This window comes from Bombina bombina, chromosome 2, assembly GCF_027579735.1.
Source record: "Bombina bombina isolate aBomBom1 chromosome 2, aBomBom1.pri, whole genome shotgun sequence".
Classification (NCBI taxonomy): Eukaryota; Metazoa; Chordata; class Amphibia; order Anura; family Bombinatoridae; genus Bombina; species Bombina bombina.
Window position 1 is genome coordinate 1,369,505,014 of NC_069500.1, and position 72,089 is coordinate 1,369,577,102.

Consider the following 72,089-nt stretch of genomic DNA (forward strand, 5'->3'; position numbering starts at 1 on the left):
TTTAAGTACCTGCCTTGTCCCTCCCTTCATCTGTGTACTTTAGCTTTGGTATTGGTATCCTACAAGTAATGGATGATCCATGGACTGGATACACCTTACAAGAGAAAACATAATTTATGCTTACCTGATAAATGTATTTCTCTTGTGGTGTATCCAGTCCACGGCCCGCCCTGTCATTTTAAGGCAGGTATTTTTTAATTTTTAAACTACAGTCACCACTGCACCCTATGGTTTCTCCTTTCTATGTTTTTTTCAGTCGAATGACTGGATATGGCAGTTAGGGGAGGAGCTATATAGACAGCTCTGCTGTGGGTGTCCTCTTGCAACTTCCTGTTGGGAATGAGAATATCCCACAAGTAATGGATGATCCGTGGACTGGATACACCACAAGAGAAATACATTTATCAGGTAAGCATAAATTATGTTTTTTACCTTTCCCTCACATCCTGATCACGCTCTCAAGTTCACCAACCATCATACACCAGCGTATGTTCATCCTCTGACACAGCCTCCTCCTCAACCTCTCATTTCAGTTCCCATATCCACTATTCTTCTCGCCCTCTCACACAGACCCTGATAATCAAAACATCCAGGATGTGGCAATATATTTAAAAGGAAAGAGATTGTCGATGAAATATTCAAAACTGCTGACATCAGTGTTTGAAAGGAATCTCATTGAGATGTGTTTTACATTACATCTATCTCAGGGCTAGATTATGAATAGATCGCTATTAATCACTCTTACTTGCACTCTAACTCCATTGAGCTTTGGTTCTTTGCACACGTATCAAAAGTTAAAAGTAAAGTTTTTTCAACCCAACCTGTGCAAAGAGCCAAAGTTAGAATATCGTCACCACATCAATGTATTCACCCATAGACTTCAGTGGAGCAAGAAAAGTTGAAAAAAAACTTTCAACCATACTCATGTGCTAAACCAAATTGCGATAAGCCCCTTGCGCTAATTACTCCTAATCAACCTAACCTCTCTAAAGTACTGACCCCTAAAGTGACATAACACCTGACACAACTTAACCACTCTACAGTTTCACCCCTTAAGGTGCATAACTCCCAATATAACTTAACCCCTCTACAGTATTAACCCCTTAAGCAGCATAACCAACAACATAAACCTAACCCCTTTACAGTATTAACCCCTTAAGCAATATACCCCCAATGCAACCTAACCTCTCTACACTATTAACCCCCTAATCAACATAGCCCCCACTGCAACCTAACACCTCTACAATATTACCCCTAAGAAAACATAGACTCCAACACAACCAAATCCCACTAGAGACAAAAGAAAATAAAAAAAGTTACACAAAATTACACAACAATAAATAACCAAAGCAAACAACAGCAACAAAGTAAACAAACTATTACACAAAATTACATAACAATAAATAATCAAAGCAAACAATAACCACAATTAAAAAAACATTACAGCATTACATTACACAGCAATAAATAATCAAAGGAAACAACAACCACAAAGTAAACAAACCATTATTAAAAATACACAACAATAAATAACCAAAGCATTTATGCAGTGTTATGTGAATTTTGAGTATTTTTTTTTTTACTTCTTGTTCTTTGTTTGTTAATTATTGTTGTGTTTTTTATTGTAATAGTTCATTTACTTTGGGTTATATTTTTTTTTGGTTATTTACTTTGTGGTTATTGTTTGTTTTGGTTATTTTTTGTGTTTATTTTGTGTAATGGTTGGTCTTTGTTTGTGTTTGTTAATTATTGTTGTGTTAATTATTGTAATAGTTTGTTTACTTTGTTTTATTTATTTTGGTTATTTATTTTTGCGTTTGTTTACTTTGTGATTATTTGTTTTGGTTTATTTTTTATTTGTTTATTTTGTGGTTATTGCTTGTTTTGGTTATTTTTTTTTGTTTATTTTGTGTAATGGTTGGTCTTTGTTTGCGTTTGTTAATTATTGTTGTTTTAATTGTTGTAATAGTTTGTTTACTTTGGGTTATTTATTTTGGTTATTTATTTTTGCTTTTGTTTACTTTGTGATTATTTGTTTTGGTTATTTATTTATTTTTACTTTGTGGTTGTTGTTTGTTTTGGTTATTTATTGTGTTTATTTTGTGTAATGTTTGGTCTTTGTGTTTGTTAATTATTGGAAACAAAGCAAAGTCTCAAAAAGTAAATTATATATGTAAACACTGGGAAGCCGTTACTATTGCAACTTGCAGTATATGAGAGAGTATATATAAATTGGGGAGATCAGTTGCTTTGATAAGGTCCTCGTTCAGACTTATAGTGTAGGAACAAGAGCAACATATAACCAAACAAGCATCCAAATAAAGTATAAAGGGTAGATCATAGTCCTACTAGCACACTTATTAACACACTAAATACTCCAACGGTATTTTGTCAATGAATATATGCTATAGAGAGTTGTTATGGGGTTAAGCTGTTCGGGGCTCTGCTCTCAGCTGTTAAATCAGTACTCCATAGATATATCAGCTAGCAGTAAGCACTCCCACTATGGACACACCTCCCTAGACTCCCATACAGCATACAAATGTTCAGTCCATGGTAGACAATAATAATGGTCTTAGAAAGAAAATAAGTTACTGTGCTGCTTCAGTGTTTCTTCAGTGCTTGCATATCAGATGCATTGGGATTCATTTAACTCTCCTTCCATAACGACTGTTGATGTCCTCCTTAGAGTCCTCACCCCCACACTCTCATACCACTCAGCTTCTCGCATGAAGTTACTCCTCCTCTGTACATCCGTTAACGTCATGGCCACCTTAAGCCTGTGAAAGCCTTTGGCGTGCTAATAGGAATGGAGTCCCTGTATTCCATAATAATAAACGAAAAATAAATGGATCCTGATGCACGTCCAGGAGTGGAATAGGTAAAAATAAAACATATATCACACATGATAACACTCATTATGTCTATGACTATGGCCGCTTGAGCCGAAACCGGTCAGACGTATTTTACTTACTCTGGCCTAGATTTGGAGTTTGGCGGTAGCCGTGAAAACCAGCGTTAGAGGCTCCTAACGCTGGTTTTAGGCTACCGCCGGTATTTGGAGTCAGTAAAAAAAGGGTAAAACGCTCACTTTTCAGCCGCGACTTTTCCATACCGCAGATCCCCTTACGTCAATTGCGTATCCTATCTTTTCAATGGGATCTTTCTAACTCCGGTATTTAGAGTCGTGGCTGAAGTGAGCGTTAGAATTCTAACGACAAAACTCCAGCCGCAGAAAAAAGTCAGTAGTTAAGAGCTTTCTGGGCTAACGCTGGTTCATAAAGCTCTTAACTACTGTGCTCTAAAGTACACTAACACCCATAAACTACCTATGTACCCCTAAACCGAGGTCCCCCCACATCGCCGCCACTCTATTAAATTTTTTTAACCCCTAATCTGCCAACCGCCACCTACGTTATCCTTATGTACCCCTAATCTGCTGCCCCTAACACCGCCGACCCCTATATTATATTTATTAACCCCTAATCTGCCCCCCACAACGTCGCCGCCAGCTTCCTACACTTATTAACCCCTAATCTGTCGAGCGGATCTCACCGCTACTATAATAAAGTTATTAACCCCTAATCCGCCTCACTCCCGCCTCAATAACCCTATAATAAATAGTATTAACCCCTAATCTGCCCTCCCTAACATCGCCGACACCTAACTTCAATTATTAACCCCTAATCTGCCGACCGAATCTCGCCGCTACTGTAATAAATGGATTAACCCCTAAAACTAAGTCTAACCCTAACACTAACACCCCCCTAAATTAAATATAATTTAAATCTAACGAAATAAATTAACTCTTATTAAATAAATTATTCCTATTTAAAGCTAAATACTTACCTGTAAAATAAATCCTAATATAGCTACAATATAAATTATAATTATATTATAGCTATTTTAGGATTTATATTTATTTTACAGGTAACTTTGTATTTATTTTAACCAGGTACAATAGCTATTAAATAGTTAAGAACTATTTAATAGCTAAAATAGTTAAAATAATTACAAAATTACCTGTAAAATAAATCCTAACCTAAGTTACAAATAAACCTAACACTACACTATCAATAAATTAATTAAATAAAATACCTACAATTACCTACAATTAAACCTAACACTACACTATCAATACATTAATTAAATACAATATCTACAAATAAATACAATTAAATAAACTAACTAAAGTACAAAAAATTAAAAAGAACTAAGTTACAAAAAATAAAAAAATAATTACAAACATAAGAAAAATATTACAACAATTTTAAACTAATTACACCTACTCTAAGCCCCCTAATAAAATAACAAAGCCCCCCAAAATAAAAAATGCCCTACCCTATTCTAAATTACTAAAGTTCAAAGCTCTTTTACCTTACCAGCCCTGAACAGGGCCCTTTGCGGGGCATGCCCCAAAGAATTCAGCTCTTTTGCCTGTAAAAAAAAACATACAATAACCCCCCCCAACATTACAACCCACCACCCACATACCCCTAATCTAACCCAAACCCCCCTTAAATAAACCTAACACTAATCCCCTGAAGATCTTCCTACCTTGTCTTCACCATGACAGGTATGACCGTCCGTTCCAGGCTCCGATATCTTCATCTAAGCCCAAGCGGGGGCTAGACATCCATCATCCGATGGCTGAAGAAGTCCAGAAGAGGCTCCAAAGTCTTCATCCTATACGGGAAGAAGAGTAGATCCGGACCGGCAACCATCTTCTTCCAAGCGGCATCTTCTATCTTCATCCGATGAGGACCGGCTCCATCTTCAAGACATCCACCGCTGACCCATCTTCTTCCGACGACGACTTCCCGACGAATGACGGTTCCTTTAAGGGACATCATCCAAGATGGCGTCCCTCGAATTCCGATTGGCTGATAGGATTCTATCAGCCAATCGGAATTAAGGTAGGAAAATTCTGATTGGCTGATGGAATCAGCCAATCATATTGAGCTCGCATTCTATTGGCTGATCGGAACAGCCAATAGAATGCGAGCTCAATCTGATTGGCTGATTGAATCAGCCAATCGGATTGAACTTGATTCTGATTGGCTGATTCCATCAGCCAATCAGAATTTTCCTACCTTAATTCCGATTGGCTGATAGAATCCTATCAGCCAATCGGAATTTGAGGGACGCCATCTTGGATGACGTCCCTTAAAGGAACCGTCATTCGTCAGGAAGTCGTCGTCGGAAGAAGATGGGTCCACGGTGGAGGTCTTCAAGATGGAGCCGGTCCTCAGTGAATGAAGATAGAAGATGCCGCTTGGAAGAAGATGGTTGCCGGTCTGGATCTACTCTTCTTCCCGGATAGGATGAAGACTTTGGAGCCTCTTCTGGACTTCTTCAGCCGTCGGATGATGGATGTCTAGCCCCCGCTTGGGCTTAGATGAAGATATCGGAGCCTGGAACGGACGGTCATACCTGGCATGGTGAAGACAAGGTAGGAAGATCTTCAGGGGCTTAGTGTTAGTTTTATTTAAGGGGGGGTTGGGTTAGATTAGGGGTATGTGGGTGGTGGGTTGTAATATTGGGGGGGGGGTATTGTATGTTTTTTTTTACAGGCAAAAGAGCTGAATTCTTTGGGGCATGCCCCGCAAAGGGCCCTGTTCAGGGCTGGTAAGTTAAAAGAGCTTTGAACTTTAGTAATTTAGAATAGGGTAGGGCATTTTTTATTTTGGGGGGCTTTGTTATTTTATTAGGGGGCTTAGAGTAGGTGTAATTAGTTTAAAATTGTTGTAATATTTTTCTTATGTTTGTAAATATTTTTTTATTTTTTGTAACAGTTCTTTTTTATTTTTTGTACTTTAGTTAGTTTATTTAATTGTATTTATTTGTAGATATTGTATTTAATTAATGTATTGATAGTGTAGTGTTAGGTTTAATTGTAACTTAGGTTAGGATTTATTTTACAGGTAATTTTGTAATTATTTTAACTATTTTAGCTATTAAATAGTTCTTAACTATTTAATAGCTATTGTACCTGGTTAAAATAAATACAAAGTTACCTGTAAAATAAATATTAATCCTAAAATAGCTATAATATAATTATAATTTATATTGTAGCTATATTAGGATTTATTTTACAGGTAAGTATTTAGCTTTAAATAGGAATAATTTATTTAATAAGAGTTAATTAATTTCGTTAGATTTAAATTATATTTAAGTTAGGGGGGTGTTAGTGTTAGGGTTAGACTAAGCTTTAGGGGTTAATACATTTATTAGAATAGCGGTGAGCTCCAGTCGGCAGATTAGGGGTTAATGTTTGAAGTTAGGTGTCGGCGATGTTAGGGAGGGCAGATTAGGGGTTAATACTATTTATTATAGGGTTAGTGAGGCGGATTAAGGGTTAATAACTTTATTATAATAGCGGTGCGGTCCGGTCGGAAGATTAGGGGTTAATAAGTGTAGGCAGGTGGAGGCGACGTTGTGGGGGGCAGATTAGGGGTTAATAAATATAATATAGGGGTCGGCGGTGTTAGGGGCAGCAGATTAGGGGTACATAGGGATAATGTAAGTAGCGGCGGTTTACGGAGCGGCAGATTAGGGTTTAAAAATAATATGCAGGGGTCAGCGATAGCGGGGGCGGCAGAATAGGGGTTAATAAGTGTAAGGTTATGGGTGTATAGACTCGGGGTACATGTTAGGGTGTTAGGTGCAGATGTAGGAAGTGTTTCCCCATAGCAAACAATGGGGCTGCGTTAGGAGCTGAACGCGGCTTTTTTGCAGGTGTTAGGTTTTTTTTCAGCTCAAACAGCCCCATTGTTTCCTATGGAGGAATCGTGCACGAGCACGTTTTTGAGGCTGGCCGCGTCCGTAAGCAACTCTGGTATCGAGAGGTGAAGTTGCGTTAAATATGCTCTACGCTCCTTTTTTGGAGCCTAACGCAGCCATTCTGTGGACTCTCAATACCAGAGTTATTTTAAAGGTGCAGCCAGAAAAAAGCCAGCGTTAGCTACGCGGGTCTTTACCGACAAAACTCTAAATCTAGCCGTCTATGTTTTATATGGAGTCTCTATGATTCCTACTTAATTGAAATAAAGTTTTTTTTTTCTATTTTTTTAACTTTTTCACTGTTGGATTACTATTTTTACCTATTCCACTCCTGGATGTGCATCAGGATCTGTTTATTTTTCGTTTGTGTTTATTGTTGTGTTAATTGTTGTAATAGTTTGTTTACTTTGGGTTATTTATTTTGGTTATTTATTTTTGCATTTGTTTACTTTGTGATTATTTGTTTTGGTTATTTATTTTGTGTTTGTTTACTTTTTAATTGTTATTTGCTTTGGTTATTTATTGTTGTATAAGTTTGTGTTTTTTTTTTTATGTTCTTTAGTTTGTAGTGGGCTTAGGTTGCGTTGGGGGTTATGGCGCTTATGTGGTTTATAGTGTAGAGGGTTCTCATGGATACCATCTTCATTAGCTGTCTCTTTAACTATCAGTTGGTGCCTATATAAGCCTCCGCCTCCCAGCCTCCTATGCTATGTATTTTTATTTTGTTCCTATCTGTGGACTACAGCACAGCTACAAGCTCAAGCCTCTAAGCCCTGTTCACCTACCTCTCCGGATTTCTCCATACCGGATTCAGCACTACATCCTGGATCTCATATGCAGTCTGTTTAGTTCTGCAGGCCAACTACGTGGTACTTTTTCTCCCGTTACCATGTTCCCTCCAACTCTCTGAATACAGACCGGCATCGGTAAGTTTGCTAGCCGAGCACTCCGGAAAGAAACTCCGCCTCCTCCTGTGTTTACTCAAAATCCGGTGCTGACAAACAGAAGCTCCATTCCCCAGACAGCACACATACCACTCTAGGAGCCGTCAGAGTGGTCACAGGTACAGAGTGGCTTACTCCCCTTGTACATATAGAATAATGGAACTGTCATATGTGAAGTAAGATACTAGAACTGTGTTACTATCTTATTACTTAATACGCTGCACGGATGTTACAGGAGGGGTGTTTGTCCTTTTGCTATCTGTGATATATTCGTTTGTACAAGTAGAGAATCTGAGATTGTACACCTTCCACAGACTGTATTCCTAAGCCTTAGGTTTACCTTAAGCACTCTATTTTAGTATTTATTGGAGAAGTATTCCGGTAACTCACATTCTTGCTAACTTCCCATATTGGGCCCTCAGTCTAGGATCAGAAAAGGGATTATTATATTATCAATCCCGATATTTTGTGAGACTGAGTGGCTCATAAAATAATTCCTCCAATCACCTACCTAACGTTACAAGGGGTTAAGTTGTGGTGGTTTATGGCACTTAAGGGGTTAATAGTGTAGTGGGTTTAGGTGGGCCTAATGTTGCTTTATATGTATATTATTGATTGATTTATATGTATTTTATTTTATAATGTTATATGTATTTTAAGAATTGACATCATTTAAAAAAAATAAAAAATTAATTTGACATGTTTTTTTTGTTTTTTTTTAAGATGAATAATATGTCATAGTTAACAATATCCATGACTTTATACTTTTGAATAACTGTATTTATTTAACTTTTCAATGTTAAAATTAATGCAGTTTTGTACAATAAAACAGTTGCAGATACTGTCTTCTATGAGGTTTATATGGCTAAAAATAAATATTTATTAACAATACACAGTAAGAAAAATCATGGCAATACTTAAAATACATGTGATCACATAGTACAGTAAAATACATATAAGTAAATCTTTATATATAATTGTATACCCACAAATCCTACAGGTTTTATAGGAAGTTTATTTTTGTCTCTATTAGCAAGGAAGATCCTAGACATATTGTAGATATAAGCGTTCCTTGGGAGTTTGATGGGCGTTCCATGGAAGTAACCTGTAGTTTAATGGGGGAACATCGCAGTTTGTAATAATCGAAGCACCTCCATGTTAGATGTACCTTTTCAGACATATTGGCCTCGCCAGCTTTTCAGTGGCGAGAATTTCCAGTGTGTGTAATGTATAGAATATACAGTGAAACTAAGTTTACACAACCATTATTTGAAGTGTTCCTACACATAAACTGTTTTTTGTTTCAGTGAACGCACAACCTATGTTATGTAAGAACACTTCAAATACAGGTAATCAAAAAAGAGAAAAGAGAGGGCACCTCATAGTGTAAGTAAGTGACCACTTGTAAAAAAAGAGGGATAAAAGGCTTACCAGAATGTATTGCACCATACTCTTGACCGGTGCTTGTGAGCGGGCTAGCACTTAACAGTGGCTAGTAAACTGAACGGACCCGTTGGTTGGCTGTGTCTCCAAACTCCTGGGCTAGGTACCCGTTGTAATTTCTATGGCTTAGTCTCAGCTGTGTTCCAGGGATAGCCACGCTTATGGCTGTGGGTTTGGTATACCAGTGTTCTTTGATGAACAGATAAGACAAACTTCCGAAAAGTTCCAAATAGAAAAGAAACTTTATTTCTTGTATTGCTGTAATGCGTTTCTCGACCAAATGAACCGGTCGTTTCCTCAGGAAAATGTAAACTGAATAAAATTCTTTAAAATTAACAACGTTAAATACAGGTGTGCAGGTAAAACGGAACTTGTCATGATTACAAAGATCCAATAGTAACATTGAGTGATCGGTACATGAAATGCCTTTCAAATCAGCTCTATTTGCAACATCAAAACCAGTAAATAAAAACGATGTGATCCTCTAGCGTATATGCTAAAACGGTATATATACATTTCATTAAAAAGCAGTCTTTACAATATCGGCTTAAAAATTTACGTGAAAAATCTAACATATTTGAAACAGCTGTTATTATGTATCTTTTAAGGATATTGCAAGACATAATTGACATGAAGTTGTATTTTGTGAATGTCTGAATCAGCTTTTGTGATATATCTTAAAGGGATATTGCAAGACTTGGTTGCCATAAAGTTGTGTTTTTCAATGTTTATTTTTTTTCATTAGGTTTCTCATTTCATTATTAAATTGTATACATTTTTTATATAGTAAAATTGTGACAATTGTCCAATGTCAACCTTCTCTTCAAAATAATTTGTCCAAGGATAGCTTATATTAGACCTCATGAGAGGTTTAAACTATATCCGGTTGTATTATGTTTATCTTGTAAGGTGTATCCAGTCCACGGATTCATCCATTACTTGTGGGATATTCTCCTTCCCAACAGGAAGCTGCAAGAGGATCACCCACAGCAGAGCTGTCTATATAGCTCCTCCCCTAGCTGCCACCCCCAGTCATTCTCTTGCAGCTCTCGACAAGGGAAGTATCAAGAGAGATGTGGTGAATTAATGTAGTTTATCTTCAATCAAAAGTTTGTTATTTTTAAATGGTACCGGCGTTTTACTGTTTTTACCTCAGGCAGAAATTAGAAGAAGAGTTTTGCCTGAGGTTTTTGATGATCTTACCAGGTTGTAACTAAGATCCACTGCTGTTCTCACACATAACTGAAGAGTATGGGAAAACTTCAGCTGGGGGAACGGCCTGCAGAATTAACTGCCCTGAGGTATGTTCAGTATATTTTTTTCTAGAGAGATGATAAAGGTCTAGAAAATGCTGACAGTGCCTGACATATTTAAAGTAAGCCTGATTGCAGTGATTTAACAAACGACTGGCATCATGCTTGCAGTAAAGGGTAATATTCATGTTATTCATGCTCTTATGGCTTAGTATGTTAAACGTTTATATGATTTATAAAGAACGTTTTTTAACTAAGGGTGATAAATCTTTATTTGGGGCCTAGTTTTTCACATGGCTGACTAGATTTCTCCTAGGAGTAGTTATTTATGGCCCTTTCACTTTGAGTGCATGGTGGGAGGGGCCTATTTTCGCGCTCTAATTGCGCAGTAGTTTTACATTCTGAGACATGCAGCTTCCCTGAAGAAGTCCCCTGACATATTGAACCTCTGTAAAGGGTTTTTGTGCCTACAAAAGTCGTTTTATGGGAAGGTAGGAGCCACAGTAGAGCTGTAGCAGTTTGCTTGTGACTGTTATAACGGTTTTTAACGTTTTTTTGCTTCGTTTTTTAACCTAAGGGGTTAATCATCCATTTGCAAGTGGGTGCAATGCTATTTTAGTCTATTATACACACTGTAAAAATTTTGTAGAGTTAACTGCTTTTTTTCACTGTTTTGCAGTTTTTGTGGGTTTTTTTCCCTTTAAGGCACAGTACCATTTTTTATATTCTGCTTTTTCACATTAATTAAAGTGTTTTCCAGGGGGGGGGCGGACCCTGCAGCCGAGGGAGCCAGACGTGTCCCTTTGGAGCTCCCTGTTTGTGACCAAATTAAATCCATATTTAAAACCAAAAGTATATGTTATCCCAGAATATGCAGTTTATGACAGCGCACAAAGCGATGCCTGCGCCATGCCATGCTTCTGCAGGAGACATGGAAGATAAGACCGCAGGGAGATGCGCTTTAACCGCTAAGTTAAAACATATGTGTCATGTACAGGCAGTATCTATAAAGAGCTGTGCAGTCTTACCAGAACAGATCCTGCGGAGTACAGAGGTCCGTGAGATACCCTTCATATTGCACTCTCTGAGTTTGCCCGGCAACATCTCCACTCCTCTTTCTGAGACATCGACATTTTTGTACATAAAACTCCTAAGCCGTCTGGTGATTGTACAAGTCTCTACACCCAGTGTGAGGGGACATATATATCACAAGAGAACCGTAGTGGGGTAAATTATATCAGACTTCAGCTGGGTGATAGGCTAGCGGTTAGATGCGCTATGCATCAATACACCATGTACATTTTGGGACATTAGTCTTTATTCTCAGTAGCTATATATCTATACCATTTTCAGGACTTTGCAGCGAGCCAGATGCTGGTTGACAATCTGGGAACTAGGTTATGACAATTTAAATGTATGCTTTAATGCTTTGTGTTTCCACCTCAATAATCCTAATGATTTTAAAGGCCATAATTCTCTGCAGTTTTTTTAGGAGAATGTCGGTCTGTATACCTGCTAGTTTGCAGTTGCTTATTTTCCTCTTGCGCATTCTTATATAATTGAAAAGTAAGCTTATGGTGTGCTTTTATTTTGTATAGTTCATTGCCTTCTATCAATGTCCAATAACATCTATTTTCTGCTGTGAGTGAAATCTTACCCAAAATGGCGCTTTTGAGATCTGAAGAAGGGGCTGTAGAATACAATTAAAAATGCCTGATAGCTATTTCTAAATCCTTGAAGACCTATAGAATTAGAGCTCAATAATAGTATCCTATGGCAAGTTAACAGCGGGTGCCATGCATTATTCTTATGCCTAGGATTAGTAGGGTAATCAAGAGTATATGATTTGTGGTTGGAAGGAACTTACCTTTTACTGATACCCTCTATAATGTAGTAACCTTAGCAATGACCATTCCAAATAGAACAGGTCTTAATATTTCCAATTGCTACTATAGGCTATAACTTAGATGGGGCAAGTGTACTGTAGTGAATCAGGCAACAGATGGTTTCATTCCCCACCTCCCCACTCCTATTTACTATGAGGGCTTATAAGGGCCAAAGCTTATTAATACTCAGATATCATTATGTACAATGCTTGATGTTAGAAATGTTCCACATGTTTTGTATTCCTATATTTTATTAAGCTCATTGATAAAAAGTTCTTAGCTACTATCCTGCTTTCTAACCCAGCCTACACATCTATTTTCGGGCCTCTGGAGAACTCCATAATCTGCTCTTTATACTTTTTAGTATGTTGTCATAATTCACGGGATATATTAGAATCTGTTATGTATACATAGCCCACTTTCGACTGTAACCCTATTGTATATAAGACATTATTTTTGAATGCTCTCCCTATACTAATCTAAGGTCCTAGTATTTATCTATGCTGCTGCTTATTGTAGCATGATAACATTGCTATTTTTTTTTCTTTGCTGTAATATACCTTAAATGTGCTATAGCTTAGTCTCTTTAAGCATTACAGCTCTAGAATAGCAGATTACATTTGTTATCACACCGATCCGTACTGCACTATTGTATTATTGTACTATGATACTCTACTATTTGGCTATAGATAGGCGTGTTTAGCTTTGCATTATTTTTTGAGTATATTTCTATGGTCTCAAGTCATGAAGCAATGAATGAGTTAAATAGCCATATGCCTATGACTATGGAGATAGGCGCATAACGCTCTGCCATGGGCCCGTGTATTCTTAGACATAATATTGCACAGCTATATTTTTTGCTAGAGATACCTGTCCCAACGTTGACACAGTACTCCTACATGGCTAACACTGGCTTTGAGCACCTTGCTGAATCTAACATTATCCAGTAATAGCCAGACACTTAAGCTTCTCTAAGTTAGATCTCTTACCAATGGAGTTATAACAGATATGTCAACTTATCAACTTAAATTTCTTTTATTAACTGTATCATGGGTATAATATTACATACCTTCATTATAAGTGCTTAGTCTACATACATAACGCTTACTGAAACTGTATAGTGTTAACGTTTTCTTGTTTTTATTGCTATATCTATCTGAGTTTATGGGAACGGTGTGTTAACTACTTAAAAACAAATGGATTGTTTAATGCTGTTCTCTTATCCGCTGAGCTATATCAGAGTCTACACTGCTGCAATTACAGACTAAACATTAGTATGCCCTAGTTTACATTTTCATTCTGGCGCACGCAATGAGCGGGCATTAGCCTGCTAAAGTTTAATTAATTATATTGTATATTTTGACTGGTTGTGCGGTCCCCAGGGATACTGCAGAGTTATGCCTGCTACAGCCTACCTTACTATATTGAATATAAGAGTTTATCTATATGGCTCCACCCCCCCCTGAATCCCCTATTCCCCCACCTCATTTTAAGAGCAGTGCTTACCCGCTGAAATTCGCCCCCCCTCCCCATAACGTGTGTATTCACCTCTTCTATAATTGTAGCTCATTAAGAGCTATCTATCTGACCATGAGTTAGCTGCTATAATAATTGGCCACTTGGCTTAAGAATGAGTCTTCACTAGGTCAGTCACGTATGCTAATACACAAAAAAAACGAGGTTTCATCTGCCTATATATGCTAAATCTTACAAATGTTGTTATATGTTGTTCAATAATAATCTGTTTTCTTTTTGTTGTCCAAAGGCGAAATGTTCTTTGTTTATTGCACTAACATTAAAAAAAAAAAAAAAGTGTTTTCCATGCTTGCTGGTCTCATTACTAGTCTGTTAAACATGTCTGACATAGGGGAAACTCCTTGTTCATTATGTTTAGAAGCCATTGTGGAACCCCCTCTTAGAATGTGTACCAAATGCACTGATCTTACTATAAGTTATAAAGACCATATTCTGGCTTTAAAAGATTTATCACCAGAGGAAATTGGCAAGGGGGAAGTTATGCCGACTAACTCTCCCCACGTGTCAGAGCCTATAACTCCCACTCAAGGGACACCAAGTACATCTAGCGCGCCCATTGTGTATACTTTACAAGACATGGCGGCAGTTATGAATCATACCCTTACAGAGGTATTGTCCAAACTGCCAGGGTTACAAGGAAAGCGAGACAGCTCTGGGGCTAGAACAAATACAGAGCTCTCTGATGCTTTATGTAGCTATGTCTGATATACCCTCACAATGTGCAGAAGCCAAGGCAGGAGAGCTTCTATCTGTGGGTGATTTTTCTGACTCAGGGAAGACACTTCAACCTGATTCTGATTTATCTACATTTAAATTTAAGCTTGAACACCTCCGCGTGTTGCTCAGGGAGGTTTTAGCAACTCTGGATGACTGTGACGCCATTGTAGTCCCAGAGAAATTGTGTAAATTGGATAAATACTATGCAGTGCCTGTTTACACTGATGTTTTTCCAATACCTATGAGGTTTTCAGAAATTATTACTAAGGAATGGGATAGACCAGGTGTACCATTCTCTCCCCCCTCCTGTTTTTAAAAAGATGTTTCCCATAGATGCCGCTACACGGGACTTGTGGCAAACGGTCCCTAAGGTGGAGGGAGCAGTCTCTACCCTAGCAAAGCGTACAACTATCCCTGTCGAGGACAGTTATGCTTTTCTAGATCAAATGGACAAAAAATTAGAGGGTTACCTTAAGAAATTTTTTATTCAACAAGGTTTTATTCTTCACCCCCTTGCATGTATTGCCCCTGTCACTGCTGCTGCGGCCTTCTGGTTTGAGTCTCTAGAAGCGGCTCTACAGGTAGAAACCCCATTGGATGATATCCTTGACAAGCTTAAAGCTCTTAAGCTAGCAAATTCATTTGTTTCTGATGCCATTGTTCATTTAACTAAGTTAACGGCTAAAAACTCAGGTTTTGCTATTCAGGCGCGTAGGGTGCTATTGCTTAAATCCTGGTCAGCTGACGTTACTTCAAAGTCTAAGCTTCTCAACATTCCCTTCAAGGGGCAGACCCTATTCAGGCCTGGACTAAAGGAGATCATTTCTGATATTACTGGAGGAAAAGGTCACGCCCTTCCTCAGGATAGGTCCAACAAATTAAGGACCAAACAGACTAATTTTCATGCCTTTCGAAACTTCAAGAGTGGTGCAGCTTCAACTTCCTCTAATACAAACCAAGAGGGAAATTGTGCCCAGTCCAAGCTGGTCTGGAGACCTAACCAGGCTTAGAACAAAGGAAAGCAGGCCAAAAAACCTGCTGCTGCCTCTAAGACAGCATGAAAGATCAACCCCCGATCCAGAAATGGATCTAGTAGTGGGCAGACTTTCTCTCTTCGCCCAGGCTTGGGCAAGAGATGTCCAGGATCCCTGGGCGTTGGAAATTGTGTCCCAGGGATATCTTCTGGACTTCAAAGCTTCTTCCCCAAAAGGGAGATTTCATCTCTCACAATTATCTGCAAACCAGATAAAGAGAGAGGCATTCTTACATTGTGTTCAAGACCTCCTAGTTATGGGAGTGATCCATCCAGTTCCAAAGGAGGAACAGGGTCAAGGCTTCTATTCAAATCTGTTTGTAGTTCCCAAGAAAGAGGGAATCTTCAGACCAATCTTAGATCTCAAGATCCTAAACAAATTTCTCAGGGTCCAATCCTTCAAGAAAGAGACTATTCGAACCATTGTACCTATGATCCAGGAGGGTCAATATATGACTACCGTGGACTTAAAGGATGCTTATCTTCACATTCCGATACACAGAGATCATCATCGGTTTCTCAGGTTTGCCTTCCTAGACAGGCATTACCAGTTTGTGGCTCTTCCCTTTGGGTTAGCTACAGCACCAATAATCTTTATGAAGGTTCTAGGGTCACTCCTAGCGGTCCTAAGGCCGCGGGGTATAGCAGTAGCCCCTTACCTTGACGACATGAAAGAATAATTCTGTAACTATATAAAGCCCTGGTAAGACCTCACCTTGAATATGGACTGCAGTTCTGGGGACCAATCTCAAAAAAATATATTGCAGAACTAGAAAAAGTTCAGAGAAGGGCCACAAAGCTAATGAGGGGATTGAAGAATTTAAGCTATGAGGAGAGGCTAGCCAAACTAGGTCTGTAGCCCCTTACCTAGACGACATTCTGATACAGGCGTCAAATTTTCAAATCGCCAGGTCTCATACGGACATTGTTCTGGCATTCCTGAGGTCTCATGGGTGGAAAGTGAATGAAGAAAAGGGTTCTCTATCCCCTCTCACAAGAGTTTCCTTCCTAGGAACTCTGATAGATTCTGTAGAAATTAAGATTTACCTGACAGAGGCCAGGTTGTCAAAACTTCTAAATTCCTGCCGTGTTCTTTATTCTACTTCTCGCCCTTCAGTGGCTCAGTGTATGGAAGTAATCGGCTTAATGGTAGCAGCAATGGACATAGTGCCATTTGCCCGCCTACATCTCAGACCGCTGCAACTCTGCATGCTCAGTTAGTGGAATGGGGATTACACAGATTTGTCCCCTCTACTAAATCTGGATCAAGAGACCAGGGATTCTCTTCTCTGGTGGCTATCTCGGGTCCATCTGTCCAAGGGTATGACCTTCCGCAGGCCAGATTGGACAATAGTAACGACAGATGCCAGCCTTTTGGGCTGGGCTGCAGTCTGGAACTCCCTGAAGGCTCAGGGCTCGTGGACTCAGGAGGAGGCACTCCTTCTGATAAACATTCTGGAACTAAGAGCGATATTCAATGCTCTTCAGGCTTGACCTCAGCTTGCTGCGGTCAGGTTCATCAGATTTCAGTCAGACAATATCACGACTGTAGCCTACATCAACCATCAAGGGGGAACAAGGAGTTCCCTAGCAATGTTGGAGGTTTCAAAAATAATTCTATGGGCAGAGGTTCACTCTTGCCATCTATCAGCTATCCATATCCCAGGAGTAGAGAACTGGGAGGCGGATTTTCTAAGTTGGCAGACTTTTCATCCGGGGGAGTGGGAGCTCCATCCTGAGGTGTTTGCACAGTTGATTCAACTTTGGGGCAAACCAGAACTGGATCTCATGACGTCTCGTCAGAATGCCAAGCTTCCTTGTTATGGGTCCAGGTCCAGGGATCCCAAGGCAGCACTGATAGATGCTCTAGCAGCGCCTTGGTCCTTCAACCTGGCTTATGTGTTTCCACCATTTCCTCTGCTCCCTCGTCTGATTGCCAAGATTAAGCAGGAGAGAGCTTCGGTGATTTTGATAGCACCTGCGTGGCCACGCAGGACTTGATATGCAGATCTGGTGGACATGTCATCCCTTCCACCATGGACTCTGCCGCTGAGACAGGACCTTCTACTTCAGGGTCCTTTCAACCATCCAGATCTAATTTCTCTGCGTCTGACTGCTTGGAGTTCATAAAATGTTAGGTGAAATGATGAAACTAAATATCAGAGTTATTCATACATATACATTACATTCACTCGGAAAGATAGGAATTTTAAATATATGAGATGGAAGATAGGTGTTATTAAATACACGATTCTAGTGTTTTGAAGTATATATATATAAAAAACATAATACAACCGGATATAGTTTAAGCCTCTCATGAGGTCTAATATAAGCTATCCTTGGACAAATTATTTTGAAGAGAAGGTTGACATTGGAAAATTGTCACAATTTTACTTTTGTTGGTATAAATTGTATAGAATTTAATAATGAAATGTGAAACCTAATGAAAAAAGATAAAGCCCACTAAAATCAAATATAACAAACAAATAAACATTGAAAAACACAACTTTATGGCAATCAAGTCTTGCAATATCCCTTTAAGATATATAACAAAAGCCGATTCAGACATTCACAAAATATAACTTCATGTCAATTAAGTCTTGCAATATCCTTAAAAGATACATAATAACAGCTGTTTCAAATATGTTAGATTTTTCACGTCAATTTTTAAGCCGATATTGTAAAGACTGCTTTTTAATGAAATGTATATATATACCATTTAAGCATATACGCTAGAGGATCACATAGTTTTTATTTACTGGTTTTAATGTTGCAAATAGAGCTGATTTGAAAGGAATTTCATGTACCGATCACTCAATGTTACTATTGGATCTTTGTAATTATGACAACTTCCGTTTTACCTGCACACCTGTATTTAACGTTGTTAATTTTAAAGAATTTTATTCAGTTTACATTTGCCTGAGGAAACGACCGGTTCATTTGGTCGAGAAATGCGTTGCAGCAATACAAGAAATAAACACCTAGATTTAGAGTTTTGCGGCCAAAGGGGTGCGTTAGCTACGCGTGTTTTTTTCCCCGCACCTTTTAAATAATGCTGGTATTTAGAGTTCTCTGAAGGGCTGCGTTAGGCTCCAAAAAGGGAGCGTAGAGCATAATTTACCACCACTTCAACTCTAAATACCAGCGTTGCTTACGGTAGCGTCCAGCTTGAAAAACGTGCTCTTGCACGACCCCCCATAGGAAACAATGGGGCAGCTTGAGCTGAAAAATGTCCTAACACCTGCAAAAAAGCAGCGTTGAGCTCCTAACGCAGCCCCATTGTTTAAACACCCCTAACCATACACTTATTAACCCCTAATCTGCCGCCCCCTCTATCGCTGACACCTGCATTATATTATTAACCCCTAATCTGCCGCTCTGGACACCGTGGCAACCTACGTTATCCCTATGAACCCCTAATCTGCTGCCCCCAAAGTCGCCGACATCTACATTATATTAATTAACCCCTAATCTGCCCCCCAACGTCGCTGCTACTTTACCTACACTTATTAACCCCTAATCCTCCGACCGGACCTCGCCGCCACTATAATAAATGTATTAACCCCTAAACCGCCTCACTCCCACCTCGCAAACCATATAATAAATAGTATTAACCCCTAATCTGCACTCCCTAACATCGACGCCACCTAACTTCAAGTATTAACCCCTAATCTGCCGACCGGACCTCACTGCTACTATAATAAATGTATTAACCCCTAAAGCTAAGTCTAACCCTAACACCCCCCTAAGTTAAATATAATTTTAATTTAACGAAATAAATTATTTCTTATTAAATAAATTAATCCTATTTAAAGCTAAATACTTACCGGTAAAATAAACCCTAATATAGCTACAATTTAACAAATAATTATATTGCAGCTATTTTAGGATTTATATTTATTTTACAAACTACTTTGTATTTATTTTAACTAGGTACAATGACTATTAAATAGTTATTAACTATTTAATAGCTACCTAGTTAAAATAATTACAAAATTACCTGTAAAATAAATCCTAACTTAAGTTACAATTAAACCTAACACTACACTATCAATAAATTAATTAAATAAACTACCTACAATTACCTACTATTAAATCAACTAAACTAAATTACAAAAAAACCAAACACTAAATTACAACAAATAAAAAAGAGATTACAAGAATTTTAAACTAATTACACCTACTCTAAGCCCCCTAAAAGAATAACAAAACTCCCCAAAATAAAAAAAATTCCCTACCCTATTCTAAAATAAATAGTTAGCAGCTCTATTACCTTACCAGCCCTTAAAATGGCTTTTTTGCGGGGCATGCCCCAAAGTAAACAGCTCTTTTGCCTTTAAAAAAAACACAATACCACCCCCAACATTACAACCCACCACCCACATACCCCTAATCTAACCCAAACCCCCTTAAATAAACCTAACACTACCCCCATGAAGATCTCCCTAATCGGAATTAAGGTAGGAAAAATCTGATCCAATCAGCCAAATTAGATTGAGCTCACATTCTATTGGCTGTTCCGATCAGCCAATAGAATGCAAGCTCAATCTGATTGGCTGATCCAATCAGCCAATCGGATTGAACTTGAATCTGATTGGCTGATTAAATCAGCCAATCAGATTTTTCCTACCTAAATTCCGAATGGTTGATAGAATCCTATCAGCCAATCGGAATTCGAGGGACGCCATCTTGGATGATGTAATTTAAAGGAACCTTCATTCGTCGTTAGACCGTCGTTGAGGAACGATGGTTCCGCGTCGGCTGCTTCAAGATGGACCCGCTCTGCTCCGGATGGAAGAAGATAGAAGATGCTGCCTGGATGAAGACTTGATTTAATTGTAGGTAATTGTAGGTAGTTTATTTAATTAATTTATTGATAGTGTAGTGTTAGGTTTAATTGTAACTTAGGTTAGGATTTATTTTACAAGTAATTTTGTAATTATTTTAACTAGGTAGGTGTAACATACTCTGTTCCTTTAACAGCCGTTCCTCCTAGCCTCCTTTTCACTCACCTTCCCCCTTATAAGGCACACCCACATAACCTTCATTGCTTGGTATTGAAGGTAATACTGCTCTGTCAAGCCTCTCTGAATCTAAGCAGAATCTTGTTTAAGCATATCCAGTATCTTCACGAAGACGCTGCTCCGCTCTAACTTCCAGCTGATCGGCGGTGACGTCACCTCAGCTGCTGCCTGACACTTCCGTGTACGCCAGACACACGCTACCTGCCACAGATCTATCAGCTGCTTTGCCAAGGTACCATCCAAACTTGCCTTATTAATCTTACCTGTCATGAACACTTGCACTCATATCCTTTGCCAACGCTTGGTAAGGTTTATAATTCAAAATTCAGACAATCTTATAATTTTTCATTTTTTATGCGCAATGTATTTTTTCTCTTGCTAGCAATCTTGAGAGTCATATTCATTCTTACTGTTCTAATATGTTCATGTGTGGACAACATTAGCAACAAGACAATGTTAATGTGTTTGCATAGAACTATAATATATTTTCCCAACATTCAAGCAGTATAGAGTTAAGTCTGCCTCTAGACTGCTAGAAATTGGAAACACACCTATTTTTAATTGCTAGCAACCTAGTTGCTAATCAATGAGCAGAAAAGTAACATCTTTTTTTTTGTGGAATTATTACATTAGCTATTAAATAGTTAATAACTATTTAATAGCTATTGTACCTAGATAAAATAAATACAAAGTAGCCTGTAAAATAAATATAAATCCTAAAATAGCTACAATATAATTATTCGTTATATTGTAGCTATATTAGGGTTAATTTAAAAAGGAAAGTATTTAGCTTTAAATAGGATTAATTTATTCAATAAGTAATAATTTATTTAGTTAGATTAAAATTATATTAAATTTAGGGGGGTGTTAGGGTTAGAGTTAGACTTAGCTTTAGGGTTTAATACATTTATTATAGTAGCAGTGAGGTCCGGTCGGCAGATTAGTGGTTAATGCTTGAAGTTAGGTGGCGGCAATGTTAGGGAGGGCAGATTAGGGGTTAATAAAATTTATTAGATGGTTTGCGAGGCGGGAGTGAGGCGGTTTAGGGGTTAATACATTTATTATAGTGGCGGTGAGGTCCGGTCGGCAGATTAGGGGTTAATAAGTGTAGGTAAGGTAGCGGTGACGTTGGGGGGGCAGATTAGGGGTTAATAAATATTATGTAGGGGTAGGTGATGTTAGGGGCAGCAGATTAGGGGTACATAGGGATAATGTAGGTGGCGGCGCTGTCCGGTCAGCAGATTAGGGGGTAAAAATTTTTATTAGAGTGGCGGCGATGTGGGGGGGCCTCGGTTTAGGGGTACATAGGTAGTTTATGGGTGTTAGTGTACTTTAGAGCACAGTAGTTAAGAGCTTCATAAACCGGCATTAGCCCAGAAAGCTCTTAACTCCTGACTTTTTTCTGCGGCTGGAGTCTTGTCGTTCGAGTTCTAACGCTCACTTCAGCCAAGACTCTACAGGCATTAGGAAGATCCCATTGAAAAGATAGGATACGCAATTGGCGTAAGGGGATCTGCGGTATGGAAAAGTTGCGGCTGGAAAGTGAGCATTAGACCCTTTGCTGACTGACTCTAAATACCAGCGGGCGGTAAAAACCAGTGTTAGGACCCCTTAACGCTGGTTTTGACGGCTAATGCAGAACTCTATTTGTAACTTTTCGGAAGATTGTCTTATCTGTTCATCAAAAATCACTGGTATACCAAACCCACAGCCATAAGCGTGGCTATTCCTGGAACACAGCTGAGACTAAGCCAGAGAAATTACAACTGGTACCTAGCCCAGGAGTTTGGAGACACAGCCAACCAACGGGTCCGTTCAGTGTTCTAGCCACTATTAAGTGCTAGCCCGCTCACAAGCACCGGTCAAGACTCAAGAGTACAGTGCAATACATTCTGGTAAGCCTTTTTTCCCTCTTTTTTACAAGTGGTCACATTCGGACTTACTTACACTATGAGGTGCCCTCTCTTTTATCTTTTTTGATTACCTAGATTGTCCCACACACCAGGAACCAGGGGAGCGGCCCCCCCTTTTGTCCATCTCTCATAAAGAAGAATCTTATGGGATTTGTACGTTTCCATACATTTGGTTTAACACTCTCTGGGTTAAAATTTCAAGCATTATCCAGTTTGATTAAACCCAGGTACTTTTGACATTTGGATTAATACATAATCAACACGCACCTGTTACCACCTTTAACCCTTAAGAGCGCGTCCCTTTAGTTCCTCTTTCTGGGAATTGTTCTGTTTGTACTTCAAATACAGCCCCATCCCCCCTCCAAGATCTCAAATGCGATGTGGCAGACTTTTGCTGAAAATGCTTTTTTGGAACATATCACCAGACCCACGGATTGCAAGACTAACAAGGCTAAAAAGACAATTTCTCATAGTTCTGATGGATGCATTGATCATCAGGGCCTCAGACTCCTCTTCATACTATCACTTTATATGTTCAGGGTTATAAGGGACTACACTTGGGGTAATTTACTATAAGTACTGTTTGTAATTTACTCATATTATCATATTTTCCTTGTTCTCTTGGAATCTTTATTTGAAAAAGCAGGAATGTGAGCTTACAAGCTGACCCATCCTTGGTTCAGCACATGGGTAACGTTTGCTGATTGGTGGCTAATGTAGCCACCAATCAGCAAGCAATACCCAGGATGCTGAACCAAAGGTGGGCCAGCTTGTAAGCTTACAGTACTGTTTTTTCAAATAAAGATGCCAAGAGAACAAAGAAAAATTGATAATAGGAGTAAATTAGAAAATTGCTTAAGATTGCATGCGCTATCTGAGTCATGAAAGAAAAAATGGGGGTTCAGTATCCCTTTAAAGTACTGCGAATTGTCTAAGCAGATTAATGAATTTGTGCATTGGGCAAGGTTGGGGGGTTACACATTTAATATACCACCACATAGAGAATACAGTTAGCTTCATACATTGAATGCAAGCGTATTAGACATACAAAGCATATGTACATATGCCAGTGGAACAGTGATGATCAATTACAAGTATACTGCAAAAACTATTTCATTCAAAACAGAGGTATATAAAAAGTACAAATAAGTAAAAATAAGCAGACAATGTATTATTTAAATGGGACAAGACTTAGCCAAACAGGAGGAAAGGGATTTGTGAGTAGTAATAGATAACAAGCTAAATATAGGTGAACAATGCAGGGCAGCTGATTCAAAGGCTAATAAGATAAAGAGTCATTTAATCAAGGGATGAAAGAATAATTCTGTAACTATATAAAGCCCTGGTAAGACCTCACCTTGAATATGGACTGCAGTTCTGGGGACCAATCGCAAAAAAATATATTGCAGAACTAGAAAAAGTTCAGAGAAGGGCCACAAAGCTAATGAGGGGATTGAAGAATTTAAGCTATGAGGAGAGGCTAGCCAAACTAGGTCTGTAGCCCCTTACCTAGACGACATTCTGATACAGGCGTCAAATTTTCAAATCGCCAGGTCTCATACGGACATTGTTCTGGCATTCCTGAGGTCTCATGGGTGGAAAGTGAATGAAGAAAAGGGTTCTCTATCCCCTCTCACAAGAGTTTCCTTCCTAGGAACTCTGATAGATTCTGTAGAAATTAAGATTTACCTGACAGAGGCCAGGTTGTCAAAACTTCTAAATTCCTGCCGTGTTCTTTATTCTACTTCTCGCCCTTCAGTGGCTCAGTGTATGGAAGTAATCGGCTTAATGGTAGCAGCAATGGACATAGTGCCATTTGCCCGCCTACATCTCAGACCGCTGCAACTCTGCATGCTCAGTTAGTGGAATGGGGATTACACAGATTTGTCCCCTCTACTAAATCTGGATCAAGAGACCAGGGATTCTCTTCTCTGGTGGCTATCTCGGGTCCATCTGTCCAAGGGTATGACCTTCCGCAGGCCAGATTGGACAATAGTAACGACAGATGCCAGCCTTTTGGGCTGGGCTGCAGTCTGGAACTCCCTGAAGGCTCAGGGCTCGTGGACTCAGGAGGAGGCACTCCTTCCGATAAACATTCTGGAACTAAGAGCGATATTCAATGCTCTTCAGGCTTGACCTCAGCTTGCTGCGGTCAGGTTCATCAGATTTCAGTCAGACAATATCACGACTGTAGCCTACATCAACCATCAAGGGGGAACAAGGAGTTCCCTAGCAATGTTGGAGGTTTCAAAAATAATTCTATGGGCAGAGGTTCACTCTTGCCATCTATCAGCTATCCATATCCCAGGAGTAGAGAACTGGGAGGCGGATTTTCTAAGTTGGCAGACTTTTCATCCGGGGGAGTGGGAGCTCCATCCGGAGGTGTTTGCACAGTTGATTCAACTTTGGGGCAAACCAGAACTGGATCTCATGACGTCTCGTCAGAATGCCAAGCTTCCTTGTTACGGGTCCAGGTCCAGGGATCCCAAGGCAGCACTGATAGATGCTCTAGCAGCGCCTTGGTCCTTCAACCTGGCTTATGTGTTTCCACCATTTCCTCTGCTCCCTCGTCTGATTGCCAAGATTAAGCAGGAGAGAGCTTCGGTGATTTTGATAGCACCTGCGTGGCCACGCAGGACTTGATATGCAGATCTGGTGGACATGTCATCCCTTCCACCATGGACTCTGCCGCTGAGACAGGACCTTCTACTTCAGGGTCCTTTCAACCATCCAGATCTAATTTCTCTGCGTCTGACTGCTTGGAGTTCATAAAATGTTAGGTGAAATGATGAAACTAAATATCAGAGTTATTCATACATATACATTACATTCACTCGGAAAGTTAGGAATTTTAAATATATGAGATGGAAGATAGGTGTTATTAAATACACGATTCTAGTGTTTTGAAGTATATATATATAAAAAACATAATACAACCGGATATAGTTTAAGTCTCTCATGAGGTCTAATATAAGCTATCCTTGGACAAATTATTTTGAAGAGAAGGTTGACATTGGAAAATTGTCACAATTTTACTTTTGTTGGTATAAATTGTATAGAATTTAATAATGAAATGTGAAACCTAATGAAAAAAGATAAAGCCCACTAAAATCAAATATAACAAACAAATAAACATTGAAAAACACAACTTTATGGCAATCAAGTCTTGCAATATCCCTTTAAGATATATAACAAAAGCCGATTCAGACATTCACAAAATATAACTTCATGTCAATTAAGTCTTGCAATATCCTTAAAAGATACATAATAACAGCTGTTTCAAATATGTTAGATTTTTTCACGTCAATTTTTAAGCCGATATTGTAAAGACTGCTTTTTAATGAAATGTATATATATACTGTTTTAGCATATACGCTAGAGGAGCACATAGTTTTTATTTACTGGTTTTAATGTTGCAAATAGAGCTGATTTGAAAGGAATTTAATGTACCGATCACTCAATGTTACTATTGGATCTTTGTAATTATGACAACTTCCGTTTTACCTGCTCACCTGTATTTAACGTTGTTAATTTTAAAGAATCTTATTCAGTTTACATTTGCCTGAGGAAACGACCGGTTCATTTGGTCGAGAAATGCGTTGCAGCAATACAAGAAATAAACACCTAGATTTAGAGTTTTGCGGCCAAAGGGGTGCGTTAGCTATGCATGTTTTTTTTCCCCGCACCTTTTAAATAATGCTGGTATTTAGAGTTCTCTGAAGGGCTGCGTTAGGCTCCAAAAAGGGAGCGTAGAGCATAATTTACCACCACTTCAACTCTAAATACCAGCGTTGCTTACGGTAGCGTCCAGCTTGAAAAACGTGCTCTTGCACGATTCCCCCATAGGAAACAATGGGGCAGCTTGAGCTGAAAAAAGTCCTAACACCTGCAAAAAAGCAGCGTTCAGCTCCTAACGCAGCCCCATTGTTTAAACACCCCTAACCATACACTTATTAACCCCTAATCTGCCGCCCCCTCTATCGCTGACACCTGCATTATATTATTAACCCCTAATCTGCCGCTCTGGACACCGCGGCAACCTACGTTATCCCTATGAACCCCTAATCTGCTGCCCCCAAAGTCGTTGACACCTACATTATATTTATTAACCCCTAATTTGCCCCCCCAATGTCGCTGCTACTTTACCTACACTTATTAACCCCTAATCCTCCGACCGGACCCCGCTGCCACTATAATAAATGTATTAACCCCTAAACCGCCTCACTCCCACCTCGCAAACCATATAATAAATAGTATTAACCCCTAATCTGCACTCCCTAACATCGCCGCCACCTAACTTCAAGTATTAACCCCTAATCTGCCGACCGGATCTCACTGCTACTATAATAAATGTATTAACCCCTAAAGCTAAGTCTAACCCTAACACCCCCCTAAATTAAATATAATTTTAATTTAACGAAATAAATTATTTCTTATTAAATAAATTAATCCTATTTAAAGCTAAATACTTACCGGTAAAATAAACCCTAATATAGCTACAATTTAACGAATAATTATATTGCAGCTATTTTAGGATTTATATTTATTTTACAAACTACTTTGTATTTATTTTAACTAGGTACAATAACTATTAAATAGTTATTAACTATTTAATTGCTACCTAGTTAAAATAATTACAAAATTACCTGTAAAATAAATCCTAACCTAAGTTACAATTAAACCTAACACTACACTATAAATAAATTAATTAAATAAACTACCTACAATTACCTACTATTAAATCAACTAAACTAAATTACAAAAAAAACAAACACTAAATTACAACAAATAAAAAAGAGATTACAAGAATTGTAAACTAATTACACCTACTCTAAGCCCCCTAAAAGAATAACAAAGCCCCCCAAAATAAAAAAATTCCCTACCCTATTCTAAAATAAATAGTTAGCAGCTCTATTACCTTACCAGCCCTTAAAATGGCTTTTTTGCGGGCATGCCCCAAAGTAAACAGCTCTTTTGCCTGTAAAAAAAACACAATACCACCCCCAACATTACAACCCACCACCCACATACCCCTAATCTAACCCAAACCCCCTTAAATAAACCTAACACTACCCCCCTGAAGATCTCCCTACCTTGAGTCGTCTTCACTCAACCGAGCAGCGATGGACCAAAAGAAGACATCCAGAGCGGCAGAAGTCTTAATCCTATCCTAGCAGAAGAGGACATCCGGACCAGCAAACATCTTCATCCAAGCGGCATTTTCTATCTTCATTCATCCGACGAGGAGCGGCTCCATCTTCAAGACCTCCAGCACCAAACATCCTCTTCACCCGACGACTAGACGACGAATGAAGGTTCCTTTAATGGACGTCATCCAAGATGGCGTCCCTTGAATTCCGATTGGCTGATAGGATTTTATCAGCCAATCGGAATTAAGGTAGGAAAAATCTGATCCAATCAGCCAATCAGATTGAGCTCACATTCTATTGGCTGTTCCGATCAGCCAATAGAATGCAAGCTCAATCTGATTGGCTGATCCAATCAGCCAATCGGATTGAACTTGAATCTGATTGGCTGATTCAATCAGCCAATCAGATTTTTCCTACCTTAATTCCGATTGGCTGATAGAATCCTATCAGCCAATCGGAATTCGAGGGACGCCATCTTGGATGATGTAATTTAAAGGAACCTTCATTCGTCGTTAGTCCGTCGGTGAGGAAGGATGGCTCCGCGTCGGCTGCTTCAAGATGGACCCGCTCTGCTCCAGATGGAAGAAGATAGAAGATGCCGCCTGGATGAAGACTTGATTTAATTGTAGGTAATTGTAGGTAGTTTATTTAATTAATTTATTGATAGTGTAGTGTTAGGTTTAATTGTAACTTAGGTTAGGATTTATTTTACAAGTAATTTTGTAATTATTTTAACTAGGTAGCTGTAACATACTCTGTTCCTTTAACAGCCGTTCCTCCTAGCCTCCTTTTCACTCACCTTCCCCCTTATAAGGCACACCCACATAACCTTCATTGCTTGGTATTGAAGGTAATACTGCTCTGTCAAGCCTCTCTGAATCTATGCAGAATCTTGTTTAAGCATATCCAGTATCTTCACGAAGACGCTGCTCCGCTCTCACTTCCAGCTGATCGGCGGTGACGTCACCTCAGCTGCTGCCTGACACTTCAGTGTACGCCAGATCCACGCTACCTGCCACAGATCTATCAGCTGCTTTGCCAAGGTACCATCCAAACTTGCCTTATTAATCTTACCTGTCATGAACACTTGCACTCATATCCTTTGCCAACGCCTGGTAAGGTTTATAATTCAAAATTCAGACAATCTTATAATTTTTCATTTTTTATGCGCAATGTATTTTTTCTCTTGCTAGCAATCTTGAGAGTCATATTCATTCTTACTGTTCTAATATGTTCATTTGTGGACAACATTAGCAACAAGACAATGTTAATGTGTTTGCATAGAACTATAATATATTTTCCCAACATTCAAGCAGTATAGAGTTAAGTCTGCCTCTAGACTGCTAGAAATTGGAAACACACCTATTTTTAATTGCTAGCAACCTAGTTGCTAATCAATGAGCAGAAAAGTAACATCTTTATTTTTGTGGAATTATTACAGAATACCAAGCTCGAAAAAATGTAAGGGGTATAATGGATCCTGTGGAACTCTCTAATTATGTTGCCACACTTGGACAAAAGGTGGATCAGCTGAATCTGGGCTTAAGAGAACTCTAGGTGGAAAACCAAACTTTAAGGAACATAATTAAAGAAGGGATTAGTTCCAATCCACCTCACAGTGACTCACACCCAAAACCACCTGTATGCCGCACAGATAAGTTTAGCGGTGATAGGAAACATTTTAGGCAGTTTATTAATGCTTGTACTTTATTTATCACCCTAAAACCAAAAACCTTCCCCACCGATAAAATTAAAGTTTTAACTATAATATCCTATTTGAGGGGAGAACCCAGAGCATGGGCAGATTCACTATATGAACAAAACAATCCTATATTAAATTCATTAGATAACTTCATCACTGCCCTGTCATCTCTTTATGAAGACCCCCACAGACAACACACAGCAGAAAATAAACTCAGAAATTTAAAACAAAACAAAAAACCTGTTGAGGATTACATATCTGAGTTCAAGATCTGGCAAATGGATTCAGGTTGGAATCAAGTCTCACTTAGGAGCCAATTTAGGCTAGGCTTATCAGAAGCCATTAAAGATGAATTTGCCAGACTTGACCTGCCAGATGAACTAGATGCTCTAATGCAGCTTAGTATCAAAATTGATCATAGAATAAGAGAAAGAAAACAGGAGAAGTATTCCCATGACACAAATACCAGATACTCAGATATGAAAACAACATACCAGCACGTAAAAGTCACAGATGAACCCATGGATATAGCAACTATCAGGGGACCATTGACCTCCGAAGAAAAAAACAGACGTAAAGCAAATCACCTTTCCATGTACTGTGCCTCCAATGAACATGAGGTTTCCGCTTGTCCACTACTTAAAAGAACAAAGAGGGGTAAGATAAAAAACATTGAGGTTACCATATCACTATCTAACTCACAAGTAACCAACTGTTTAATTCCCATTTCTCTGCAGTGGGACCACCACCGCCACCGCTGTGAAGCTGTGATCGATTCTGGGGCATACTCCTCTTATATTGATTTAGCACTTGTAAAATTAAATAAAATTCCACTGATTAAAAAAATTAAACTTGTCATGGTGCGTCTTATTGATGGACAACAATTTGTCTCTGGTCCCATCACACACCAAACAGTACCACTGTTAATGACAACACACAATCAACATCATGAATACATCACATTTGATGTGCTTCCTTCACCCATTTTCTCTATTGTCTTGGGTTTGCAATGGTTAAGGGTACATCAACCAACTATTTGTTGGGTAGAAAACAAGGTAAACTTTACATCTACCTATTGTAAAACCACCTGTTTTCCACATACTCCACTCTTAGCAGTAACAGAATCTAAGATACCTCCAGAATACTTAGATTTTGAACAAGTTTTAAGTAAAAAGGAGGCAGAAAGCCTACCTCCGCACAGACCTTACGATTGTCCGATAGATTTAATACCTAGGTCTGATATTCCTTACGGCCACATATTCCCACTATCTGAAGCTGAACTAGTAGATCTTAAAAAATACATTAATGAGAACCTTCAAAAAGGGTTTATAAGACCCTCCACCTCACCTGCAGGAGCAGGGATATTTTTTGTAAGAAACAAGGATCAAACCCTACGCCCCATCGTGGATTACAGGGAGTTGAACAAGAGAACCATAAAAAATAGGTATCCCCTCCCCCTCATCCCAGAGCTTATTGAAAGGTTAAAAGGCGCTACCATCTTTACTAAACTGGACTTGAGGGGAGCATACAATCTCATACGCATAAGACCTGGTGATGAATGGCTCACCGTGTTCAGAACCCGCTATGGATTGTATGAATATACGGTCATGCCGTTTGGGCTATGTAATGCCCTCGCAACCTTTCAAAGGTTCATAAACGACATATTCAGAGATTGACTAGACACTTCAATGGTTATTTATTTGGATGATATTCTTATTTATTCATCTAATATTCAAGAACACATAAAACAAGTCAGAGCCGTCCTCTCCAGGCTACAGGCTCACCACTTATATGTCAAATTGGAAAAATGTATTTTCCACACACAAGATATCACATTTTTGGGATATCACATAACTCCTAATGGCGTGTCCATGGAAACTGACAAAGTCTTATCCATATTGAATTGGCCCATACCTAAAACAAAAAGAGATGTACAGAAATTCCTTGGTTTTTCAAATTTTTATCGAAAATGTATAAAGAATTTCGCTAATATTGCTAAACCCCTCACAGAATTAACAAAAACCAAAAAACCATTTCTCTGGATTAATGAGACTAATCTAGTCTTCCAATTTCTTAAGAAATGTTTTACAACAGCTCCTATACTCATTTATCCAAACCCAGAACTTCCATTTGTATTGGAGGTGGATGCCTCTCATTATGCAATAGGTGCAATCCTCTCCCAGCGACCAACACCACAAGAACCATTACACCCTATTGCTTACTACTCTCGTGTTCTAACTGTCTCCGAACTTAACTATCATATAGGAGAAAAAGAGTTATTGGCAATGAAATCTGCTCTAGAACACTGGAGACACCTTCTAGAAAGTACTGAAGTTCCAATACAGATTTATACCGACCACAGGAACCTCCAGTACTTGAAGACCCACCGCACTTTAACTGCCAGACAAGTTAGATGGAGTCTATTTTTCTCGAGATTCCACTATAACATAATCTACAGGCCAGCCTCTAAGAATATCAAAGCTGATATCCTTTCCAGACTCCCAGAAAAAACAAATATTTCAAACCAATACGGAACTATAATCCCAGAAAACTGTTTCCAAGAAAACCTAGGCTTGGCCTTTAACGATGACTCTCGTGTCAAGACAGAACAACTAAATGATTCATCAGTTCCAAAGACATTGCTAACCATAGGAACTGATGGACTCTTCTACAAATTCGAAAAACTCTATATACCACCTTCCCTCAGGTTGGAAATTCTTAAAAGTATGCATGACTCACAATTAACAGGACACCCTGGAGTTCAAAGGACCATAGACATGTGAGATTTGTACAACTTGTAAACATGAAAACAGTAAACCAATTGGTCACCTACTATCCCTTCCAATTCCTGAAAAGCCTTGGACACATATAGCGGCTGACTTTATTGTTGAACTGCCAAAATCCAACAATAACAACACCATATTGGTTGTTGTAGACCTTTTCTCTAAAATGTCTCATTTTATCCCATTCCAAAAATTGCCCACCTCCATGGAGACTGCAACCCTTTTGATCAACAATGTAATAAAATTACATGGACTCCCTCTTTCCATAACCACTGACAGAGGTAGCCAATTTACTTCCCGGTTATGGAGAGATCTTTGTGCCTCCCTAGGCATTGAAAGGCGTTTGAGCACGGCTTACCATCCTCAAACGAATGGGCAATCTGAGAGGACTAACCAGTGGCTAGAAGAATACCTCAGATGTTTCACAACTCAAAATCAATCAAAATCAAGACAACTGGGCATCTCTACTACCCTTTGCAGAATTTGCACATAATAATGCTTATCATTCTTCAATTAAAACCACTCCATTCTTCGCAAATTATGGATACCACCCGGTTTTTCACGTCAATCTTCAACAAGAAAGTCTTTGTCCAGTGGTGAACGATACAACCAACAGTATTGCAGAAACTTTTTCCATATTAGCAGGGAATATTAAACATGCCCAAGACAGACAAAAAACTTATTACGACCTCAGAAGGAGACCAGCTCCTAATTATATGATTGGTGACCTAGTCTGGTTATCCACTAGAAACCTTCGCCTCTCAACGCCCTCTAGGAAGTTAAACAAGTTCTATATTGGACCTTTTCCGATCAAGGCTGTTATTAATTCCAATGCTGTTACCCTGGATCTACCAGACTCTTATAAGATTCATCCCACCTTTCATGTCAACTTGTTGAAACCATATAAAGAACTGAGGGAACGTTCAAACTCACTTCCCATGCAACTCCATGTCTCTCCTGATAATGAGTTTGAAGTGGAAAGTGTCCTGGACTCTAGGAAAGTTTCAGGTCGTTTACAGTACCTGGTGCACTGGAAGGGCTACCCTTCGGAAGAAGACTCTTGGGAACCCTCTGTTAATTTGTCAGCTCCTCGACTGGTTTCCCTCTTTCATCGGAGGAATCCACTTCGTCCTCATCCTTGAACCCCGGTGTGGTTCATTTTGAGGGGGCCCTCTGTAATATACTCTGTTCCTTTAACAGCCGTTCCTCCTAGCCTCCTTTTCACTCACCTTCCCCCTTATAAGGCACACCCACATAACCTTCATTGCTTGGTATTGAAGGTAATACTGCTCTGTCAAGCCTCTCTGAATCTAAGCAGAATCTTGTTTAAGCATATCCAGTATCTTCACGAAGACGCTGCTCCGCTCTCACTTCCAGCTGATCGGAGGTGACGTCACCTCAGCTGCTGCCTGACACTTCCGTGTACGCCAAATACACGCTACCTGCCACAGATCTATCAGCTGCTTTGCCAAGGTACCATCCAAACTTGCCTTATTAATCTTACCTGTCATGAACACTTGCACTCATATCCTTTGCCAACGCTTGGTAAGGTTTATAATTCAAAATTCAGACAATCTTATAATTTTTCATTTTTTATGCGCAATGTATTTTTTCTCTTGCTAGCAATCTTGAGAGTCATATTCATTCTTACTGTTCTAATATGTTCATGTGTGGACAACATTAGCAACAAGACAATGTTAATGTGTTTGCATAGAACTATAATATATTTTCCCAACATTCAAGCAGTATAGAGTTAAGTCTGCCTCTAGACTGCTAGAAATTGGAAACACACCTATTTTTAATTGCTAGCAACCTAGTTGCTAATCAATGAGCAGAAAAGTAACATCTTTATTTTTGTGGAATTATTACAGTAGCTATTAAATAGTTAATAACTATTTAATAGCTATTGTACCTAGATAAAATAAATACAAAGTAGCCTGTAAAATAAATATAAATCCTAAAATAGCTACAATATAATTATTCGTTATATTGTAGCTATATTAGGGTTTCTTTTACAGGTAAGTATTTAGCTTTAAATAGGATTAATTTATTCAATAAGAAATAATTTATTTAGTTAGATTAAAATTATATTAAATTTAGGGGGGTGTTAGGGTTAGAGTTAGACTTAGCTTTAGGGTTTAATACATTTATTATAGTAGCAGTGAGGTCCGGTCGGCAGATTAGTGGTTAATGCTTGAAGTTAGGTGGCGGCAATGTTAGGGAGGGCAGATTAGGGGTTAATAAAATTTATTAGATGGTTTGCGAGGCGGGAGTGAGGCGGTTTAGGGGTTAATACATTTATTATAGTGGCAATGAGGTCCGGTCGGCAGATTAGGGGTTAATAAGTGTAGGTAAGGTAGCGGTGACGTTGGGGGGCGCAGATTAGGGGTTAATAAATATTATGTAGGGGTCGTTGATGTTAGGGGCAGCAGATTAGGGGTACATAGGGATAATGTAGGTGGCGGCACTGTCCGGTCAGCAGATTAGGGGGTAAAAATTTTTATTAGAGTGGCGGCGATGTGGGGGGGCCTCGGTTTAGGGGTACATAGGTAGTTTATGGGTGTTAGTGTACTTTAGAGCACAGTAGTTAAGAGCTTCATAAACCGGCGTTAGCCCAGAAAGCTCTTAACTCCTGACTTTTTTCTGCGGCTGGAGTCTTGTCGTTCGAGTTCTAACGCTCACTTCAGCCAAGACTCTACATGCATTAGGAAGATCCCATTGAAAAGATAGGATACGCAATTGGCGTAAGGGGATCTGCGGTATGGAAAAGTTGCGGCTGGAAAGTGAGCATTAGACCCTTTGCTGACTGACTCTAAATACCAGCGGGCGGTAAAAACCAGTGTTAGGACCCCTTAACGCTGGTTTTGACGGCTAATGCAGAACTCTAAATCTAGGCGAAAGTTTCTTTTCTATTTGTAACTTTTCGAAAGATTGTCTTATCTGTTCATCAAAGAACACTGGTATACCAAACCCACAGCCATAAGCGTGGCTATTCCTGGAACACAGCTGAGACTAAGCCAGAGAAATTACAACTGGTACCTAGCCCAGGAGTTTGGAGACACAGCCAACCAACGGGTCCATTCAGTGTTCTAGCCACTATTAAGTGCTAGCCCGCTCACAAGCACCGGTCAAGACTCAAGAGTACAGTGCAATACATTCTGGTAAGCCTTTTTTCCCTCTTTTTTACAAGTGGTCACATTCAGACTTACTTACACTTTGAGGTGCCCTCTCTTTTATCTTTTTTGATTACCTAGATTGTCCCACACACCAGGAACCAGGGGAGCGGCCCCCCCTTTTGTCCATCTCTCCTAAAGAAGAATCTTATGGGATTTGTACATTTCCATACATTTGGTTTAACACTCTCTGGGTTAAAATTTCAAGCATTATCCAGTTTGATTAAACCCAGGTACTTTTGACATTTGGATTAATACATAATCAACACGCACCTGTTACCACCTTTAACCCTTAAGAGCGCGTCCCTTTAGTTCCTCTTTCTGGGAATTGTTCTGTTTGTACTTCAAATACAGCCCCATCCCCCCCTCCAAGATCTCAAATGCGATGTGGCAGACTTTTGCTGAAAATGCTTTTTTGGAACATATCACCAGACCCACGGATTGCAAGACTAGCAAGGCTAAAAAGACAATTTCTCATAGGTCTGATGGATGCATTGATCATCAGGGCCTCAGACTCCTCTTCATACTATCACTTTATATGTTCAGGGTTATAAGGGACTACACTTGGGGTAATTTACTATAAGTACTGTTTGTAATTTACTCATATTATCATATTTTCTTTGTTCTCTTGGAATCTTTATTTGAAAAAGCAGGAATGTGAGCTTACAAGCTGACCCATCCTTGGTTCAGCACATGCGTAACGTTTGCTGATTGGTGGCTAATGTAGCCACCAATCAGCAAGCAATACCCAGGATGCTGAACCAAAGGTGGGCCAGCTTGTAAGCTTACAGTACTGTTTTTTTCAAATAAAGATGCCAAGAGAACAAAGAAAAATTGATAATAGGAGTAAATTAGAAAATTGCTTAAGATTGCATGCGCTATCTGAGTCATGAAAGAAAAAATGGGGGTTCAGTATCCCTTTAAAGTACTGCGAATTGTCTAAGCAGATTAATGAATTTGTGCATTGGGCAAGGTTGGGGGGTTACACATTTAATATACCACCACATAGAGAATACAGTTAGCTTCATACATTGAATGCAAGCGTATTAGACATACAAAGCATATGTACATATGCCAGTGGAACAGTGATGATCAATTACAAGTATACTGCAAAAACTATTTCATTCAAAACAGAGGTATATAAAAAGTACAAACAAGTAAAAATAAGCAGGCAATGTATTATTTAAATTGGACAAGACTTAGCCAAACAGGAGGAAAGGGATTTGTGAGTAGTAATAGATAACAAGCTAAATATAGGTGAACAATGCAGGGCAGCTGATTCAAAGGCTAATAAGATAAAGAGTCATTTAATCAAGGGATGAAAGAATAATTCTGTAACTATATAAAGCCCTGGTAAGACCTCACCTTGAATATGGAGTGCAGTTCTGGGGACCAATCGCAAAAAATATATATTGCAGAACTAGAAAAAGTTCAGAGAAGGGCCACAAAGCTAATAAGGGGATTGAAGAATTTAAGCTAATGAAATGTATATATATACCGTTTTAGCATATACGCTAGAGGATCACATAGTTTTTATTTACTGGTTTTAATGTTGCAAATAGAGCTGATTTGAAAGGAATTTCATGTACCGATCACTCAATGTTACTATTGGATCTTTGTAATTATGACAACTTCCGTTTTACCTGCACACCTGTATTTAACGTTGTTAATTTTAAAGAATTTTATTCAGTTTACATTTGCCTGAGGAAACGACCGGTTCATTTGGTCGAGAAATGCGTTGCAGCAATACAAGAAATAAACACCTAGATTTAGAGTTTTGCTGCCAAAGGGGTGTGTTAGCTACGCATGTTTTTTTTTCCCGCACCTTTTAAATAATGCTGGTATTTAGAGTTCTCTGAAGGGCTGCGTTAGGCTCCAAAAAGGGAGCGTAGAGCATAATTTACCACCACTTCAACTCTAAATACCAGCGTTGCTTACGGTAGCGTCCAGCTTGAAAAACGTGCTCTTGCACGATTCCCCCATAGGAAAAATGGGGCAGCTTGAGCTGAAAAAAGTCCTAACACCTGCAAAAAAGCAGCGTTCAGCTCCTAACGCGGCCCCATTGTTTAAACACCCCTAACCATACACTTATTAACCCCTAATCTGCCGCCCCCTCTATCGCTGACACCTGCATTATATTATTAACCCCTAATCTGCCGCTCTGGACACCGCGGCAACCTACGTTATCCCTATGAACCCCTAATCTGCTGCCCCCAAAGTCGCCGACACCTACATTATATTTATTAACCCCTAATCTGCCCCCCCCAATGTCGCTGCTACTTTACCTACACTTATTAACCCCTAATCCTCCGACCGGACCTCGCTGCCACTATAATAAATGTATTAACCCCTAAACCGCCTCACTCCCACCTCGCAAACCATATAATAAATAGTATTAACCCCTAATCTGCACTCCCTAACATCGCCGCCACCTAACTTCAAGTATTAACCACTAATCTGCCGACCGGACCTCACTGCTACTATAATAAATGTATTAACCCCTAAAGCTAAGTCTAACCCTAACACCCCCCTAAGTTAAATATAATTTTAATTTAACGAAATAAATTATTTCTTATTAAATAAATTAATCCTATTTAAAGCTAAATACTTACCGGTAAAATAAACCCTAATATAGCTACAATTTAACGAATAATTATATTGCAGCTATTTTAGGATTTATATTTATTTTACAAACTACTTTGTATTTATTTTAACTAGGTACAATAACTATTAAATAGTTATTAACTATTTAATAGCTACCTAGTTAAAATAATTACAAAATTACCTGTAAAATAAATCCTAACCTAAGTTACAATTAAACCTAACACTACACTATCAATAAATTAATTAAATAAACTACCTACAATTACCTACTATTAAATCAACTAAACTAAATTACAAAAAAAACAAACACTAAATTACAACAAATAAAAAAGAGATTACAAGAATTTTAAACTAATTACACCTACTCTAAGCCCCCTAAAAGAATAACAAAGCCCCCCAAAATAAAAAAATTCCCTACCCTATTCTAAAATAAATAGTTAGCAGCTCTATTACCTTACCAGCCCTTAAAATGGCTTTTTTGCGGGGCATGCCCCAAAGTAAACAGCTCTTTTGCCTGTAAAAAAAACACAATACCACCCCCAACATTACAACCCACCACCCACATACCCCTAATCTAACCCAAACCCCCTTAAATAAACCTAACACTACCCCCATGAAGATCTCCCTACCTTGAGTCGTCTTCACTCAGCCGAGCAGCGATGGACCAAAAGAAGACATCCAGAGCGGCAGAAGTCTTAATCCTATCCTAGCAGAAGAGGACATCCGGACCAGCAAACATCTTCATCCAAGCGGCATCTTCTATCTTCATCCATCCGACGAGGAGCGGCTCCATCTTCAAGACCTCCAGCACCAAACATCCTCTTCACCCGACGACTAGACGACGAATGAAGGTTCCTTTAATGGACGTCATCCAAGATGGCGTCCCTCGAATTCCGATTGGCTGATAGGATTTTATCAGCCAATCGGAATTAAGGTAGGAAAAATCTGATCCAATCAGCCAATCAGATTGAGCTCACATTCTATTGGCTGTTCCGATCAGCCAATAGAATGCAAGCTCAATCTGATTGGCTGATCCAATCAGCCAATCGGATTGAACTTGAATCTGATTGGCTGATTCAATCAGCCAATGAGATTTTTCCTACCTTAATTCCGATTGGCTGATAGAATCCTATCAGCCAATCGGAATTCGAGGGACGCCATCTTGGATGATGTAATTTAAAGGAACCTTCATTCGTCGTTAGTCCGTCGGTGAGGAAGGATGGCTCCGCGTCGGCTGCTTCAAGATGGACCCGCTCTGCTCCAGATGGAAGAAGATAGAAGATGCCGCCTGGATGAAGACTTGATTTAATTGTAGGTAATTGTAGGTAGTTTATTTAATTAATTTATTGATAGTGTAGTGTTAGGTTTAATTGTAACTTAGGTTAGGATTTATTTTACAAGTAATTTTGTAATTATTTTAACTAGGTAGCTGTAACATACTCTGTTCCTTTAACAGCCGTTCCTCCTAGCCTCCTTTTCACTCACCTTCCCCCTTATAAGGCACACCCACATAACCTTCATTGCTTGGTATTGAAGGTAATACTGCTCTGTCAAGCCTCTCTGAATCTAAGCAGAATCTTGTTTAAGCATATCCAGTATCTTCACGAAGACGCTGCTCCGCTCTCACTTCCAGCTGATCGGAGGTGACGTCACCTCAGCTGCTGCCTGACACTTCCGTGTACGCCAGATACACGCTACCTGCCACAGATCTATCAGCTGCTTTGCCAAGGTACCATCCAAACTTGCCTTATTAATCTTACCTGTCATGAACACTTGCACTCATATCCTTTGCCAACGCTTGGTAAGGTTTATAATTCAAAATTCAGACAATCTTATAATTTTTCATTTTTTATGCGCAATGTATTTTTTCTCTTGCTAGCAATCTTGAGAGTCATATTCATTCTTACTGTTCTAATATGTTCATGTGTGGACAACATTAGCAACAAGACAATGTTAATGTGTTTGCATAGAACTATAATATATTTTCCCAACATTCAAGCAGTATAGAGTTAAGTCTGCCTCTAGACTGCTAGAAATTGGAAACACACCTATTTTTAATTGCTAGCAACCTAGTTGCTAATCAATGAGCAGAAAAGTAACATCTTTATTTTTGTGGAATTATTACAGTAGCTATTAAATAGTTAATAACTATTTAATAGCTATTGTACCTAGATAAAATAAATACAAAGTAGCCTGTAAAATAAATATAAATCCTAAAATAGCTACAATATAATTATTCGTTATATTGTAGCTATATTAGGGTTTCTTTTACAGGTAAGTATTTAGCTTTAAATAGGATTAATTTATTCAATAAGAAATAATTTATTTAGTTAGATTAAAATTATATTAAATTTAGGGGGGTGTTAGGGTTAGAGTTAGACTTAGCTTTAGGGTTTAATACATTTATTATAGTAGCAGTGAGGTCCGGTCGGCAGATTAGTGGTTAATGCTTGAAGTTAGGTGGCGGCAATGTTAGGGAGGGCAGATTAGGGGTTAATAAAATTTATTAGATGGTTTGCGAGGCGGGAGTGAGGCGGTTTAGGGGTTAATACATTTATTATAGTGACGATGAGGTCCGGTCGGCAGATTAGGGGTTAATAAGTGTAGGTAAGGTAGCGGTGACGTTGGGGGGGGGGCAGATTAGGGGTTAATAAATATTATGTAGGGGTCGGTGATGTTAGGGGCAGCAGATTAGGGGTACATAGGGATAATGTAGGTGGCGGCGCTGTCCGGTCAGCAGATTAGGGGGTAAAAAATTTTATTAGAGTGGCGGCGATGTGGGGGGCCTCGGTTTAGGGGTACATAGGTAGTTTATGGGTGTTAGTGTACTTTAGAGCACAGTAGTTAAGAGCTTCATAAACCGGCGTTAGCCCAGAAAGCTCTTAACTCCTGACTTTTTTCTGCGGCTGGAGTCTTGTCGTTTGAGTTCTAACGCTCACTTCAGCCAAGACTCTACATGCATTAGGAAGATCCCATTGAAAAGATAGGATACGCAATTGGCGTAAGGGGATCTGCGGTATGGAAAAGTTGTGGCTGGAAAGTGAGCATTAGACCCTTTGCTGACTGACTCTAAATACCAGCGGGCGGTAAAAACCAGTGTTAGGACCCCTTAACGCTGGTTTTGACGGCTAATGCAGAACTCTAAATCTAGGCGAAAGTTTCTTTTCTATTTGTAAATTTTCGAAAGATTGTCTTATCTGTTCATCAAAGAACACTGGTATACCAAACCCACAGCCATAAGCGTGGCTATTCCTGGAACACAGCTGAGACTAAGCCAGAGAAATTACAACTGGTACCTAGCCCAGGAGTTTGGAGACACAGCCAACCAACGGGTCCGTTCAGTGTTCTAGCCACTATTAAGTGCTAGCCCGCTCACAAGCACCGGTCAAGACTCAAGAGTACAGTGCAATACATTCTGGTAAGCCTTTTTTCCCTCTTTTTTACAAGTGGTCACATTCGGACTTACTTACACTATGAGGTGCCCTCTCTTTTATCTTTTTTGATTACCTAGATTGTCCCACACACCAGGAACCAGGGGAGCGGCCCCCCCTTTTGTCCATCTCTCCTAAAGAAGAATCTTAAGGGATTTGTACATTTCCATACATTTGGTTTAACACTCTCTGGGTTAAAATTTCAAGCATTATCCAGTTTGATTAAACCCAGGTACTTTTGACATTTGGATTAATACATAATCAACACGCACCTGTTACCACCTTTAACCCTTAAGAGCGCATCCCTTTAGTTCCTCTTTCTGGGAATTGTTCTGTTTGTACTTCAAATACAGCCCCATCCCCCCCTCCAAGATCTCAAATGCGATGTGGCAGACTTTTGCTGAAAATGCTTTTTTGGAACATATCACCAGACCCACGGATTGCAAGACTAGCAAGGCTAAAAAGACAATTTCTCATAGGTCTGATGGATGCATTGATCATCAGGGCCTCAGACTCCTCTTCATACTATCACTTTATATGTTCAGGGTTATAAGGGACTACACTTGGGGTAATTTACTATAAGTACTGTTTGTAATTTACTCATATTATCATATTTTCTTTGTTCTCTTGGAATCTTTATTTGAAAAAGCAGGAATGTGAGCTTACAAGCTGACCCATCCTTGGTTCAGCACATGGGTAACGTTTGCTGATTGGTGGCTAATGTAGCCACCAATCAGCAAGCAATACCCAGGATGCTGAACCAAAGGTGGGCCAGCTTGTAAGCTTACAGTACTGTTTTTTCAAATAAAGATGCCAAGAGAACAAAGAAAAATTGATAATAGGAGTAAATTAGAAAATTGCTTAAGATTGCATGCGCTATCTGAGTCATGAAAGAAAAAATGGGGGTTCAGTATCCCTTTAAAGTACTGCGAATTGTCTAAGCAGATTAATGAATTTGTGCATTGGGCAAGGTTGGGGGGTTACACATTTAATATACCACCACATAGAGAATACAGTTAGCTTCATACATTGAATGCAAGCGTATTAGACATACAAAGCATATGTACATATGCCAGTGGAACAGTGATGATCAATTACAAGTATACTGCAAAAACTATTTCATTCAAAACAGAGGTATACAAAAAGTACAAACAAGTAAAAATAAGCAGGCAATGTATTATTTAAATGGGACAAGACTTAGCCAAACAGGAGGAAAGGGATTTGTGAGTAGTAATAGATAACAAGCTAAATATAGGTGAACAATGCAGGGCAGCTGATTCAAAGGCTAATAAGATAAAGAGTCATTTAATCAAGGGATGAAAGAATAATTCTGTAACTCTATAAAGCCCTGGTAAGACCTCACCTTGAATATGGAGTGCAGTTCTGGGGACCAATCGCAAAAAAATATATTGCAGAACTAGAAAAAGTTCAGAGAAGGGCCACAAAGCTAATAAGGGGATTGAAGAATTTAAGCTATGAGGAGAGGCTAGCCAAACTAGGTCTGTTTTCTTTAGAAAAGAGGTGCTTGAGAGGTGACATGATTACTTTATATAAATATATTCAAAACCCATATACAGAGATGACAGAAGCTCTGTTTATTCCGAGAAAATTGTTTGTGACAAAAGGTCACAATTTTAGGTTGGAGGAAAGGAGATTTAATCTCCTACAACGAAAATGTTTTTCACTGTTAGATCAATAAAATTGTGGAACTCACTACCAAAGGAGGTAGTGAATGCCAATACCCCAGATATATTTAAAAATTGTTTGGATACATTTCTGTCTATTAACAAAATTCATAGATATGATTGCTAGTATTAAATGGGTCACGTTTTAGTGGGATTATTTAAGTTTAACTGGAGCTTGTATGTAAAGTATTTTAGATTTGTATAGATTGAACTTGATGGATTTCGGTCTTTTTTCAACCTCATCTACTATTTTACTATGTTAAGTGTTTTTTTTCTAGGTGTTATCAACATCAGACTTTTTCAGTTGAAAATATATAAAATTAAAATTATAACAGAAAAGTATGAACATTTATTAAATACAGTCAGCTAGATTACGAGTTTTGCTGTGATCTGAAAAAGCAGCATTAACAGGTCCTAACGCTGCTTTTTCACTATCGCTGCTATTACGAGTCTTGCAGGTTTAGGGGCACCGCACACTTTTTGGCCTTTACCGCAATCCGACTTACGTAAACTTCGTAAAGTCTTTTTTCTATGGGACTTCCATAGCGCCGGTATTACGAGTCTGTCCTGGGAGGCCAAAAAGTGAGCGGTACAGCCTCTACCTCCAAGATTCCTAACGCATTCTAAAGTCAGTAGTTATGAGTTTTACACTACAACGCCGTAGCATAAAACTCATAACTAAAGTGCTAAAAAGTACACTAACACCAATAAACTACTTATTAACCCCTAAACTGAGGCCCTCCGCATCGCAAACACTATAATAACATTTTTAACCCCTAATCTGCCACTCCGGATATCGCCACCACTATAATAAACATATTAACCCCTAAACCACCGCACTACCGCCTCACAAACACTAGTTAAATATTATTAACCCCTAATCTGCCCCTAACATCGCCAACACCTATATTATATTTATTAACCCCTAATCTGCTGCCCCCAACGTCACAGCCACTATATTAAATTTATTAACCCCTAAACCTAAGTCTAACCCTAACCCTAACACCCCTAATTGAAATATAATTTAAATAAATCTAAATAAAATTACTATCCTTAACTACATTATTCATATTTAAAACTAAATACTTACCTATAAAATAAACCCTAAACTAGCTACAATATAACTAATAGTTACATTGTATCTAGCTTAGGCTTTATTTTTATTTTACAGGCAAGTTTGTATTTATTTTAACTAGGTAGAATAGTTATTAAATAGTTAACTATTTAATAACTACCTAGCTAAAATAAATACAAATTTACCTGTAAAATAAAACCTATCCTAAGTTACAATAACACCTAACACTACACTATAATTAAATAAATTCCCTAAATTAAATACAATTAAATAAATTAAATTAGCTAACTCACAAAAAAACAACACTAAATTACTGAAAATAAAAAACAAATTACAGATCTTTAAACTAATTAAACCTTATCTAATAGCCCTATCAAAATAAAAAAGGCCCCCCCCCAAAAAATAAAAAAAAAACCTAGCTTAAACTAAACTACCAATAGCCCTTAAAAGGGCCTTTTGCGGGGCATTGACCCAAAGAAATCAGCTCCTTTTCCTGTATAAAAAAATACAAATACCCCCCAACAGTACAACCCACCACCCACACAACCAACCCCCCAAATAAAACACTAACTAAAAAAACCTAAGCTTTCCATTGCCCTGAAAAGGGCATTTGGATGGGCATTGGCCTTAAAAGGGAATTTAGCTTTATTGCGACTTGGAGCGGGTCCATCTTCAAGACATCCTATGCGGAGCATCCTCTTCAAACGACGGATTCTTGGTAATGAATATCACTTTTAAGTGACGTCATCCAAGATGGCGTCCCTTAGATTCCGATTGGTTTGATAGAATTATATCAGCCAATCAGAATTAAGGTAGAAAAAATCATATTAGCTGATGCAATCAGCCAATAGGATTGAGCTGGCATTCTATTGGCTGTTCCAATCAGCCAATGGAATACAAGCTCAATCCTATTGGCTGATTGGATTAGCCAATAGGATTGAAGTTCAATCCTTTTGGCTGATTGCATGCAATAGGATTTTTTCTACCTTTATTCCGATTGGCTGATAGAATTCTGTCAGCCAATCGGAATCTAAGGGATGCCATTTTGGATGATATAACTTAAAGTGATATTCATTCCGAAGAAGCCGTTGTTTGAAGAAGATGCTCCGCGTCGGATGTTTTGAAGATGGACCCGCTCCGCGCCAGAAGGATGGAGATAGAAGATGCTTTCTGGATGAAGACTTCTGCCCGTCCCGGTAAGTGAATCTTCGGGGGTTAGTGTTAGGATTTTTTTAAGGGTGTATTGGGTGGGTTTATTTTTTAGATTAGGGAATTTGGGCCGCAATAGAGCTAAAAGGGCAATGGGGAGCTTAGTTTTTTTTAGTTAGTATTTTATTTGGGGGATTGGTTGTGTGGGTGGTGGGTTTTACTGTTGGGGGGTGTTTTACTTTTAAAGTTTTTTATTGAGAAAACCTCACACATCACAACATCAAAAAAAAATCAGAAATCAGCCTTTTTTCAGAAATACATATCAAATAATGCAAACAAATTTGGAAGACACAGCTTCCTATGTTTATACAGTCTAGCAGTATAAAACTACAGTTCCTGTTCATACTATATTCTTTATAGCTGCCGACTTGGCTTACGATGGGGGGGGGGGGGGTAAAAGAAGAAAAGGAGAAAAAAAAAAAAAGAGGAAGGAACCCAATTGTGTCTGTCTCCTGACTTGATAGTCAATCGGTCCCCTGCCCCTGACAGAGAGCGTTAAAGCCAGTGTGCAGGAAGAACCTCCTCAGCGACCAGCATGATAAAATTAATATTATTCTTCAGAAGGGTAACAAATTGCGTCTGTGCCCGCTGGGGCCATGCTAAAATTACCTTCTTCCACTTATCAAAGAAGAGCCTGGTAACCTTTTCAGATCCCCCGACTAGGTATTGTCTTTCAATAGTCATTTGTAGCTTAATAATGTTCACAAACTCACCTACCGTCGGGGCCTCAGAAGGGGGGGTGTTTGTATTTTTTTTTTACAGGAAAAAGAGCTGATTTCTTTGGGGCAATGCCCCGCAAAAGACCCTTTTAAGGGCTATTGGTAGTTTAGTTTAGGCTAGGGGTTTTTTTTTATTTGGGGGGGGGGGGCTTTTTTATTTTGATAGGGCTATTAGATTAGGTGTAATTAGTTTAAAGATCTGTAATTTGTTTTTTATTTTCTGTAATTTTGTGCTTGTTTGTTTTTTGTGATTTAGCTAATTTAATTTATTTAATTGTATTTAATTTAGGGAATTGATTTAATTATAGTGTAAGGTTAGGTGTTTGTATTTATTTTAGCTAGGTAGTTATTAAATAACTATTTAATAACTATTCTAGCTAGTTAAAATAAATACAAACTTGCCTGTAAAATAAAAATAAAGCCTAAGCTAGCTACAATGTAACTATTAGTTATATTGTAGCTAGCTTAGGGTTTATTTTATAGGTATTTAGTTTTAAATAGGAATAATGTAGTTAATGATAGTAATTTAATTTAAATTTATTTAAGTTATATTTAAATTAGGAGGTGTTAGGGTTAGGGTTAGACTTAGGTTTAGGGGTTAATACATTTAATATAGTGTCGGCGACGTTGAGGGCGGCAGATTAGGGGTTAATATGTGTAGGTAGGTTGCGGCAACATTGGGGGCAGCAGATTAGGGGTTAATAAATATAATGTAGGTGTCAGCGATGTTGGGGCCAGCAGATTAGGGGTTAATGTAGGTGCCAGCGATGTCCGGAGCGGCAGATTAGGGGTTAATAGCATTATGTAGGTGTCGGTGATGTTGGGGCAGCAGATTAGGGGTTAATAAGTGTAAGATTTGGGGTGTTTAGACTTGGGGTTTATGTTAGGGTGTTAGGTGTAAACATAAAATGTGTTTCCCCATAGGAATCAATGGGGCTACGTTACTGAGTTTTATGCTGCTTTTTTGCAGGTGTTAGACTTTTTCTCAGCCGGCTCTCCACATTGATGTCTATGGGGAAATTGTGCACGAGCACGTATGGCCAGCTCACCAGTCACTTAAGCAGCGCTGGTATTGGAGTGAGATATGTAGCTACATTTTGCTCTACGCTCACTTCTTGCCTGTTAATGCCGGGTTTCTGAAAACCCGTAATACCAGTGCTGCAGGGAAGTGAGCAGTGAGAATAAACTGCTCGTTAGCACTCGTAATCTGGCTGAGTGCTTTTTAAACCAAATGAGCAGTGACATGTAGGATGTAATACACTTTTAATAGTATTGCTTTTCTCTCTATTTGAGGTACCTGTTTATTTAGGAGACTATATTTATGTTGTAAAATAAATACATTATTTCGTTTACCATTTAGAAATATTTCAAAAAGTAAAATAGTTGAAATATAGTGTTCTCTGTCTTTTTAAAATGATAAATGTTAGAACAATGACAGCATTTACGGTTGTTATAAATGTCCTTGTAAAACTATTCAATTGTTCTACAACATAAAAACTCAAGTTTTACAAAAATCAATTACGATATTTTATGGTAAATGAATATGCGACTACTGAAACACAGCACAAAAGCTTCAAAGACTCATCACCTTTCCAAATAATAGTGATCTTTATATAATACCGTAGCACTGCTGTATAAATTTCTCTTTTGTTACACACATAGATTACTGTAATTGACTGCAAAACATGTATCCATGGCAGAAACCACAATTTTGAACGCATAAAAGATGACCCCAAGAAAAAAAAAATGCGAACAAGAATACAATATGTATGAGATGAATATATAAATAATTCATGCAAAGCACAATGAGTTGCATGGTTTATTACTTTCTGTGGAATACTTTTAAGGAATACATGTAAATTGATTTAAGATGCACTATGTGTTTTGATGTGTGCATATGTATATATAAAATATCTATATTAGACTTACATAAAAAAATCAGCCTGAGTACATTTTTACTAATATATGCACTAGTGGGTGAATTAAATACATTTCTGCATTGTAATAAAATAAGGATTTTATTGACAAGCAGTGACAAATCATATAAGTGACATTTAACTTAAAAATGCAATTCTCCATGAAGTCTACTATTTATTAAGCTTCTGGCATACAAGTTTACCAGGAAGGGAACAAGTTCACCTCTGTTCTTCTGGTAAAAGTTAACATTGCATTTGTTGTTCATTGCCTGCCCGTTGCTATCTCCCAACCAATAGTATGACAGCAAGGCTTGTTAATCATCCCAGATGGATCAGTCCATTACCTCTGAGATGGTGTCTCTGAAACTCCTTCTTCTGCTTCATTGGTTGAACATTCAATGCAGTTATTGCTTGATGAGATCAGGAAAATATTTATACCTGTCCCTAATTGGCGACAGCAAAAGAAAGTAAAATAAATACTACCCAAAAAAGTTTTCAAAGGGTAACTCTCTGGATTACAAAATGACTAATGTTTAAAATGATTTTCAGAAATTTATTTTATAGGTATATATTTTAAAATAGTATATATATATATATATATATATATATATATGTGTGTGTGTGTGTATGTGTGTGTGTGTGTTATTCATATATAAAAGGTAAAGTTAATGCCCCTTTAAATGACTTGAAACAAAATGTATATTGTTCTCAAAAATGTGCAGTTAAACCTGATGCCACTGTTTTTTTCTAAAGTTTCTAAACTCTGTATGGTTGAACTAAATAAGATATAAAACTTATTATATTTTTTTTTTTGCTAACATTCAGATAATAGTATTAAAATAACATAAAAATAGTCAATGAAATCCAACAGTTTTACAGATTTAATTTTACTGTCAAAGAGGAATAGTTAAGAATGTTCATAAAATGAAATGAAATTATTTCTACAAATAGTCTTCTTTAAACATACCTTAATATAAAAAAAATAGAGCATAAAAGTTATATTTGTATTTCAACAGTAACACTTGATAAAATGAAATAGATCATGGTTGTTATTTATTTTAGGTCCTTACCTTTTCTTTCTCTGAAATTAAATCTTTCAATACATTTCAAAAGAGATCATGAGAAATAGCTTCTATAGTATTAAGATTTTGACATCATAGGGCTAGATTATATTAGAATATACCAGCGCTCCACTCAGTAATACCAGAGCACTTAAATGTGCGCTGGTATTACAAGTTCAGCACAATGCGAACATGACCTTGCGTTTACAGTGCCGAAAGCATTGCGCTCACGAGAGTGTGCTTCCATAGTCTTCAATGGGAGGCTCGTTCTGATGCCGATAGACATGGCAAACCACCTAGTGCAGGGGGCAATTTGTGCTGCATTGGGCAGCAATATATATATATATATATATATATATATATATATATATATATATATACTGTATATATACTGTATATATAAATATATACATATATATATATATATTTATGTGGTTATAAGTGCATATACACATATTAACACATAGACATGTAAAACAAAGACTCTGTTTTATGAATATTTAATAAAAACATTATATGGCAAATACAAACATTTACATTTACAAATAAGGTGTCAAGTGTCCATCAGTAAACCAGTAATTCACTATAATGTATATAATCCTTTATGGCTCAATCTCTCAAACCGCCTCAGTTTGACCACCACTGCTAACGTTCTCAGTCTATTATGGAGCAGCGTCCATGTGGTATGCGCTACGTTTGCTGATTAGGAACACAGAACCTTACTAGAACTCTATGTGTTTCTTATAGATATCGACCAGACTTTCTCAAGAGTAAAATAGGATTGGCTGTATAGAATACATCTACAGATGCCATTTAATTAAGGTTACAAGCTCCCCCTAGTTGGGTTAAAGAAATTTACACCAAACAATTCAGTTATTAAACCAATTTTAAAAATAATTGTGTAATTATTAAATAACTTTTCATGTTGACTAAATAACTTATTTAAATTATCCTGTACTAACTTTGAAAATACTGATATTTGATCCCCTTGTGCATCCAAAGGGTAAAAGGATGATTTTTTTTTAATAAAATGTGAGTGTACAATCTCAGGATCCTCCTCATATGTGGATACATTTAATATCACTAATGCGCCACTGTTGGACTTCCAGATATTGTTTCTTCCTATTACTCTCCCTCTCAAATTATCTCAAAACTTTCAAGGTACCAAGATCATATTTTTGGATTTTTAATGTAATACCTTTTCAAGGTTAAATTTCTGGTGCATTTTTTTTTAAATCCTGAAATACCTAAAATTTATTAGGTAACATTGTTGGTGCACAATTAAGTCCTTAACTTAATAAGTTTATATCTTTATGATCTAAGTTGATACCTGCTAAATTAAGAATATTTTTTAGAGTCCTCTAATTCCTTGGTTTTCTGTCTACTTGTCCTCCTCTAGTCCCTCATCAACATCTAATGTCCTTTTTCTTGATTTCCTTATTGTTGTTTCCTCTAACAGAATCCTCACTCCCTACCTGACTCTGTGGGTGTTCAATATATTGGTTTGATTTTGTTTCAATTGACGCCTTGTCCCATTGTGTCTGTTCTCTAAAAAATGTGTCTTGTTGGAAATGTGTGACTTAGTCACCTCAATTCCAATCTCTTATCTGTATCTACATGGGTTTTTTATTTATATTTTATGTATATTTTATTTTTATAATTATGATGATTCTAGTTAAGTGCCTAAAATGTATTCCAATGTACATATTTGAAAACCTGCTCATATGTTTCATAGTGGTTATTACTAATCATTTTTTTTTCTACCTGTTTATTATCTCATAGGATTCTTTATTATTTTGATGAGTCTACTTATATGGCCTTTCACTTAAATCCATATGACTCATCTTATGTTTCATTTTTTTAGTTCTGTGCAACTTATTTTGTAGACTATTATTTTTTTAAAAATTCATGTTTTGATTGTAATGTTTATTCTTATTGTAAGTATGAACTTTATGTTCTTTATAGTCAACTAGACTACCCAACTTCAGTGTTTTAGTAGATTGTAATTTATGTTCAAGCTTACTGATTCTAGATTGTATACTAATATTGCTAACCTTCCATTTATCATCAGCTTTAAAAGGTTGAACTTTAGAAATAGTATCATCAATCTGTATTTTAACTTTTACAAGTTTATACTCCCTGTATTTGATGACATTTTTTATTAATTTCATAGAAAACTCATGTAGGGCATTTTCCCATTCTGTAGTGTATTCAAATTCGTATTACAAATCAAATGCAGGTTGTCTAAACAGTCTTAGACCACCAAGGCACTACATCATTCAAAATATACTGTATGTATATATATATATATATATATATATATATATATATATATATATATATATATATATATATATAAAATAAAAACAGATTCTGACAGACTTTGGAAGCTTGTTCCAAAAGCTTTTCTAATTTTTTAAACAATTGATAAGGATCAGGTGGAAATCTGTGCAACGTTGGGCAGGGATACATAATATATATATATATATATATATATATATATATATATATATATATATATATGCTTGTAACAAACACTAGCCTCACGCTCTGCCTAACCCGTCTATTGCTTCCTCCTTCCTGATTACGGCACAATGGAGCGTGGGAGACGTCACTCGTAGACGTACTGCGCAGGGGATCCTAGGCTGCAGCGCTCACTTCATCCAAAAGCGCTGAAAATGTGCATAAAATACAAAGAAAAGTCTGGATCCTCAGATGCAGGTAAAACTTAGTACTTTTATTTGATAATGCAGGTAAAAACACAGTGTATCAGCAGATACAGTTATTCAAGCCAAGACTGACATTGTAGCATAGACAGCTGGGCAATCTGCAGCAGACATGTTTCGTGCCTTCAGGCACTTGTTCACTGCTCACAGGTGTCCCAGCTCTTCATCCTTAAATAGGTCATTCTTAAAGGTATAAACACTCATATAGGTAACTTAGGCCTAGATTTAGAGTTTTGTCGGTAAGGACCCGCGTAGCTAATGCCGGCTTTTTTCTGGCCGCACCATAAAAATAACTCTGGTATTGAGAGTCCACATAAAGGCTGCGTTAGGCTCCAAAAAAGGAGCGTAGAGCATATTTAACGCAGCTTCAACTCTCGATACCAGAGTTGCTTACACAAGCGGCCAGCCTCAAAAACGTGCTTGTGCACGATTCCCCCATAGGAAACAACCTAACACCTGCAAAAAAGCCGCGTTCAGCTCCTAACACAGCCCCATTGTTTGCTACGCATAAACACTTTCTACGTCTGCACCTAACACTCTAACATGTACCTCGAGTCTAAACACCCCTAACCTTACACTTATTAACCCCTATTCTGCCGCCCCCGCTATCGCTGACCCCTGCATATTATTATTAACCCCTAATCTACCACTCCGGACACCGTCGCTACTTACATTATCCCTATGTACCCCTAATCTGCTGCCCTAACATCGCCGACCCCTATATTATATTTATTAACCCCTAATCTGCCCCCCACAACGTCGCCTCCACCTGCCTACACTTATTAACCCCTAATCTGCCGAGCGGACCTGAGCTCTACTATAATAAAGTTATTAACCCCTAATCCACCTCACTAACCCTATAATAAATAGTATTAACCCCTAATCTGCCCTCCCTAACATCGCCAACTCCTAACTTCAATTATTAACCCCTAATCTGCCGACCGGAGCTCACCGCTATTCTAATAAATGTATTAACCCCTAAAGCTAAGTCTAACCCTAACACTAATACCCCCCTAAGTTAAATATAATTTACATCTAACGAAATTAATTAACTCCTATTAAATAAATTATTCCTATAAAAAGCTAAATACTTACCTGTAAAATAAATCCTAATATAGCTACAATATAAATTATAATTACATTGTAGCTATTTTAGGATTAATATTTATTTTACAGGCAACTTTGTAATTATTTTAACCAGGTACAATAGCTATTAAATAGTTAAGAACTATTTAATAGTTACCTAGTTAAAATAATTACAAAATTACCTGTCAAATAAATCCTAACCTAAGTTACAATTAAACCTAACACTATACTATCATTAAATTAATTAAATTAGATACCTACAATTACCTACAATTAAACCTAACACTACACTATCAATACATTAATTAAATACAATACCTACAAATAACTACAATGAAATAAACTAACTAAAGTACAAAAAATAAAAAAGAACTAAGTTACAAAAAATAAAAAAATATCTACAAACATAAGAAAAATATTGCAACAATTTTAAACTAATTACACCTACTCTAAGCCCCCTAATAAAACAACAAAGCCCCCCAAAATAAAAAATGCCCTACCCTATTCTAAATTACTAAAGTTCAAAGCTCTTTTACCTTACCAGCCCTGAACAGGGCCCTTTGCGGGGCATGCCCCAAGAAGTTCAGCTCTTTTGCCTGTAAAAAAAACATACAATACCCCCCCCAACATTAAAACCCACCACCCACATACCCCTAATCTAACCCAAACCCCCCTTAAATAAACCTAACACTAAGCCCCTGAAGATCTTCCTACCTTGTCTTCACCATACCAGGTTCACCGATCGGTCCTGAAGAGCTCCTCCGATGTCCTGATCCAAGCCCAAGCGGGGGGCTGAAGATGTCCATGATCCGGTAGAAGTCTTCATCCAGCAGATTAGGGGTACATAAGGATAACGTAGGTGTCGGCGCTTTGCGGTCGGCAGATTAGGGGTTAATAAGTGTAGGTAGCTGGCGGCGACGTTGTGGGGGGCAGGTTAGGGGTTACTAAATATAATATAGGGGTCGGCGGTGTTAGGGGCAGCAGATTAGGGGTACATAAGGATAACGTAGTTGGCGGTCGGCAGATTAGGGGTTAAAAAAATGTAATCGAGTGGCGGCAATGGTTGGTTTAGGGGTACATAGGTAGTTTATGGGTGTTAGTGTACTTTAGAGTACAGTAGTTAAGAGCTATATGAACCGGCATTAGCCCAGAAAGCTCTTAACTACTGACTTTTTTCCTGCGGCTGGAGTTTTGTCGTTAGAGTTCTAACGCTCACTTCAGCCACGACTCTAAATACCGGAGTTAGAAAAATCCCATTGAAAAGATAGGATACGCAATTTACGTAAGGGGATCTTCAGTATGGAAAAGTCGCGGCTGAAAAGTGAGCGTTAGACCCTTTTTTGAGTGACTCCAAATACCAGAGTTAGCCTAAAACCAGCGTTAGGAGCCTCTAGCGCTGGTTTTCACGGCTAACGCCAAACTCCAAATCTAGGCCTTATTGTCTAGTTAAGGTCTATGCCAATTACTAATTAAGTATATACGATTCACAGACAAAATATAAACATATGAAAGTCACTAAACACAAATGTACATATCAATTCATTCAATTATAAATACAAATATAAACTGTCAAAAAATAAACCTGAATTAATGACACATAGGTACTATTCGTAATATTGTGACCAAATTCATGTAGTGAGCATTCATAATGTAAGGGGGCTATTTCAAAGACATGTGTATATGAAAATAGGGATAAGGGATTATATGTATACTATCCCATTTTTATTGTTTTTATTTGAAAAATCCTTCTCTATTGAAACTAAATATACATATCAATGTCCCTTCTGAAATTTAATCCTTGTGGAATAATATAGTTAAGGGAAAAAATCCAGAATACTTCCCTAGTATCTAGCTTTGTTTCTCTATCACCTCCCCTTTTCCATAAAGGTACATGGTCTGCTGATACACTGTGTTTTTACCTGGATTATCGAATAAAAGTACTAAGTTTTACCTGCATCTGAGGATCCGAACTTTTCTTTGTATTTTATATATATATATATCTCAAAATGACAAGAGTATTGCATTGAGCAATGATACTTTTTTTTTTATTGGACTAACTATTCATTTATAAGTTGACAAGCTTTCGGAAGAGTTCCTTCCTTTATCAAGTCTAAAGCAATACTGACCAATTCAATGGAATTTACAGATTATATCTTAAAACACAGAATAGCTAAGAAGACAGAAAGTGCAGGGAGAGGAGGAGGTGTTGTAAAAATCATGAGGGGGGCTTAGGTAACAGGCAGACAGTGTCCAGTGTAGGAGAACAGACAGGGGTATATATAGCTTTACATAGAGCATATACTGACATAAAGTTATATATCAACATTGAATCAATATCCATAAAGATGTGAAATTGTATATACAGGGGTAATACAAAAGTTTAAAAAAACAAACAAACAAAAATAAACATATATTCCACATATAAAGAATGTGGAATATACAATGTAATTGACTGAATGAAAGTACATTACAAAAAATTGCTGCATCTATCTGTTGGTTTCCTGTAAACAGATGAGTGCAGTTTGCCATTTGTGATGGATATTGTTGTATCCAGGAAGCTGACACAGTCTCTAGAAAAGTTCATTTTAAGCTTGATTGATGCATGAAATAGATTAAATTATTTATGAAAATGTTCAAGGTTTTTTTCTCCTTCTGTCCATATGATGAAAATATCATCTATGTAGCGAAAGTATTTGAAGGGTTTGTGAGGGTGAGTGGTTAGGAATCTCTGTTCTAAGTCAGCCATGAAGAGGTTTGCGTACTGTGGTGCTATTTTGGTGCCCATGGCTGTTCCCATGGTTTGTAAGTAGATGCAGTGGTTGAAGATGAAATAACTGTGAGTAAGTATAAATTCTGTAAGTTGGACAAACTGTTGCCCTCTAACCTTAGCATAGGGACATTCTACATGCTCCCAAAAATCCACAAACCAGGGAACCAAGGAAGACCAATTATAACAAGCATGGACACTCTGACTGAGCAAATATTGGGCCTAGTAGAGAATATTCTTAAGCCCTTAGTTATTAACACCACTAGCTTTATAAAAGACACGACTGATTTTCTTAACAAAATCAGTCAGATAACAGAACTGCCAGAGGATACTATACTTGTGACAATGGATGTGGAATCCTTATACAGCAATATTCCACATAAAGATGGTATTGATGCCTGCTTAAACTTTCTTTCCTCCGACAGCCCTACCCAGACATATAGTGTATCAACAGTCAGTAAACTTACAGAATTTATACTTACTCACAATTATTTCATCTTCAACCACTCCATCTACTTACAAACCATGGGAACAGCCATGGGCATCAAAATGGCACCACAGTACGCAAGCCTCTTCATGGCTGACTTAGAACAGAGATTCCTAGCCACTCACCCTCACAAACCCTTCAAATACTTTCGCTACATAGATGATATTTTCATCATATGGACAGATGGAGAAAAAACCTTGAACATTTTCATAAATCATTTAATCTATTTCATGCATCAATCAAGCTTAAAATGAACTTTTCTAGAGACTGTGTCAGCTTTCTGGATACAACAATATCCATCACAAATGGCAAACTGCACTCATCTGTATACAAGAAACCAACAGATAGATGCAGCTACCTCCACAGCTCCAGCTGCCACCCCGATCACATTAAAAAATCCAAATCTGCAGTCAGGCTACAAGATACCACAGAATTTGCTCAGATACCAAGGACCGTGACAAACACCTCATCACACTGTCCCAATCATTCAGAGAAAAAGGTTACAAAACAAGGATTATAAATAAAAAAATTAACTCTGCCCTCAATACTCCACGTGAACACTTACTACAATACAGGGAGAAGAAAAACATATCACATATCCCACTAGTAGTTAAATGCAACCCTGCTGTGGAAGGGATACAAAAAATCATAAAATACTTACAGCCACTACTCTTACAGGATCCCACACTCAAAAAAATCTTTCCAAAACCACCTATCCTGGCATACAGACAACTACCTAACCTAAAGCAGAAACTGGTCCATAGGGAGCTACCCCTTGAGAAAAAGAACACTCAGAATGGAACCAAGTGCTGCTATAAAGCTCTCTGCATTCTGGACTAAATGTGGACTCTGGGTTCTTAACACATTATCAAAATTTTTTGTAATGTACTTTCATTCAGTCAATTACATTGTATATTCCACATTCTTTATATGTGGAATATATGTTTTTTTTGTTTGGTTTTTTTTTAAACGTTTGTATTCCCCCTGTATATACAATTTCACATCTTTATGGATATTGATTCAATGTTGATATATAACTTTATGTCAGTATATGCTCTATGTAAAGCTATATATTTCCCCTGTCTGTTCTCCTACACTGGACACTGTCTGCCTGTTACCTAAGCCCCCCTCATGATTTTTATGACACCTCCTCCTCTCCCTGCACTGTCTTCTTAGCTATTCTGTGTTTTAAGATATAATCTGTAAATTCCATTGAATTGGTCAGTATTGCTTTAGACTTGATAAAGGAAGGAACTCTTCCAAAAGCTTGTCAACTTATAAATGTATAGTTAGTCCAATAAAAAAAGTATCATTGCTCAATGCAATACTCTTGTTATTTTGATATCTAAATCTCTGGACTAACACGGCTACTCCAATCAATTAATACATAAATATATATCTATGTATATACGCATATACATATATATTTATAGTTAAAACACAGTCCCCCTTTGATCTCCATGTTGTCAGGGTACCAGGAATCAGACTGAGAAGAGAAGTGCAAAAATAATCACACCTTTATTAATAGCAAAAAGTTATAAAATGTCCACAAGTCAAATAACAAGCCAGGAGTCAAAACCAAAGCTGGTAGCCAGAAGAGCCGAGTCAGGAGCCGAAGGGAAAAGTCAGACAAGCGAGAATCAGGAACAAGGAGAACAGCAGAGTCAGGAACAAGCCAGGGATCAGGAACCAGGAAGGACATCAGGCAGCCAAGGTAATAAACAGGAACTCTCACAAACTGGTCTCAGACAACACAAAGGCAAAGCATACTGAACAGAGGCCCTTTAAATAATAAATGATGACATCACAATTCTGAGACTGCATCCTGTCTCACATGGATGATACACAACAGTCTGGCCATAAAAGGAAGTGCAGGAAGTGAGCAGCATCCCCCACAATGCACCAAGTCAGGAAGAGAGGTGAGTAAAATGGCTGCCAGCAGCACATGGCAAACACAACAGGGAAAAACCCTGACACATGTAAAGGCACTTTCAGTGCCTTTTTTGTTTTCTAACACCCCACATCCTCCCACTTTAACTAATGTTTTTCCACAATCAGGTTAGGTGATTTTTTATTATAGTGAGTTTGTGTACCATTGGTCTTTTGGCGCCTTAAATTATATATATATTTTTTTCACATCCCCTCACTTTAACCCCTTATAACTGCTTTGTTCAGTTTTTAAAAAAAATAAAATAAATTAAGATGCTCATATGTTTATTTCATGATGCTTTGCAGTCCCCTTTATTTTTGGGCCAATTGGGGCAATTTATTTTCATTAACTACAGATTTGATCTCTGGATAATGAATTCTAGCTCAAAGTGAAACTGCAAGCTCATGGTCACATTAACCAGTCACTTATGATGGCTGGTTATTTAACTTGCGACCGTAAATGTGCAACTGTGCACATTAAGATAACACTCCACTCGTCATCTGGTCCATAGTGTTAAGTGAAATATGGGATTAATTAATCCTCAAAATAGCTTTATGCTTATCCTAAGCATTCTGGAATTCCCTGATTCTACTTGTTCTACGACTTCTGTTAGTAAGCTATTCAATTTATTAACACATATTTCTTTTAAATACATGTTACCTAAATGAAGACACAACACTATGTGATCCGGATCACTTAATCGTGAACTTAATGTTCAGCAGACCTGCACAGTAGGTACACTATAAAGTACACTAGAACATGTTTAGAGTAGAGATAAAATACAATTGATAACACATCTTTCTTAAAAAGCTAAACAAATAATATTGTCAATCAGAGGGCTGGATTAGACAGTTTAGCTAAACACCTTGAAGATCTTAGGGCTAAAATCAACATATCACTTTCATCAATGTGCATAAGGAAAGGGCCATATTGTTTTTTAAGGGGCATCAAACACTTTTTAGATAGTAATATAAAATGATAAATTGTATATATATGAAAAAAAACCTCTACAATATACTTTCATAATTTATTATGTCCCCTTTCCTGTAATTCCATGGTGAAATTGTGAGCATTTCAGTTCCTGTTAGAAATGGAAGTGGCCAGCACTGTTATATTCCACAAAGGCATTAGCTGTACACTCAAGTGACCCATTTACTGTTTAACTGTCCCTAATTGGCCACAGCAGAGAAAGTAACTTAAGCTACAACATGGCAGCTCCCATCATTTTATAGACACTAAAATGTTATACTTATTTTATCACTATTTAAACTACTAATGAAACTTTAAAAAATACTGTACATCTATTTGTTATTCTCAGACTCATCTTTTCTTTGAATGCATCATTGGCCCCAAGTTATCAAGGTCTGGCGGACCTGATCCGCCAGACCTCGCTGAATACGGCGAGCAATACGCTCGCCGTATTCAGCATTGCACCAGCAGCTCACAAGAGCTGCTGGTGCAACGCCGCCCCCTGCAGAGCAGGGGGTGTCAATCAACCCGATCGTACTCGAAGACTCGCCATAAACAGGGGCCATCAAGCTCCATACGGAGCTTCATAAATAGAGCCCATTGTGTCTAGCATTTATTTATGGCCAGATTACGAGTGGAGCGCAAATTAAAGCTCCCGCTTGAGAGTTAATTGCACTAGAAGTACGATTTTGGCACTCGTGGGTTGCTCTCGTATTAAGAGTTGAAAGTAAACAGTTTTTGCTCTAGCAGTAACCTGACTAGCGCAAAAATTCAAAGTTAGAATATCATGTGTTCACGGATTCCCCATAGAAGTCAAGAGAGAATAAAAAGTGTAAAAGAAACCCACTCTTGCGCAAACACAATTTCATATTCTCATTTGCGCTAAACCAATATGAAGATATAAATATATAATCTTCCAATGTTCTCCACATAGCAGAATATATTCTAGTTTGTCATCATTAAATATTTCTACATATATCTAAAGTTTTTTTAATACAATATATATCTATAAATATATATATATATATATATATATAGGAATATCTATTTTGAAATACTAAGAACATATCCCTCTATGTGCTAAACATTGCAATGTTAAATAAATACATAGTTAAAATCTTTATTAAATATGTATATTGCATAAATATTCTTTTACATGTTTTCATCTACTTAAAGGGACAGTAAACACTACAAAATGTATTGTTTAAAAAGAAAGATAATCCCTTTATTTACCATTCCCCAGTTTTGCATAACCAACACTGTTATAGAAATATACCTCTGTAATTGCCTTGTATCTAAGCTTCTGCTCACTGCCTCCTTATCTGAGATATTTTGAAAAGACTTGCATTTTAGGCAATTAGTGCTGACTCTTAAATAACTTCACATGCATGAGCACAGTGTTATCTATATAAAATACATAAACTAACGCCCTGTAGCTGTGAAAAACTGTCAAATGCATTAAGATGAGAGGCAGACTTCAAGGGCTTAGAAATTAGCATATGAGACTACCTAGGTTTAGCTTTAGACTAAGAATAACAAGAGAGCAAAGCAAATTTGATGATAAAAGTAAATTACAAAGTTGTTTAAAACTACATGCCCTATCTGAATCATGAAAGTTTAATTTGGACTTTACTATCCCTTTAACGGCAAAGGGCTCCAATGCACTTTATGTACTTTATATATGTCTATATATGTATACGTATGTATTTATGTGTTTATATGTGTATATATATGACTGTAAATACATATATACACATATAATAAATAAATACATATGTACACACACAGGTATATACTGTGTGCATATATATATATATATATATATATATATATATATATATATATATATATATATATATATATATATACAATGTGAAACATGTATTTGTATGTTAAAGCTCTTTGCCTGCCTTTTTTCCATCTTCAGCACCATAAATCTCATATATTTAAACCCTTATAACTTTTGTGTGCAATATTTTTTGGAATAATTTTAATAAATTGTGTTATTATGAGTATAGAAAAAAAGAGAGCCTTGGAGCCGGAAGTAATGAAAATAAAAATCCACTTTATTTCTTCAACGAATGTTTAAAAAGACTAAAACACAAGCTAGGTAGGAAATAGGATTAACAGGTCCTACGCGTTTTGGCAGATGCCGTACTCATAGATCTGTTAAACATTGTACAATGTTGGTTTAAAAAGCACCTCCTGTGCAGCTATTGGTGGTGATGTTTATTAAAACAACTCACACCAGTTAACTCTTTATTCCTTGAAAAGAATTAAAGTGTGTTGGAGGGTATTATAAATACATAAGAATACAAAATATAGATGTTTATATATTGACTCCTTATAATAATCCAATTATTTGTATTGTTTGTTGCATCTTATTATGTAATATATATGTTCAATACAATATGTAAAAAGGAAAACATATATAAATACTTGTATACCAAATGCTAACTTACCCACCATTGATAATTACTAATAATAGAGACTTATACATCAATATGTATGCATATATAATAAGTCATAAATCAATTTATATAGGAAGAACATTAGCAAGCATAATGATATTAGAAATCCTAGGAAGGATGCTAAATCAGGAGAATATATTGAACAGTACATATTAGCATCCCCGATGAATGACATATATTGAAACAGCTATACCAAACATATCATTCTATAATTAGACACCAAACATCTGACTGAATATATCCATCATCCATATATAGAGGAACCTGTGTGAGAGTCTCTCTGACCAAGCAAGCTACTGGTACATCTAAATTAATACCAATGGTTGATGATATCGAACTCTGAATTATAGCCATTTGGGAATTGCGTCTGCAATTTGTGTATCCAATAGACTTCTTGCTTGGCCAGGAGACTTTCCCTGTCACTGCCTCTAGGGGGCTGTCTAATTATCTCAATGACCCTCCACTTGAATGCACTGACATCCCTGCTGTGTACCTCCAAAAAGTGGCGTGAGAGTGCTGAGCAGGGTTTGTCATTTTTAATGTACCCTAGATGTATTCGGGTACGTACATTCCTGGTCGTCATTCCCACATATTGACAAAGGTGTTCAGTGCCCTCAAGTAGATAAATCACATATTGAGAGGAACATTTAATGCAACACATTTAAAACCTTGCTCAACAACACTTCTCAAATCCCTGTCTCCATATAACATTGGAAAATATTTATTTATGATTTTACAAATAGAATAATATTCTGAAGAGTATTGTGTTATGAACATGGTACGGTTGTCTTCTTTAGATGTATATTGTTTGGGTACCAATGTGTCTGTCCTGTCAAGAGTAGATATTTCTTTAGCTATTCTGTCCAACATCTGTGAAGAATACCCCCTAGAGGAAAGTCTCTCTTTAATATTTTGCTTTTCTTTTTGATAATCAATGGTTGTACTACATATTTTTTTTGCTCTGATAAACTGGCCCTTCATAATTCCCTTAAAAACATTTGGGGGTTGGGTACTTTTATGGTGGAGTAAAGTGTTACCAGATATCGCTTTTCTGTATAGTTTGGTCTGTATATTCTTTAATTCAGTGCAACCCATCAATGAGACATCTAGAAAGATAATTTCTGTCTGTTGCCACTCATAGGTAAAAATAACTCCATTGTCTGCTTCATTTAAAAATTGAACAAAGTCATAGGCACTTTGTTTATCTGAGTTCCATATTAATAGCAAGTCATCAATTAATCGACGATAAAAAACAATGTGTCCTACAAATGGGTTGCTATCTGCATAGACGAAGGACCACTCCAACAACCCCATGAAGATATTAGCATAAGATGGAGCAAATTTTGCCCCCATGGTGATCCCTCGTCTCTGCAGATAGCAAACATCCTCAAAAAGAAAATAATTATGCTGCAACAAGAACAGAGTGACTCTAAGAATGTATTCCACAGTGGGTGTATCCAGATAATCCTGTTTCTCCAAAAAATATTTCAAAGCCTTAATGCCCAATTCATGTGGAATGCTTGAATAAAGTGATACCACATCAATGGTGAGCCAACTATGATGTTCTGTCCAGGATAGATTTCCCACTAACTGTAATACATGGGTAGTGTCCTGAATAAAGGATGGAAGACTGAGTACAATAGGTTGGAGAATCGCATCCAACCACTGAGTCAATGCCTGACACTATAGGTCTTCCACAGGTAGGTTCTTGTGCACTTTTGGTAAGTGGTGAAATATCTGCGTAATTGGGTTATCTACGCTGAGGTACCTCAAAGTTTGTTCATCAAGGATATTTTGGTGTAACCCATGATCCTATATTTTATAAAGTACATTCTGAAACCTTTGTTTTACTGTGTATGTACTGTAACTATTTTACATTCAAATGTTCTTCATACTGGGGAACATGTTCTATCTTAAATATATATATATTCCTATATATTTATATCACAAATATTAAATCATAAAATGCCACTTGCAAGTAGTTCTACATGGATATGATAAATTAACCCATGGGGTTCAACAAGGATTTGAGACTGTGGCATACAATGTTAAAATACTAGAAAATAAAATTACTAAAATTATTGGCCCAATCACCAGACAAGCAAAAAACTTTCCTTAGTCAGAAAGGCGAAAGGTCTCTGTAAATGTAGTACATTTGTGAAACAGGGAGACACCTTCACAATGCCATGTTAACCTCTTGAAAAAAAGCCTTTCCTTTTGTCCAACAAATAGCCTTGATAAATTCACAGTTATAAAAGATCTCCACTTGTTTGCACGCAAGGTGGTACTTTCCCATGTAATGAAAGGTAAATCAAATCTTGAAACCCAAAAAAGTTCTAATATTTTAAATCTAGATCAAGATGACCAAGAAACTGTAGATAATCTTATACATTTGCTGGACTCAAATGAATCCGTTGTTGAGCCCCCTGTAGTTAATCTTTCAAACACACAGGGAGACCTTAGCTCCTTAAATATTAAGGTAAACTCTGGTTTAAAAAGAAAATCTGAATATATGCCTGCCCTTGCCCTAGTACCTGCCGTACAGTTGTTTGTTAAGGAGGTTGAGAAAGAAATTAACAAAATTTCTTTTGATAAAATTACTCAGGATAACCTTAAATATGAGGAAAGAAGAGCCCTTCTTGAGTTAATGAATAAATCAGGGATCATCATTAAGCAGGCGGAAAAGGGTGGAAATTTGGTGGTTATGGATGAAAATAACTATGCCAATGAGGTAAGGAGACAGTTGAGAAATAAGGATCAATATCTCCTGCTATCACATAATCCCATTACTTCAATACAAGCTGAATTATGACACCTGCTTAATGACGCAAGAAAAGAAGGAATTATTGATAAAAAAAGAATGCAGCTATCGCTACACAAAGTTCCCCAGAGTCCTGTTGTTATATTGTATCCCAAAATTACATAAAAACTTATAGGATGTCCTATAATATCTGGGATTGGGAGTATTACGGAAAATCTGGGGAGCTATGTAGATAGATTCCTTAAACCCTTCCTTTTGACTTTAACTTCTTATGCGAAGGACACTAGTGACCTTCTGAGGAAACTAGATGGTATAGAGGTAAAACAGAACACTCTACTCATGTCCTTGGATGTAAAAGGATTGTATTTGTCCATACCCCATGAGGTGGGTTTGAAAGCTGCTAGACATTTTTTGGAAAGTAGAGGCCCCAAATACAGAAAAAAACACTGAGTGTGTCTTAGACCTGTTAAACTTTGTTTTAACAAATAATGTTTTCCTATTTGATGAGAAATTCTATAGACAGATTTGAGGAACAGCGATGGGGGCAACCTGTGCTCCATCCTATGATTGCCTTCACCTAGGCCTATGGGAAAATGCAGTGGTTTTTGATTACCTCAAAAATTGGATAGAAGATCATGTTTTTATTTGGTTACGCTATGTGGATGACGTGTTCCTTATATGGAGAGGAACTGTGGAATCTTTGAAAGAATTTGTCAAGGTGTTGAATACAAATGTGTTCAATATTCTATTAACCTTTCAATGAGAATGAGTTAACATTTCTTGATGTTAAGATTAAAAAAAGAAGGGAATTCGGATGTGTTTTTGCTGAGCTCCCAGCTCTAACTTTATTAAATGAAGGGTTAGTGCAATTTTATACTTTTAAGATGATTAAGGCAGATTCCTAGGATGCTTATATGCGATGGAGAAGAGCCTTGGTGATCGATTGGATATATAACCAGATCTGCGTATTTGATAGCAGCTTAATCCATGAAGGAAGCCTCAGCCATGTAGGAGTCTGAGACGGCCCAGCTCCTTTACCAACACTTTCATAGCCTAACACTGGTATTGTGTGAGGCTCTTGTGGACACAGCATTGTGTAACGCTACACAAGTGGATTCGTCCTGTGCAGATCCCCACAATGAAACTGCCAATTTTGGGGCTTACAATGGCGGTTGTGCAGATGATCACATCATCCCTTCCTCGGCAAGACGACTCAATCTCTAATGGCCATACAACTCTGTACCCCTCACTGGACTGTGTGGGGGGGAGAGGATCAGAGTCATCTGGACGAGACAAATACGTTAATGCGGCTGAAAATGCAGACCAGCACCTTTCCTTACAACGTGAGGAGCATGGGGAAAACGAGGCAACTTTGTGCTGTTAACATGGGGGTCTCAACTCAACTCCCTAAGAGCAATAGCACTTGCATCACTATGGCTATGACTGCCGACTTACTCCCGGAAATAACAGGGGATGCTGATCTCCATTGGAGGTCATATTGTTGTAGCCCGGATTATTAATAACCTTTCTCACAGTGACAAGCTGCACGGGTATGATAGATTGTACTGAATGAGTGTCTGTTACTAGCAGACAAAATCTTTTCAGTCTGGCTATCTCAACATAATGATTTATGGATCTGACACTTTCCTGAACAGTTATGCCACAACATAATAGTGATCTCAAGCGGAACAGTTATTGTATAATTGTTTTCACTACCACTTGCACTTCTAATGCTGGACATTTTTCCTACTTTCAGTATCTGATCAATGGAGAGACATTTTCTATAGTTAAACATTGGGTTATAGTTTTTCTGTTTGGTGTGAATATATATAATTGCTGTTCATTGCATTTCTGAGTTATATTTAGGTTTTGTGGCTTGTACATTTGACTTTCATAATATGGCTAAGCTATCTGTTATATCAAGTAATGATGAACCCAGAGAGATACAGGGTCTAGAGGTAAAACGTAATCAGTTTAATGTGTTTTTAAATCACATGATATTTGAGACACTTACATAAATATACTTAATAGTAGGATAAGGATTCAAAACAAAATATCATGATGGTAGGTGCTATGACCATTTGTCATCACTGGAGGGGAGGAGTCAAAGTTTAGCCTAGGATTTAAACAGACGTTTTATGGGATCTTATTCAACGTGGCAAAGACATATTATAATTGAGATATTTCACAATACAGTTATGTATGCCTTATACTATGAAGCTTCTTCCATTGATGCAGGATTCTACTATATTTAAGCAGACGGATCCTTGTTATAGTATAATTTATTTACCTGTATCCTTGTATTCTTATGGACAGTGTGCTCTCTGCTGCCAAGACAGCATGACGTGTCTGTATTATTGTACATGCATAAAGCTTTATCGCTGTGAACCCAATGTTAAATATAAAGGAGATAGTTGACTATATATATGCCCTCTAGCCTGGAAACGATAGAGTATTTCCGTAGGGATATATTTCCTGATGTTCACTGATAGCTATCACCCCTTAGCTCACATACTGTATTGCTGATTATATGCACCTTCTTATGTGGTGATGACTGACAACCTATATGTGTAAGGATCTTAACCCCATGCTTTATGAAAATATATGAGAGCTAGGGCCCTGCTGAGCGGTTAGGTTAAATACCTATATTGTTATTAGCTTACCCCTAGAAGTTGTTTCTTATAGTAGGGCCAACTGTCTCCTCACTTGATAACTCTCTCATATGTCCAGCTGTATTGTAGTTTGCATTTTTAGTGAACCCTATGTTATTAGACACCATAAGAGAGCCATTGCCTTGTTGTTAGGTAGATCCCCCCCCCTCCCCACTCCCCTCATTAAGATTCCAAAGTGCTCTGGGGTTCCCAGCTGTCACTCTTGCGGTTTCCCTTGCAACATACCACACCTTTCCCCCTATATACACTCAACTACTGTATATGCTTTAATAATACTTGTTAAAGCTGTTTTGTATAGTGGTATATAATATGTTTAGCCTGATGGTAGATGATACTATTTGCATATTTCTCCACACTTTGCTATATATTGTTGCACATTACAGTTTTTTTTATAAGCTGCTACATATGCTATACTATTTGAATTATTCATTGTTCTGTCTGAAACAATGAGGTATACCTAACTTCTATATCTGCTTTAAAAATATTTGCTTAACCACCACCATATATGCTAATTGCTAAACAATTTGATATATGTATTGTTCAGGCTAAAGTAATCTGGTATACTTCACTACTGCACATGCTTTAAAAATATTTGCTTCAGACATTGTGCAAATTGATACATAAACTGTTCGGTATAATAGTTCATATCTCTTGATATTCTGTTATATCTTGTTGCATATTAGAGCTGTCTTATATGTGGATAACTGTGTTATACAAATTGAAATATCTACTGGTCAGATTGAAACCACCCTACCCTCTAGACAAATATTTGTTGATGTGTATTTCCCTTATTTCATGTTAATCAATGACCACAAGCAATATGTATGTATTTTCTATATTTTCTGTGTTCTTTGAGGCCACAATATCCATGTCGAACGATTACTCTGTATTATTTGAAAAACTTAATAAAAATGATTTAAAAAAAAAAAAAAGAAGGGAATTCTCTAGCAACAGAAATTTACAGAAAGGACACAGCTACCAATAATATTTTGGAAGCCACTAGTCATCACCCAAAATCGTTGATACATGGAATTCCAGTTGGACAGTTACTCCGTCTAAGGAGACATTGTTCTAGCATTAGAAAATTTAATATGCATGCTATTGAAATGTATAGCAGGTTTGAAAGTAGAGGATACTCTAAAAGGAATTGAAACTATGCTGTGAACAGAGCTAGGAGAGAGAATAAGGATGACTTGCTCTATAAGAGTAACATTAAACCTAGAGATCAGAAAATACGCTTTGTTACTGAATTTAACTGCCACTGGGAGAGGATTCACGGAATCCTTATAGAGAAATGGCAATTTTTACAAGCTGATGAAAGAATTGAGAAAATAGTGGGAGAAAAAACCCTCCTTAGATGCTAGGAGGGCTCCTAATTTCAAAGACAAACTTGTTAAAAGTTTTTTTGTTAAAAGCCCTAACACAAAAGATTGGTTGGGGGAACATAGGAAGGTTAAAAGTTCCGTGTCGGTCCCTATTAAGCAGTTAACTGCAAAACCGAGAATGTCATCTATTTACTATCCTGTAGCTGTCCGATTTTTTATGTAGGAAAAACTAGACGCATGCTAAAGGATAGGGTGACTGAACATAGGAATGACATAGAAGCTACAAAGGATGGGGAGATAAAAAGTGATGTGGCTTTGCATTTTTCAACACACCATAATTGTTCCCCTATGGATCTTAAGGTAACAGGTATTGAGGCATGCTCTCTATTTGGAAGAGGAGGGGATATTGATAATATCCTCCTCAAGAAGGAGACAGCATTGATGTATAAGCTGCATACAGTAATTCCAAAAGGCCTAAATGAGAAGTTCAAATTTGCAGCTTTCCTTTAACCTTACATAGAAGTGTTGTGCTCATTCAGTTCACAAAAAGGGTTTTTAATAAAAATCAAACGTGTATTACTAAAAATTCATGCGCAAGTTAGTATTATTTTTTTGACAAGACATTTGAACCATTTTTTAGTGGTATTTAGTTCCTCATTTTATATATATAAAATTGTGTATTTGTTAGTTGTATTTTATTGTATTCCTACTTAGAAGTTATGATTTGTGTTATTTGCACTTTTGAGAAATAAGGTATCGATCTTGGTCCAGAAAATATTTCACTTTTTCCTTAAGAGGGGCGCGTATGAAGGCGGACATGACAATTGGTTGGAAGTTTAAAATAGACATCCAATTACCATGCATCATGACCTGTAAATAATCAGATGTGTCTACAAACCATTAACCATTTGCCCTGAGGAAACCCCTATGACGTTGCAGTCACATGGGTGTGAAACGCGCGTCGGCAGTGACGTACTCAGAGTGGGATGTTCTGGTCTAGATCTAACAGATGGAAACCGTGTTGCAAAATTTACAGCAGCTAAGGAGGATTTCAAACTGGTGATACAGTTCACAAGACAAACTCTTGGGGGTCGATCCGATAAAAATCGTCGCCCGTAAAAGCTGGCAACGCCAATATTTGCGCGGGTTTGGTATCCTATATATGGCATAACCTAGAAGTTACGCGCATATATTTCTGCCGTCGCCCGTAGTTTTTTGGGCCATAGGCAGGTATACCAAACCAGCGCATTTTGGTATCCAATATACAACGTAAGGACTTACGTGGCGAAAATCTTTCTCCATTTTCACCTTGCCACAAAAAGCAGCCGTAAGAAGCCTTACGCTGATTATTGGAGCCCCGTAACTCTCTAAACTAGCTGCTAAATAAACCTAACACCTAACGCATGCGCAATGTCTATCTAACTGTCAACCGCGATCTGCAAAATAAAACCTAACACATAATGCATGCGCAATGTCTATCTAACTGTCAACCGCGATCTGCTAAATAAAACCTAACACCTAACGCATGCGCAATGTCTATCTACCTGTCAACCACGATCCCCCGCCGCAATCCCTAATAAAGTATTTAACCCCTAAACCGCCGCCATCTACATAAACTAACCCTCTACTGTGAGCCCCTAAAACCGCCGCCATCTACCTGATCTATCCCCTAATCTGACCCCTTACACCGCCGCCAGCTATATTAATATTATTAACCCCTAATCTAATATCCATAAAGTAATAAACTCTATTTCCAGCCCTTAAAAGGGCCTTTTGCGGGGCTTTGCCCCAAAGTTAACAGCTCTTTTGCCCTATAACCTGCCCTCCCTACACCGCCGCACCTATATTAATGGTATTAACCCCTAATATAAGCACCTTACACCGCCGCCATCTATATTAAAATTATTAACCCCTAATTTAATCTACCTACCCCGCCGCCAGCTATATTATCTATATTAACCCTAAGTATATTATAGTTAATATAGTTATTACATTATATATATTAACTATATTAATCCTAATTATATTAGGGTTAATATAGTTAATATAGTTACTATAGTATTTATATTAACTATATTAACTCTATCTAACCCTAACACCCCTAACTAAATTCTTATTAAATAAATCTAATTTATATTATAAACTAAAATATTCCTATTTAAATCTAAATACTTACCTATAAAATAAACCCTAAGATAGCTACTATATAATTAATAATTACATTGTAGCTATGTTAGGGTTTATATTTATTTTACAGGTAAATTGTTGATTATTTTAACTAGGTATAATAGCTATTAAATAGTTATGAACTATTTAATAGCTACCTAGTTAAAAAAATTACCCAATTACCTGTAAAATAAATCATAACCTAAGTTACAAATACACCTACACTATCAATAAATTAAATAAACTACAAATATCAATCTAAAAATACAATTAAATAAACTAAACTAAATTACAAAAAAAAAATAAACACTAAATTACAAAAAATAAAAAAAAGATTACAAGATTTTTAAGCTAATTACACCTATTCTAAGCCCCCTAATAAAATAATTAAGCCCCCCAAAATAAAAAAATGTCCCTACCCTATTCTAAATTAAAAAAGTTCAAAGCTCTTTTACCTTACCAGCCCTTAAAAGGGCCTTTTGTGTGGGCATGCCCCAAAGAAAACTGCTCTTTTGCCTGAAAAAAAACCCACAATACCACCCCCCAACATTACAACCCACCACCCACATACCCTAATCTAACCCAAACCCCCCTTAAATAAACCTAACACTACCCCCCTGAAGATCTCCCTACCTTGTCTTCACCCAACCGGGCCGAACTCCTCATCCGATCCGGGCGATGTCTATCCAAGAGGCAAAGAAGAGGTCTTCATCCCAGCGATGTCTTTATCCAAGCGGCAGCAAAGTCTCCTTCCATCGGGCAGCATCTTTCATCAAGCGGCATCTTGAATCTTCTCTCCACCGACGCGGAGAATCCATCCCGGCCGACGACTGAACGACGAATGAGGTACCTTTAAATAACGTCATCCAAGATGGCGTCCGTCGAATTCCGATTGGCTGATAGGATTCTATCAGCCAATCGGAATTAAGGTAGAAAAATATGATTGGCTGATTGAATCAGCCAATCAGATTCAAGTTCAATCCGATTGGCTGAACCAATTTAAAGGTACCTCATTCGTCGTTCAGTCGTCGGCCGGGATGGATGCTCCGCTGCCACTTGGCGAAAGACATCACCGGGATGAAGAATTCTTCTTTGCCGCTTGATTGGACATCCCCCGGATTGGATGAAGAGTTCTGCCCGGCGGGGTGAATACAAGGTAGGGTGATCTTCAGGGGGTAGTATTAGGTTTATTTAAGGGGGGTTTGGGTTAGATTAAGGGTATGTGGGTGGTGGGTTGTAATGTTGGGGGGTGGTATTGTGGGTTTTTTTTCAGGCAAAAGAGCAGTTTTCTTTGGGGCATGCCCCCACAAAAGGCCCTTTTAAGGGCTGGTAAGGTAAAAGAGCTTTGAACTATTTTTAATTTAGAATAGGGTAGGGAATTTTTTTTTATTTTGGGGGTTTATTATTTTATTAGGGGACTTAGAATAGGTGTAATTAGCTTAAAAATCTTGTAATCTTTTTTTTATTTTTTGTAATTTAGTGTTTGTTTTTTGTAATTTAGTTTAGTTTATTTAATTGTATTTTTAGATAGATATTTGTATTTTATTTAATTTATTGATAGTGTAGGTGTATTTGTAACTTAGGTTAGGATTTATTTTACAGGTAATTGGGTAATTATTTTAACTAGGTAGCTATTAAATAGTTCATAACTATTTAATAGCTATTATACCTAGTTCAAATAATTAACAA